This window comes from Populus nigra, chromosome 8 (assembly GCF_951802175.1).
Source record: "Populus nigra chromosome 8, ddPopNigr1.1, whole genome shotgun sequence".
In the NCBI taxonomy this organism is placed as follows: Eukaryota; Viridiplantae; Streptophyta; class Magnoliopsida; order Malpighiales; family Salicaceae; genus Populus; species Populus nigra.
The window spans coordinates 20,539,873-20,606,334 of record NC_084859.1 but is presented as its reverse complement, the minus strand read 5'-3'; the positions used below and the strand labels follow the sequence as shown (position 1 = coordinate 20,606,334).

Sequence of the window (66,462 nt, the reverse complement as noted above, 5' to 3'; positions counted from 1 at the left end):
AGATCAGAGTTGATAAAGCAAACCCAATATTTGAGTAAAAAAGGAGAGACAAGATATCACTTGTGAGGTGTGACTAAACAATAGAGAAATATGCTAAAGCAAAGAGAGAGACTGGCTGAGCGATCACTCAGTGTTTGTTTGGGATATCGTCTTTTAATTTGTTTTTTTATAAAAAAATAATTTTTTTAGTGTTTTGATTCCTAATACTAAAAATAAGTTTTTTTTACAAAAATATTATTTTAATATATTTTTATATGAAAAATATTTTTTAAAAAATTATTATTATATTTTTAAACACTCTAAAATATTACAAGATATATTGGGGGTGAGAAAGTGGAGGAGAAGAGAGTAATAGCACTGGATAATCTTTAGACCTGAAAGAACAAGCTACTTATTGAATAGTGTGTGAAAAGATGGTGAGAACAAATTAATGGCCAAGATGATGAACTAATTAATTGTGTATTTGATGAAACTGTACATAATATTTTTATAAAAAATATTTTTTAACTCAAAATATATTAATATAATATTTTTTTCTTAATTTTTTATTTTTAATATTAATCTATTAAAATTATAAAAAAACACATAAAAAATATACATTAACTTGATATTTTTTCAGGTGAATAACAGAAAACTGAAAGAAACATTAAGACCTTAATTATTAAAATAAAATTTAATCACCAACCGATCAAGATCATTAAAAAAATATTGAAGCAATTGGAGTGTAAAATAGACTAAAGACAAAGTTAGAGATTAGGGTTTGAGGCTTGTCTCTCTTCATCATCCCAATCCTAGCTAGAATTAATTATAAATGAATATTTGCTTGGTAGTACAGCCCCTTTTGTTTTATCTTCTTGCATTCCTAATTTTTTTTCTCTTTCTTGGGAAACAAACAGTTTCAAACCAGCCCAGCACTTGCTTTGGTGGGCGCGCCAATGTCGGCTTGGCTCAGTACCAGCTGAGAACCTGTCCCAACCAACCTTACTGTTCAGTGTTTAAGCTCTTACATGCACTCCACAACAAGTGGCTCTCCCTCTCTACATCTCTTGTTTGCCTTCTCTCTCTCTCTCTCTCTCTCTCTCTCTCTCTCTCTCTCTCTCTCTCTCTCTCTCTATATATATATATATATATATATATATATATATATATATTCTAGCTCTTAGCTAGGTCAATGGAGACTTGCAGCTTGATGCAGTAGTATTTGCAACAGAATGACCTGAACAGCAAGGTGAGGTTTAACCATGTGGGGCTGATGAGCTAGAATATATATATATATATATATATATGATACAGTATAGTACTAGCCAGTGGAAGAAAATATGAAGCGAGATCCCATGTTTTTTATATCTTTTTGAAGTAGAAATTCATGATATTGCTTGATGGGTGTTTTTCATGTTAAAAATATTTTAGAAAAAAGAAAACAATATTATTTATCACGTACTGTTCAAGAAAAATTCAAATGATTTGATCGTCTTTGATTGTGAAAGAACAAGAGATAGGAGCATGGATTTTTGCTATATATACTCCCTCTACCATCTTTTTCCTTGCAGGCATGTGGAAGTATATGGCAAATATATATACAGTCTTGTCTTAATTATTAATCGGATCACTAATGTTTCAGTATATTCTCAGTTGAGTCCCCCATCCATACAATGGATTTTGTTCAAATTGCTCCTTTTTTATATATAAGAAAATGGTTTTTGAACCTTAAAAAAAATCGTTTTGAATTCCTTCCATGAATCCCAATCCTCCACTCCTCTAATATATAACCCCTCTTACCATCTATCGGAATAGCGATCCTCTTTGATTCGACCTGCAACTATTCGGGGGAAGTAAACAAAAAAAATTCTTTGAGGACTCAATTAAGATTTGGATCCTTTTCTGGGATTTAACTGAGATCAGGATTGTTATAACTGAGGTTCAGAGCTCATTTGGGACCTCGTTTTTCAGGGGAAAAGGTGAGATCCCATATTTTGATAATTTGAGCTGCTTGCAGAAATGTTAGGGCATGGCAACCAGGGAGACAAATTGGAGAATTGGCAATCTTTTATGACATACTGTACCAAAAGAGCATTTTACGTACCACCTAATTAGGCTTTAGGACTCCGCTTTATAAAGTCGATCACCTGCAATGGTAGAAAAATGTTGAATGAAGCTTCACAGAAAATAAACCTTCCATGTAGGCCCCAATTTGGACTGTATGTATAACAGTACTATCATATACTCTTACATTTTCTCCTTAAGAGAGCTGCAGCTAGAATGTCTAAGAAGCAGCTATCATTTGATTTTTTTTCTTTTCTTTTTCCTTATTTAAACGATCAAGATAATTTGGTTTTTTTTCCATTGATTCTTCACACTTGTTTTACAAAGGAAAGAGCTCATGTCAAAGAGAGATGTCTTTTCTTTTTAGAAAGTCTTCAATATCATTTCGATAAATCAGCTCATCATAAAAAAATAAAAAAATTCATCAAATCACCATTTATTCATCACATTTGGTCAATTCAATTCAAGTGACTAAAATTGTAAACAAATCATGAGAATTTAAATGAGTTGAGTTACAAAATACGAGTTGATTCGCTAAATTGACTGTGAAATCGTATCTAGTTTTATTTAAATTAATTTAACCTGAAATAGATTCAAGATATCAGGGAGTCCTCCCAGTTAATCCACAAGACAGGATTATGTTTGATAAAAATGACTATATATTATCTTCATAGCGTACGTGCGGGTCTGTGTGGAAACATCCCCTAGTCAAATCCCGGCAGCCACAAAATGCCTCTCTTGATAATCTTGAGACCCTAAGAGAATCGGTGACTAGGGACAAAGCTATAGAGGAAAGTTACATCCACATTGACCTTATCGTCTAAGCATATACTAGCTATATACAATGTATATATATTGGACAAACTCACAAGTTTCTCAAGCTCAAACTTCACTGCAACCATTTTGTTTGAATTCTAGGAAGACAGGAAAAAGTAAAAGAAAAAGTTTGGCTCCACTAGCTTTGCAAAAGTTACACATTTTCTGTGAGAAAGATCGAGAATTGATTAGTGCATGTTTGTTTCGTACATGTCAAATTTTATAATGACCTAATCGATTGACTGATTGGTTAATTGATTAATTATTCAAGTTTAAGTTGAGGTGTTTTTTTCCTGAAATATACATCTGAAGAATACAAAGTGCTTGAAAGAGTAACATCAAGGTCAAACAAAATCAAAATATTGGAATAATGGAGCACTCTAGGGTTGCTAGCTCATGTGGTAGCTAAGTTGGGCTGAGTTGGGGAAGAACTTAATTTTATTGGTTGTTGTAAATCTAAAATTAATGGATTTAATTAGGGGATGAATGAATTGAATGCTGGATGAAATGAGAGAATTAGGGTTTGGAAATTTCAAATCTTTGTGGACCTATCAAGCTATTACACCCACCATATTAAAGAAAGAAAAATAAAAGAGAAGCAACATCTTGGTCCACAAACCCACCCCTGATCTAATTCACCCAATTACCCTCTCCAGCAACCCATTTGCCCCCTGCATCAGCTGAAAACATTTATGCATTGTTATGTTGATCTATTCATCAAAAAGAATTCATTCAATACATTTCTTATGTATTCATAGGTGCTATATTGGATTTAAATCAGATTTCAGATCAATCCATACTGATTGACTGCCTCCATTATGTTGTTGCTAGCAAATATCACTCTTTTTTATTTTGGATCTTTCAAATCATTTCCGCAGGAGATCTGGACCCATTTGTTTCTGATCCTTCGATAAAAAATTTCATTCTCTTCATAAAAAATAGAAGGAGCTTCTTTAAGCATTTCCTTGATCTTCTTGCATCAAAGAATTTTGTCATATCCCACATTAATTACAACATTTCCTTGCTAACATGATTTTATTTTTAGTTACAAGGAAAGGCTCCATTTCAAAACTTATTTTTAAAAATAAGATACCAATACCAGTTAAACTATAATTTATTTATTTATGTATTTAATAAAATTCAAGCTCAAAGATTATAAGTATGTATTTGATATTATGGTAGTTTTTATGATATACTAGACAATATTAATTGGATAGGACAAATAATTATCTTGTCCTGTGTTTGATGTGCTTTGGGTTGGACTGAATAATTTGTTTTATTTTGTGTTTGCTAGACACTAGACGAGATTTGACCAGCCCATGTTCTAGATCTTTCCAAGTTTAAGGAAAAAAAAATAAAGGAATGATTGATATGACTTAACCCAGTAAAAAATTCAAGTTAACTTGCAACCTGGTTGACCCAAAATAAAATATGAGTAAAAAAATCCATTGACTTTTTTAATATTTTTGGTTAAAATAAGGTTGTTTTGATTTTTTTTAATTTGGGTCAACTCGAGTTGATTCTTGCAAGTCGTGACTCGGGCCTTCCTCCAGGTCGACCTCCAAGTCGGGTTTTAAACTATGAATAATCATTTTTATTCTTATACTGCTTTCGGTCAACCCATATTGACTATCCCGACCCATGGCCTTACCCTGCCTTAAGTCAACCCCTTAGTTGAGTTTTAAAATTATGATAATAATAATTTTTATTCTTACGTTGACTCGGGTCAATGATCAACCCAGCCCATGAGTCGAGTTTGAACCTAGACCTAGGTCAACCCCTGGATAGGGTTTTAAAATTATAATAATAACTATTTTTATTATTATATTAACTCGGGTCAATGGCCAACTCGGCCCATGACCCGAGCCTAGCCTTAGATAGACTCAAGAGTCGAGTTTTAAAATTATAATAATATTTTTTTTATCATACGTTGACTCAAGTCGATGGTTAGCCCGACATGTGACTCAAACCTAGCCCCGAGTTGACCCCTTGAGTTGAGTTTTAGAACTATAATAATAATAATCATTTTTATGTTTACATTGACTCAGGTCAATGGTCAACCCAACCTGTGAAATAAGTCTTGCCCCGGGTCGACCCTTGAGTCGGGTTTTAAAACTATAATAATAACTATTTTTATCTTTATGTTGACTCGAGTCAATGGTCAACCCAACCCGTGACCTGATCCTAGACCCAGGTCGACCCTGGAATCGAGTTTTAAAACTATAATGCTAACTATTTTTATCCTAACATTGACTCGGGTCCATGGTCAACTCCACTCGTGACCCGAGCTTGGCCTTGGGTTGACCCCGAGTCAGATTTTTAAACCATAATAGCAACTACTTTTATCCTTATGTTGACTTGGGTCAATGACCAACTTGGCCCTCAAATCGAGTTTTAAAACTGTGATAATAATTATTTTTATCGTTACGTTGACACGAGTCAATGGTCTCAAGCCTACCCTTGGTCAACCCCTAAGTTAAGTTTAAAATTATAATAACAATCATTTTTGTCATTATATTGACATGGGTCAATGGTCAACCCGACTTGTGACCTGGGTCTGACCCCAGTTCAACTCCTAAGTAATGTTTAAAAATTATGATAATATTTTTTTATCTTTACATTGACCCGGGTCAATGGTCAACTCGACACGTGACCCAAGTCTTGTCCGAGGTTGACCATTAGTCGAGTTTTAAAACAATGATAACAACTATTTTTATCTTTATATTCACTCAGATCAACCAGATTAACCCTTGTGCAGTGAATTGGACAAGTTTGTCCAACTCCTTTTATTGAGACAAAAATTTCTCCATTAAAACATTATTGGACAAGACAAAAAATAATTTTTGTATTGTCTAAAGGTGTACCAAACAACTTCATAAAAGAATTATCATGTCCAATCCATCATTGTCAGTACACCAAACACTACCTTATAGTCAAGGTTTGAAAAAGTAGATTTAAGAGAAAGTACATATTTTTTTTTCTTAAATAAGATTTTAAAAGAAAATTTTTAGTGGAATCTATATAAAATTATGGTGTATATTTATTAACCAAACACTTTAAAATCTATAATTATGGCAAAATACAAACCACACCATATCGTACCACAAAAACTACAGCAGCATAAGCAAGAAGAATCAACATCTTAAACACTTCATCAAGCAATTAATTTGTTAGCATGATATATCATATCATGTTTAAAATCTATATTAATTATTGATATTGATAATTAATTAATTAATTAATTTAGGTTATCATCTTAGATAGATCAATGCAACACTATATTTAAAAAAAAATTGAAAGTTAATCATGTTCATATACAATTTAATCATGGGGATGGGAGCAGGGCAGGTATGGAAATTACCAAAATCTTGCATAGTTTGGATGAATGCATGGAGAATATTAGTAGGAGACATTAAGTGCACCAATTGTTGTAACATGTACATGTGACTAAAATTGTGTGCCCTAAAGCTTAAACTAAACTATAATAACTTTTATAGCTGAATATTATAAGAGTAATCTCTTATCTTAATACTAAGAATATTATTAGAATATTGGAGATGTAACAAAGTAATTAATTAACAGAGAGTCCCTCCTCTCTGACCAGATTTTGGGCACCAATCCCTCGATGTTTTCCAAGACAACACGAGGGGATATTGTACGAGTTCCTTGAACATTCCTGTCTATGTCTTGTTATGGCATTTTCAAGCATCTGCCTCTGTCTCCACAACGCTACCAAAACTTTGTCTACGTATAATGTCAATTACAGTTTCTTGGGTTGTCGTAATTTCAAGGCATTGAATATATAATACATGACGGTGCTTTGCATGGATTTCTCCATTCCAAGAAATAAAAGCTCTAGTTCATTTGCATTAGTAGATTGTCGTGTTATTAAATCGAGTCTGAGTTAATAGATTAATTCGGTGATTTATTGATATAAAATCTGGTATAGGTAGAGTTTTAAATTAAATCAAGTCATCTCGATTAATTCTGTTAAATTTTAGTTTGATATATTTTTTAAAAAAATTCTAAATAATATATATTTGAATTTTTTTTTAATAAAAAATATATGTTTAAGGTGTGACCTGAAACTTAGCTTAGATCAAGTTTAATAACTTTGATGGCAAGAGAAAGAAAAAAAGGGTAAATAGAAAGCTATATCAGTCCCTATATATTCCTAAATGTTTCATTTTGGTGCTTTTATAGTTTAAATTTTTCCAATTTCAACCTCAATAGTTTTTAAAAGTTCCATTACAACCCTTTCCATTAAACGACCAACGGCAATGACGAGATCATTTCTGGCATTCTTTCATTGGATTCTTTTTGGACTATGAAAGTTTTGTGGAAAATGGGAAAGATGAGTGTTGCTTTAGTCCCTGACAGCTATTTAACAATTAGGGACTAGCTAGTGAAATTTATTAAATATTATAAGAAATTTTTTGAAGAAAAAATAATCTACAAGTATCAATAGATTGGAAGTGATCTTTCAAGATGCATGTTGGCTTGAAAATATATCGATTTGATGATTTTTTTTTTGTTATTTTTTATGCTTTTAATTAATACATAAGAAAAGACAATAACCATGCATGCATGCATATATACACACACACACACACACACACACACACTATCAAAGTAATGTTATCAAAATCAGATCCAACCGGTGGTCACTTTAGTGGGAAAACTTATCTCTTTAGTCGGAAAATTAAGAACATCAAAATCGAAAGACATTTAGAAAGCAAAGATCATAATAGGTTACTCTTCGGCAAAGATCAGTAATGTGTTTTCACGAGCAATCATTGATTAATAGCTTACTATTCAGCCATAGCCATGACGTGAGCTTTTAATAGTTCCTACTTATCTGTACAACCCAATGGATCCCTGCCATCTCTCACTCTTTATCTTTATTAATGGGGTGGCTTCCTTTGTCTCCATGCATCATCTTCAATGGCAACAAGTTAACTGGAAAAGGACTCTGTTACCTTCACATGGAGGACATACCCTTTAGATGTACATCCATATTCTCTTTATTTAAACACATGCAATCGGCACAACTAATCCGGTGTGGACAATGATTATGGTATGTAATAGTTTATAAAATTATTGAAAATTATATATAAAACACCAATAATTTAGTGCTTCTTAAGGGTTAGCCCGGCGACTCAATCCAATGAGCTACTGATTAATTTGGGATATAGTCTAAGTAGATTATGCATTAAAAAAACAGTAAATTCATCTAGATTAACTCATATAATCATGGTTTTGAACCGGTACAAATTTAGTAATTCTGAGTTAAAAACATTTTTACAAATTCGGACGTTTAAACCAGTAGAACAATTCTTTTTATTTTTATTATTATTTTTCTGTCAAATTGAAATGACAATTTAAATGAGCCATCTGGCTAGGCTTAGATCGCAAGAATGGCTACTTGGAACGTATGGTAAAGGGCCACATCACAAGTACTCAAATCATAAATTAGACAAGTACGATTTTTAACCTAAGCCTTTCTTTCTTGCTGGTGCATGCCATCTTCTTGGGTATGGTTCGTACAGTTTCGTGTGAAAAATCAAAACTACCCTATTCATTGGTTTTCTTCCTATTTTACAGAAAACCTTTTTCATGTTTCATTTTTTTTTACATGTATTAAAGGAAGTGTTGATTTATAAGGTGTGTATTATTATAGCAATTATGTTTTACCATACATAGCGTGTAGGTTGTATCTTGTCTTTACATTAATTATATATATATATATATATATATATATAGAGAGAGAGAGAGAGAGAGAGAAGGATGCCTAACTAATATATCAAGTCTCGTATTATTCTCAACTTGATATGAGAGCTCTATATACATTAAAACTATTTTTTTTCTTCCTATGGGTTCAATCAACACAGACCTCTTTATTGCTACTACAAATCCGGTTGTTAATCCGACTACTATCCCTTCTTAATTCATGACTTTTGTGCTGGTGTTATCTTCCCTCTCATCTTCTGCACTAACCGGTGATTCTTCATTTCCTTCGACTGTCGTTGTTAGTGCCATTGATCATTGTCTTGTAATTGTTGTACCTCTCTCCAACACTTAGTATGTTATCTCTTTGAAATTCACAAACATCTATTATCTTTATTGAAGAATGCAGATGAAAGGCAAACTTTAATGCCTAATTCTAAAGATAAAATGAGAGATCAACAACTAAATCCAACCCACCTGGAGAATCATACATGGAGACTGATGGGTAGCAACAGAACTAGAAGGTGCAGCAGCGTCAAAACCTAAAAATTGTCCCTGAATGGGTAGAACTTGAACTTGGAGAATGGACTAGATAAAGAGGCAAGTGGGGACATATGTGCAGGACTAGTAGGAGAGGTGAGGTGCAGGTGATGTAGGTAGCACGGGTATGGGTTGAGTTGCAGGCATAGGAGATGTAAATGAAGAAGAAGTAAGTTGGACAGGCTGGCAGTGACACTATGATGGGGAGAGGGTGGGGGAAAACGTAGCCATTTGTTCAGACTTATCAAACGAATATGCATGTTCATGAAATCGAACATGATAGAAGATGTAAATACATTGAGATGACATGTTTAGCCAATGGTAATCTTAATGAGAGGAGCTATAGCCTAAAAAGACAAATAAAGAGGAACAAAAAACTAATTTATGAGCATTATATGGAAGAAAAAACGAAAAGCATAGACACTCAAACATACTTAAAAAGCCATAATTAATAGTACAATTAAAAAGACACTTGAAGAGGGATTTATTTTGTAACAGAAAAGTAGATGTATGATTGTGACATACACAAAAGTCTAAAGCACATAATTCAAAAAATGCAAGGGTGTGTTACACTGACCCCAAAGTGAGATCAGTTTCGACAATATGTCAATAACAACGTTTACCAATGTCATTTTATTCATATGTATGGGAACAGATTAAGCAATGGTGAATATCGATAATTTGAAAGAAAGTGTTTAATCTATGGTATTGAAAACCCCAACGGTTTGGACAACTTTTATTTTACATTAACATTGGCATTCTACAAGAACTTGAAAATGATGAATAATAGAAAATACATCAAATTTCACAATAAAAGGATAAAACCATATATAATTAGTATAAGCATCCAAAAAAATGACAAAATAAAAAAAGAATAAGAGGAAAATATAAGAGTAGGCCCCCAAACATCACTAAGAAATAAATCAAGAGGAGCGGAAGTGTTGTAACTCGTAGGCCCTAATGACAGACGCGACAACTTTTCTAATGGACATGTTTGACATTGAAAATTAGAAGGTCTAGAATTATAAGCAAGTTTGTTATTTGACACTAATAAATTTAAAATACAAGAAACAGGATAACTCAATCAACGATGCCAGATGTTAATAGAGGCACAAACGCAAGCAGACCAATAAACCTGAGAAATTGACGTGGCTAAAAACTCGAAAATAACATAAAAGTCATCTTTAATATGAACAGATTGAAGCATTGCCTTAGTGATAAGATCCTTAACATAAAAAACAAAAGAGTAAAATTTAAAAAACATATGATCGTCAAGATAAAATTTTTGAACAAATAATAACGGTTTAGTAATATGAGGTATGTAAAGAACATTAGATAAAATAAAAGTTTTGTTGGGTGTACATAACTTTGTATGATCAATCCTTAATATGATGTAAAAAGATCATTACCATCACCATCATGTAAATAATCATTACTAAAATATAGTTTTGAACTCATTAGATTTATAATATTAGAAGTGATGTGTTGATTCACAAGGGTGTCTGCATAAAACTAATCATAGAGAAAATGCATAAAAAAATTAAAAAAATCCTCCTAATAAAAATCTCTTGACCCCACCCTATCTAAAGGTGAAATTAACTTCCCATTTGAATCACGTTGAGGTTAAATTTAATTAATTCCTCTTAATAATTCTCCCTTTCCCCTTTTTGCACCAAACAACCTTAATAGTTACTCTTATAATATAATATTTATTCCCTTAGCCATTCATGTTTTTTTCTCTTTATATGAATATCCTCTTTCGATACATATATGATGTTATTAAAAAAAATGCCCCTAAAATCAACTACCAAAATTAAATCAATAGTCCTTAATTACTGAATAAATAAAAAAATTAATATTGTACATGCCCCACTTAACTCCTCTTGCTTTCCTCTTCAATTATTATTCCTTGGTGCAATAGCATTTATTTCTTCATGAAGCACTATTTCAGTGCTGCCTCCGTTAAATACACACCGTTTTTTCTGCTTTAACTAGTTGAGGTGCTATGGATAATATATATTTTTTTATATAGGAAATGGTACGACGAGAATTAAATGGACGTGGTAGGGAGCCAAATTTTGTAATTTTAAATGGAATTATAAGTGAAAAAATAAAAAATAAAATACAATTTCTATGCTTTATATGTTTTCTTTGTGGGGAATGTGAGAGACAACGACAAATCAAGTTGATTTCAGTCTATGCCACCGTCCTCCTCATCCTCATTATTATTGGCTATGCATGTGTAAAGCAGGGTTGTGTGGTGGAAAAATTATTATTAGGCAAAATAATATTCCTCCTTAATTAGTAAATATAAATAACGGTAAGATGTATTTTCAGATTAATCTATCCATTTATCGAAACTTTTTTTTATTATTATTATCTGAATGATGATCAACAACGTATTCATATATTGGTTCGGTATATTTGATGTATTCAAAGAAATCTATTTTTTTTTATGAAAAAAACTTGGGCAAAGAAATTGAATTTTCTGTGCGTTAAAACAAGGTTCAAAAATCATGGTGCCTATTTATTTTAATGTTTTAAAAATATTTTTTTAAAAAAATAGATTTTTGTGTTTTTTTATTTTAAATTATTTTTTTGATATTTTTAGATAGTTTCAATGAACGGATATCAAAAATAAATTTTAAAAAATAAAATAAAAATTATTTTAATAAATTTTAAAATAAAAGATATTTTAAAAAATCATAATATAAAACAATCTTTAAATAATGAAGGGTCAAATATCTCTTCCACGGGGGGGCTTTTTACCCAAGGAGGTCTTGATTGCTTGAGGAGAGAAGCCTCCTGGAGAGTCAAAGGCCAATAGAAAGATGACTCTGACAGAGCTAGAAGAGAGTGAAGTTTCCCCCTTCTACTTGAGACCTGACGGGTTTAAGAAGACGACAATGGCAGGGTCTCGAGCCTCAAGACTGCACAGTGAGTGACCCTCAGATGGCTTACCAATTGAGAAAATTGTGAGCACAACACTACAAACTTATTTTTGGACTGTAGGCATTGAAACTCGAACATTACTATTCAATAGTTATCAGATACGCAATCACGAAAAAAATTATACTGCCTTGGTCTCATATTTAATGTTCTATTTTTTTAATTTTAGTAATTTCAATTTACATTCTAAACATCCAACTATAATTTTCACCCATTTTCACTTCTTTTCTTAATAACTCTTTAACAAGCATTTAACGATATAAATATTGTACTTAATTATAAAATTGACAGGGTTGAGTTTTAAAAGAAATCAATGTGGAGCACACCTGTTTTGACATGGTGTATTTGACAGGTCAATTTCATGACATAATCAAAATCTAATTTAATTTTTTTTAAAAAAATTAAATAGTGTTAATTTTATTGACCTCAGTTAACCTGCTTAAGTTTTGGTATTTGTTTGTTTCGTGTAAAATATTCTTCAATGTTTGACTTGAGAAATACTTTTTTGTAAATATTTTTTATAATAGTGGTAACATGACGGTAATGAAGGAAATGGTTATTGTGGCAGTGACATATTAATAATGGTGGAGGAAATGATGGTGACGTGGTTGATGATATGGTGGTGGCAGTAATGGCGGTGGTCGTGGCAATGATAGTAAAGGTGGTGGTAGAAAAATTGGTGATGGTAAAATGATTGTGATGGTAGTAAAGAATAAGATGGCAGTGGTGTTGTTAGAAAAAAAGAATGATAACATGATAATGAAGGTGAAAGAGGTGGTTGTGAGGAAGTCATGATGTAATGAGATAATAATTGTGGTGATAGTAGTGGTGAAATTAAAATTATAATTAAAATAATTAAATAATATTATAAATGAATTATTATTTATAAAATTTTATAAGCTAAAAATACTTTTTAGCAAATAAACTAAGTTTGAAAGTTAATTATAAAATATTTTATATCCAACAATTTTCCAGTAAAATGTAATATTGTATAAGAAACAAAGACAAAAATCATTTTTTATAAAAATATTTTTCGAGAAACAAACATAAAAAAATCTAAAAATTATTTTATTATTAAATATTTTATATGAAACAAACAAAATTTTAGATTAAGTTCTAAATCAGGCAGGGTATAATAATTTTAATGTGCCCCAGGTTAGCCTGATCAAGCCTCATGAGTCAGGTCAGCAGGTATAATAACTTTGATAAATATAGTTAGGAATGAAGGTAAATAATATTTTTAAAACAAAAATCATCAATGAATTTTGTTATTCCTAAAAATTTGTGCAAGCATAATTAGAGGAGATCTATCATGGAAAGTTTACCTGGCACGTATCGTTCATATATTAATTAAGTCTTAATCCTAAATTTATTGTTCAGGAAAATATGATAAGAAATTTTATATTATTTAAAGAATAACTACCAGGAGACAGACACAAGAAGGAAAATATATATATAGTTTTTTTTTTTTTGTCTATCTTTTTTTTTTCATTTCAAGGAATTGCTTGGCTTTCTTCAATTACAGAAAAAGTTTCCCTCGCGCTTTGGTGACTGTTATCCATCCATTGAAAAGGGGAAACAGAACCACATGCTTAGACCATAGACTTCAAGCAAAAGAAGAAGAACAGTGAAAGGAAAACACAAGGAGCTCGTCTATTCAATGTAAACTATGTTCCATTGTTGATGTGAAGGTGACCTACCATAAAGAATGCACAGATCAAAAATCAATCCTGACTGTTTGCTAAAGCAAGATTGATGGGGTGATTAAAAAGGTCAGCGCACCCCACAGGGCCTCGAGGCCATTGATGATAGAATTAGAGATGCATAGAAATAGAAACAGAAATAATGAGCCTCTACAACAACGCAATAGAGTTGATTCAAAAAAAGTGCTAGGAAGCAAGCTGCCCTTAATTTCGGTGACCTACTCCAAAATGGAATCTCTTTGCGTGCCTGTCATTAAATGCATATTCAAGCCGAAGAGGGCCTAATGGTGAGTCCACACGGATGCCGAAGCCATACCCATATCCACTTCCAGGCTTCAGCCTTGCCCCAGCAGGATCACCTGCAAAGAATGACCAAAAACAGAGGTATAGGTGAAATGTGCATCATTTTAGTAAAACTCATCCCCCCAGCAATGATAACAAAGGATACATCCTTGCACACGCAGCATATTTGAAGAACGAAAACTAATCAGTTCAGCAATCAAGCTTGATATAAATTAGCCGGCAAGTTACTCTATTAAAATAGATCAAGTTGAGGTTAGAGTCACGCCCTACATAACAAGCAGTCATTAGCCTGCCCCGTATCTTTGGACGGGGTTGCCAATCCCATCCCAGTCCAGTAGTGATAGTTGCATCAAGGGCCACCAGCTTTTAATGCAAGGAGAGAACAAATGACTCGTGGCTATTTTTCAATCCTTTTTTGCACAAATAACATATCTATACAGACAGAACCAACATCCTAAGTAGTGAATCAAGAAATCACACACACACAAAAACATACCAGGCACTGAGGATCCAGATCCAAGGTCTGTTCCATAGTCAGCAAAAAAAACTCCTTCCACTGGTCCCAACTGCCAAGAAAAGAACAGACAAATAACTAAAGCTTTCCCTTGACGTTTGGATTATGATGACATTAGTGTCAAACATGCACAGCATTCATAAAAGTTAAAAAACAAGGCCAGTACCATAATGCCAGTGGTACAACATTCATAAAGACCAAAACAAAAGTTGCCAGCAGTGACCTACCACAGGGAAAGAAATTTCACCCGAGCCAACTGCATAAGATCGACCAGAGCCCACAGCCCCTTCTTCATATCCTCTCACACTGTTGGTTCCACCAATGGCAAATGCTTCATGAGGAGAGAAATTACCCATCACATGACCACCAGACAAACTGGAAATGAGAAGCAAAGAATACTTAACCAGCAGTACCAGATTATTGCTTGAACTTTGATATAAATAAGAGTACAAGCAGGAGCCAATAAAAAAGACATCCTATTGGCTATGATACAGAAGCATAGTGGACTTTAGCATTCTGAATAGTACACTGCAATTTACTATAGAGCTTTAAATAATTTTGTAACTCTCCCTGACATATAAACACATTTTTTTTCCAGACAATAAATAATTTGGTAATTTTCAATAGTCAAGAACTTCATTCAAAGCTGCTTAACGCTTTGCAACAACTCTTTATTATCATCTGAAACTTTCCTCATATATACTGCAGAAAGGCTATTTAAGCCACTTTACAGATTTGCTCACAGGTAAAAAGTACAAAAAGAAACAAATAAATACCAAACCTCAGAAGACAAAGAGCAGGACCAATTTCCACACCCTTTCGAGCACGAGTATTAACTCTGTTGAAAAACAGCCACTCAGGCCAAAGAGGTAGTCCTTGTTCCATGTTAAACACAAACTGCAAAGACAAAAAAAAAAAAATGTCAATCCATAAAACAGTAAAAACCAAAACTGCAGACATTTTCGTTCTTTTTTTTCTTTTCATTTTTTAACAAGCATATTACAATAAAATGCCAGGATAAGAAATTCCTGCTTAGTTATAAATTACTAACCATTGAAGAGCCATGGTCACCAGAACCTGTATATACACTTTCAAATTTAGCAAGCAACATATCATCATGATTCTTGCCACTGCATGACACAAATGTAAACAGAAAAAGTAAATCACAAGGCAAGTATATTCGCAATTGACAACCAATAAAACATTGGGAGTTAAAAATCAAAAGGCTTAATGGCATTTTCCACCAGAGATGTGTACCTTGCAGTGAGGGGGCTGTTGTAATGGTCTTTGATCTTAGGGTCTCCTTTTTCATTACGAGCACCAGCATGCTGAGATATTAGAAATCAATAAACAAAAATAGGTAATACAGCTTATGCCAAATTGTTATCTAGCCGAGAATAAAACTTTCAAAATTACTACAAGCAACCAAAATAACATAAAGGCATTCTATATGTTTCCCATGCAAGCCTGGTGAACATAGAAATATCTGAATTCCTTAATTATTTTGAAGCACTGATTAAAGCCATTATATAATGGGTTTTCAATATAGTTATTCCCTCTACTAGTAGAAACTGTTTTATGGGGTCACTCTACCAACATAATGTCATATTTTATCCCTGTATAACAAAGTTTTCATTTAATAAAAACCCTCCACCTATTAACACTTCTGGCACTTAATGGTTAACCAGTGAAAATCACAACACGTGGACCAAATACCTTTTTTCCAACTAATTTTCCACATGTCAAGATCTCATTAGTCAACCCCTAAGTCCTAATTGCGTTAACAGACAAGGGGTTGTGATTAAATAAAAATTGTGTTGTACAAGGACACAATGTCACATTATGTTGGTAAACAGACCAAATAAAACACTTTCTACTAGTAGAGGGGATTTGAGATGTTAACCTGGAAAAGCCCATTATAAAATGGAAAACACATTCAAAGATTCATGGACATGGAAAACATAAAATAATGAGAACAAGGTTGGTAATCTATGAATTTATGAAGACAATTATTCATAATGTCATTATTATCATGGGAAAGCTAGAAAGCCAGATACAGCTGTTCATTTACTCATTAATGCTGCCAATTTTCAATAATTAAGTACCTGAAAAATAAGTCCGACTGTTCCACTCCACTTTGGTCTGAGTGGTCTACTAAATTCTATACCAGCTGCAACTCTGCCAATCGTCAGGCTATTATTTACAGGTTGGTTACCATGAACAAGATTCCCAGGGGTTCTTGAATTCTAGTGCAGGCAAAATCAGTTCACAAAGCAATGAGCACTTTTACATTATCACCAAAAAATTATTGCAAGTAGAGGCAACATGACAAAAGATTACCTGAACCATAATTGTTCTAGAAGTCCGTTTGTCGTCCCCTTCAATCCAGGGGTCTGTGTAGTTTATTCGAAAGATTGAGTCAATTTGGCCCCTCTCAAGGGAAATATTAAGTTTCTGGTTTCGTCCAAAAACATTCCTATGAGAATATGCAAAGCTGCAACAGATACAAGGCAAATGTGGGGTAAAACAACATTCCTCACAAGTTTCCACGTAGTAACAAAGCCACTAATTAAAGATTATCAAGCATTTTTTAGAGGAAAACTAAACCGAGCACGTCATGTTTTTGGTAAAATTACCTTCCAATAAGTCCTGGTAGAGAGCCACTTGTAGTCCTAGAAATTGCAATGTAATCAGTATATGATGTTTCCAGTCCACCAAAGATAAGTCGATATAAATGTAAATGAGGAAAGGCATGGGATCAGTGCCCTCCATGTTAATATCACTCACCCACTTGATATCCCACCACCAGCAGAAAATCCTCCATTTGGACGTTCAACAACATTCATTATCAAATCAACTTTGCCAGTATCTAAACAAAGAGAGGGGAAAAAACAGTTTCAAGTTCAATGTTTGGGATAGAACAGCTGTATTATGTATGCCCATAGGCACCTCCATTCAATTATGCTAACATAAATGATTATTCAGAAAATATGTATAACACAGAAGAGACACTCAATGACTAGCAAAGAGTATAGACCATGTCAAAAGGTATCATTGATAGAACATTGAATCTTCGGTGTTATGCTTGATACACCAATTGATATCAAATCACACAAAAACCAAATTTATTTGAGAATACTCTCAAGTGGATTGTACCCATGGTTCTCTAAACATGGGTCCAATGTTACTGCAAAGATGCATGGACACACACAAATAAGCGTGTGATGAGTGCCTGCAAACAGACATTTATGTGCATGTGTGAAAGTGAGTACATATATGTTCAAAGATGTATATTTCAGCTAGCATTTTTCGGAATATAATATTTCAAAATATGCATCTCATCGTGACACTAGTTACAATGTATAACATCCTCTCTTTTTTACCTTCAGCAGGTTGGGGAATAAAGCTAACATCTTCCATGATTCCCATAGTTAACACAGTATCCACATCTCTTTTCCCTTGAAGCATGCTGTAGACCTATATGGGAGCCATTTCAAATAGAAAAACATGTCAGTGAATATATTTAAGCTAAATTTAATTTCCATAAATGACAATTTGAGTAAAAATCCTTTAAAAAAAACTAAGGAATTGATGTTAAATAGAGTTAAGGAGGCATTAACTTTTATTTAATAACCACAGGAAAAACATCAATGAATGCTACAAATTACAAAAACTAAGACTTTGAATGCAGAAAAATGCTGAAGGCCCCCAGTTTGCCAGAAATGATCATTATATACATGATGTAATGAGGAAATATCATTTGGAAGGACAAAAGAAAAAAGCTATGCCAGAATTACCTGTCCCTTTTTGGTTGTAAGTTGCCTAAGTATCGTCTCGGGCTTTGTCTTCCCCTTGGTTGGTTCACCACTGGAGCATTAAAGCACATATTAGTAATGAGTCTTTGTCTCCGCATCTGGGTGCTTGTGAATGTGAATGAGATTGTGTAACAAATTGAAGGAAAGCTCTTACGTTTTTCGGTCAAGAAAGCGTATGGAAATGTCATTCACCTCCGCTTCTGCAATTTGTAACCTTATAATACCCCCAGAGAGTATCTCAGCATTTGAGACCTATAAAAATGAAAAGAAAACTGATGCTAATGTAAAAGTTGTGGTCATAAATCATGGAGAACCTGATATTTTAATCCCAGGTTATCATGATGATGATATAATATCATGAAAGATGAAACACAAACCATGCCAAAAAGACCACGCTCCATGTACCAGCTATTGATGGAACTTATCACTTCATCCAATTGCTTAATATTAACCACTTTTCCTGCACAGCTTGACACCAAAAATAAAATCAATGAAAGTCTCCTATTTAAACATTTTAAGTTAGCATGACAACACCCGTAACCACGTGCCTGGATAGATACCTAAAAATCACCACAAAATAGAATCATACCATAACTAAAAAAGACATGCCTATATTGTAGCATTCCCTTAGTTTGAAACATTATACATTAGAGGAAAAAACACAGAAAGCTGGAAGGGCAAAACAATCAACAAAATAATGAGTATGAGAAGGGCAAGAAGGAAGAGATAAAAAAATGGGCATTGGACTTGGTCTACCGCATCACTCATAGATTAAGCTAATAAACACAAAACATGTTGACAAACTCATGTGAAATGCATATATTATTCAGTGGGGACTACCATATTTTATCCAAGTATCTTGTGTTCACTGATAAGGGATGACGTGGTCTATGTAATAATTTCTCCAGCTCTACATACAACATGTATCATTAACCTCTATAAATGTAATACGAAATACAACCTACCATATCCGCCACGAAAAGCATCCTGTAAAAACTTTGTCGGAAGAACACTAGCCCCTTCGCATACTAGCCCATGAAACTCCTGGTTTGGCTCTACCTTATGCCACAACAAAGCAACATTAGCCATTAATCCAACCCGTACCATTGCATTGCCATCTCCTCTTGTTTACAAACAACCTCACACAATGCACGAATGCAAGACACAATGCTCAAAGACATTAACTTTCTATAAGCCCAACATCCCAATTATAACTGACTGAAAATCCGTAATTTGGTGGGTCCCACCTACCTGAAAAACCAGTCGAATGCCATCACGTGTGTCAACAGCAACAGGCATACAGGAGCAAAAGTACCCACTACTAATAACCCTATGCACATCCTCCTGAACTTCACGAACCGTAAGAGCTGAGTTAGCACGGCAAGCTTTTAACGCAGCTAGAGCCTCAGCTTCCAAATCCTTCCTCTCCAGTTCCTCCCCGTCTTTATTCCTCACCAACACTTCACTTATCAGCACCCTCTCCTCATCATACCGACTCGGCCCATGAACCCCACTCGCCCCACCACTCTTCTGCTGGGCCACCACCGAGTCACTCTGAGTCGAATCACGGAGTTGAGACTGACTCAGAGACAATGACGCGGAGCAGAGGATCGGCAGGGATTTAGGGTCCGACCCCGGGGAGGAGGGCCGAGTTAGGGAGAGCGAGGCGGAGCAGAGGAGGGGTGAGTTGGGGAGCCTGGTGCGGGTTAGGAGCGAGTAGAGGAAGGTGAGTTTGGTTTGGACAAGTTGAGAGAAGAAAGGGAGAGAGGGTTTAGTTTGCTGGTGAAGGAAAGGTGCGATTTTGAGAGCAGAAGAAGTGAAGGAAACTTCGTCGTTTTTTGTCATTGTGGAGAGAGATTTTGCGTAAGGATGTGAATTGGTGAAGAAAAACGAAAAGACAACCCTAATTGGAGAACATTAATTTGGGGATTTTTTTTTTTTTCTGAAGAAGAGATGAAGATGAACCCTAGAGAGGGGTGTCAGTCACTTACAGCAGCAGGAAGCACCTGATGCTTTATTTTCGAAAAATGAATAATAATATATATATTAACAGAAACAATAAAGTGCGTAGGCTAAAAACTGTGCAAAATACTGTACACACAGAGACACAAAAAACGACAGGTAAATTACGAGTTTGTTCTTTGAAAAATTGGGGTGCATATAAGGGTGATTTAGTCTTTCACAAATGCATTAAAGGATTGTCGAACAATTTGTCCTGTATTTTTATTTTTATTTTTTTGTCTTTTCAACTTTTTTTAACAATCAAATTACTGATTTACCCCACATAAAAAAAAATTAAAGTGCTGGCCAAGTGTATTTCTACCCTTTTGTTTTTTACAAAATAGAAAAATAACTTTTGAATTGAAAAAAAAAAATAAAGCAATTATTTGGGGTGATCTCATCTTTCACATGAAAACGTTATCTTGCCCTTCTCCTCGTAGCACAGCGCGCGATAACTGTTATATGTCATCAGAGACCGTTTCCTTTTTCTTTTTTTTTTCCTCTTTTTGTTTTTTATATCCTAAAAAATACATTTTAATCCTTTTTATTTTTTATATTTTAATTTCTATCTTTTTCTTTATTTTTTTCTTAGTTTTTTTTATAAAAATATTGTTTATTTTCGATTCAGTTCTTCAATTACAATTTATTCTCTATTTTTTGTGTTTTAATTCAAATCTTTTCTTTTTTGATTTTTTAATTTTTTTCTCAGTCTGTATATAAAAATTTTGATTCTTTTCAATTTAGTTATTTAATGATAATTTGTTATGTATTTTTTTTTAATTTGGTTCTTAATTTTTTATTTCTAATTGTTTTCCTTGGTTTTTTTATTAAAGTTTTATTAGTTTTCAATTTCATCATTTAATCAAATTTTATAGTGTATTATTTTTTTTAATTTAACCCTTATTTTTGTGTATTGTCTTTCTCTATTTATTAAAGTAATTTTTCTTTTCAATTTAACTCACCAATTTATTTATTTTTGTGCCCTCTATTTACATTTTATTTTGATTTTCACCTTTATTCTTTTGATTATTTTTTTTTGTTTTATATCATTTTATGTAATTGATTATACTTCCGGTTTCATCCTTCAACGTTTGATTTGTTGGGGATTGGACTTCACAATTTACCCATTTACTGTGCTTTTAATCCAATGATTCGAATCACAAATTTGGAAAGTTGATGTGGGTCAAAACTTTTTTTTTCTCATTTTCTTTTCTAATTTCATTGTTTGACATTATTTTCTTAGAAACAAATCTTGTGGTTATCTTTATTTTTTTTATTAATTTATCCTAATCTCATAACTTAATTCACTAGTTTTGCAAACCTTTTTTGAATAAAAGTTTTTTATAATTATTTTGCATCTGTTTAATTTTTGAAGATATTATTCTGATTCATTTATGATTTTTTTTTGTTTTATACAAATTGAATTTATTTTAAAAAATACTAGATATTTATTTTTAGATAATATTTCTAATATATGCAACCTTACATGCTGTTTTTTTCTCTTTATTTTATTCAATCATTTTTATGTGTGTGTTTATTTTTATTGTCATTTGATTTAATAAATGATTAATTTTAATAAACAAATTCAATGAACACATTTGGGTAAGCATCTCATATTGCGGTGTCAAATATCTTGATTTATTTATCGCTCAATTTTTCTTAGTTAATTTTACTTTTAGTTATTTTTAACAATTTTTTTTTGTTTATTTACATATATGATTATTGATTTATTTAATTAAGTGCTTGCATGAACTTTTCAATTTAAACTTAAATTTTTTATGTAAAAAAAACATTGAAAAACCTGCATATCCAAAAAAGTTTTTGAAAAAAAAGATGTGTTGCCTGTGTGAAGCGTGAGTTAAATAACTAGTGTGTGTGTATAAATTAAATTTGTTTAGGCATAGTAAGCTATTTTGGGGTGTATGTCTTGGGGTGTATTAAATGTTTTTCAACATGTTAAGCTATTTTGGGCAATTTTTTTAGGGCCGGACACTTTGAATCAAAGTTATAAAACCCGACATGTTCAAGGTTTAAATTATGAATTATGCGGGTTAATTCAAAGTTAACTCGAATCAATCAAAATAATATTATTTTAATATTTTAAAAAATAATTAAAATAACATTATTTTAATTTTTTTTAAATTAAACTAGATTTTCAGCAAGTTAGTTTTTTTAAAGCTAAGTTTAATAACAGTGCTCGAAACTTGAGAGAGTGGCTCGAAAGGTTTGGTTGTGAGCATCGTTGGCAGGGGTGCTTGGTGTTGTTTTGTTGATCTTCTACATTTTTTTTATGTAAATGGAGAAAGAGGAGTGAGTAGAGATGATAATTTAACTTAAACGTGAATGATTTTAATTGGAATGAAAGATATATATATATATATATATATATATATATATATATATATATATATATAGAGATATTTACATGCCCTTGTCTCCCTCTGATTCTTTTGTTATTAAATAACATATATATATATATATATATATATATAGAGATATTTACATGCCCTTGTCTCCCTCTGATTCTTTTGTTATTAAATAACATATATATATATATATATATATATATAGATAGAGATATTTACATGCCCTTGTCTCCCTCTGATTCTTTTGTTATTAAATAACCAAAAAAGTTGGCTAAAATCTAAACAAAGCCCGGTTTCTCTCCTGTACACAACTCTCTGGGAATTAAATCTGCTTCAGAGGTAGTAATTGAGCTCATGTTTCTTCTCTTATTGCTGTGATTATAAACATATACATAATCCATGCCCTTCGTAGATATATATACACAATAATTTAGTGTTTTCATTATAATTTATTGCTTTCCTGATTCTTCTGCAAGTTAACATTCACATGAACAAGGGGAAGATGGAGTCTCCTGTTGGAAAATAAACCTGCAATTTGACATGTCTAGCTTGTATTTAGTTAATGTTCTTAGATATGAATATTTTTTCGTCCCGAGATAATAACCAAACGTTATTCTAGTTCCGATATCCAAAGACGGTGTATGAACGATGACAATGTAAAGATTGGAAGAGCTAGAGTGGTCCTTCCTCCATGTCCATTTCCAGTCTTCCCAGTTGCAAGTTGCAATAAACAGAACGGATGATGGAGATATCGATTCTACTGTCTAATTTAGTGTATTCATTGGAAAAATTATCAAATAGAAAGTGGGAAATTCATTGGAAATTCATCTTTTCTTTCTTTTTCTGCCCCCACACAACTGTATCCTCCCCTCTTATGTGAGAAACTGTTTGGTACCCTTTTTTAAAAAAAATTAATTTTTTTTGTTAAAATTTAATATAATTTGTATGTTTTGAACCATTTTGATATATTAATTTTAAAAATATAAAAAAAATATTATTTCCATGCAATTCAATATAAAAAATTATTTAAAAAACAAATTTTTTTGATGAGAAAAAAAAAGAGAATTAACACCGAAATTACAGTAGAAGGGAGCCAAGACAAATTGTTAAGATGCATTGCTGCAATTGTTTTTTTGTTCATTGCAGTAGGTGGGCACATAACTTTTTTTTATCCGGAAGGACCTCAACGCACCTATGTCAAGGCCAAAACTTTGGATAAGTTTTGGATTGTGGTTGTGGTTGTATTTTAAAGTGTTTTTTTATTTTAAAATATATTAAAATAATGTTTTTTTATTTATTAAAAATTATTTTTGAGATTAACACATTAAAAAAATTCAAAATATACAAAATTTTTTTGACTTTTTTAGAAACATGAGTTGGCCTGCGATTCCAAATATTTTTTTATAATCATTTTGAGGATAGCCATGATTATGCACATCTCGGATGTACCATACTACTAAATAATATATATATTTTTATTTTTTTTAAAGATAAACTAATATTTTTAATTTAACCTATATATAATCTCTTAATATTTAAATTAATTCAACCACTTTAAAATAAATAAATTAATTAAAATTCTAACCTCTTCTCTTTTATATTTGTATTTCTTTTATGTTAATCTAAATTAATTTAAGATGATATCAAAGCTGATTTTATAAAAATAAGACTTAATTTCAAATTTATTTTGAAGTGATATTGGTTTTGTTTTTATAAATATGGTATTTCATCTTCTTATTAGTTTTTGCAATTTAATATTTGTGTTCAGTTTCTGCAATTTATGTTGTGTTTTGAAATAATTATATAATTTTGAGAAATATTTATTTAGTTTTTGCGATATTTATTTAGTTTTTGTAATTTAATATTTTGTTTTTAACTTTTTTTTTAATATTTTGATTGTCATTATTTGTTCATTACATCTATCGAAAGAGATGATAAATCATGTTGAAATGCACTTGAGAGAAAACTGAATTACGGTAACATATGAACCTGATCTCACTGGCCCAAGATCTCTCATACACAGCATCCAGAATGCTGGAAAAGGGACTTAAGTGTACAACGCCAGCTTGCATGTCACTCCAAGTGGAAGAGAAGTGGGGTGGCAGCAAGAAATTCGAACTTTCAGAAATCAGTTCTGCCCTAGCTGCCTGTTTTCACTTCCACTATGTATATTCTCGATGGTGCTTCCCATGCTTCCTTCTTATGGGAACTGGTTAGGCTACAAGATGCTCACCATTGGTAGGCTTCTGAGATGGATCATTTGCACACCAGTGCAGCTTATTTTTGGCCAAAGGTAAATACATTAGTTCTGTTTTTCCTTTCCAAAATTTACTATTATTGGAACTGATAGGGTTATGTTTTCTTCTTTTGATTACTTTGACAGGTTTTATGTGGGAGCATTTCAAGCACTGAGAAGGAGATATGCTAATATGGATGTTCTAGTTGCACTAGGCACTAATGCTGCTTATTTCTACTCTATATATACAGTGATAAAAGCATTGACTTCTGACAGATTTGAAGGGCAAGATTTCTTTGAAACTAGTGCCATGTTGATATATATCCTTTATTCTGCTAGGGAAATATCTGGAGGTTGTGGCTAAAGGAAAAACATCAGATGCTATCGCAAAGCTGATAAACCTTCCTCCTGACACAGCTTACCTGCTAATACTAGACACTGCTGGAAATGTTACTTCAGAGATGGAAATCAGTACTAAACTGATACAAAGGCATGATATAATCAAGATTTTTCCAGGGGCAAAAGCTCCTGTTGATGGGATTGTTGTTAGTGGTCAAAGTTATCTGAATGAAAGTATGATCACGGGAAAGGCAAGGCCTGTTGCTAAAGAAGCTGGTGACAAGGTATTACTCATTTGCACTGCCAGTTTCAGAAATAAAATTATCACAAACTAAGAACATTAAAATTTTGCCTCTCTTTCTAATGTCTTCAACAGGTTATCGGTGGGACTGTGAATGAGAATGGATGTTTACTAGCCAAGGCAACTCATGTTAGATCAGACACTACACTTTCCCAAATTGTTCGAATTGTAGAAACAGCTCAGTTTGCCAGAGCACCTGCTCAGAAACTTGCTGACCAGATCTCAAAATTTTTCGTTCTTATAGTGAGTGTACTTGTGTCCTTTGAATATTTACTCTACACTTTTCTTTCATTTCCAGCAATTAATGATTACTTACAGGATACCATTGTTTTCTTTCCATCCACAATCAGGTTGTTGTTGCTGCATTTATAAAATGGTTGGGATGGTTTGTCCTTGAAATTTCTGGATTTTTTCCGAAACATAGGATACCGGAAGCCATGGATGATTTGAATTTGCATTGCAGTTTGGTATTTCAGTGCTGGTGGTTGCTTGCCCATGTGCTTTAGGCCTAGCAACTCCTACAGCAATAATGGTGGCGACAGGAAAAGGTGCTTCCCAAGGTGTGCTCATCAAGGGTGGAAATGCACTTGAAAAGGCACACAAGGTATGACCATCATTTCTGGGAAAAGAAGTAGCCAGTTTCTATCCAACAAAACAAGAAAAACAAAAAATGAAACCTAATAAAAAAAATAGGACTCAATTAATGTCTGAAGTTTCCCGGTTGAAAAGAATCCATTATTAAATCTTAATGTCTCTTTTGACAACCAGAAATTTAATTTTGTCTGCAGATGACAGCAGTTGTGTTTGATAGGACACTGACAGTTGGGAAACCTGCTGTAGTCAGTGACGTGCTGTTTTCAAGTATTTCATTAGAGGAATTCTGTGATGCAGTCATTTCTGTAGAGGTGAGTGCCTATGTTCTCCATGCCATTTTTTATAGGAGAAGTTACGGACTTTGACGCAACTTGAAAGAGGTTTTGATGCCAGTACACAGGGATTTGGCAAAAGTTATGAAAATTTTACAAGTAAATTGACTCTCAAATCTCGAATTATTTTGTAACATGATGAAAGAGGAAGTTGACTTCTATACCTTGATTACACAGGCAAATAGTGAACATCCATTAGCAAAGGCTGTGGTGGAGCATGCCAAGTGGCTGTGGCAGAAGCATGGTTCATCAAGAGAACAGGTCACAGAGGTCAGGGACTTTGAGGTGCATCCTGGAACTGGGGTGAGTGGAAAAGTGGTGACAGAAGGGTTTTGGTTGGGAACAAGAGGCTCATGAATGCTTTCAATGTATCTGTTGGTTATGAAGTTGAGAGCTATATCTTTGAAAATTAGCAATTTGCTAGAACATCTATACTAGTCGCCATTGATGGAAAGGTTGCTGGAGCTTTCTCTGTGACTGATGTGATGAGACCAGAAGCTCAGCTTGCTGCGTCTTTTCTCCGCTCACTGGGCATCTCAAGCATCATGACCAAAGGTGACAACTGGGCTGCAGCCACAGCCATTGCAAAGGAGGTTGGAATTGAGGATGTGTATGCCGAAATAGATCCCCTCGGAAAAGCTGCAAAGATCAAAGAGTTACAGGTAACTTTATTTTGAAACAAACACTCACTGTAGACAATCTGATGCCAATGAATTTTGAAGCTCCGAGTCATTCTATCTTCAGTATCCATTTAGTAGTAAGATGATAGTTTGGCCTGGAAAAGGGAATGAGGCACAAACTAATCTGAGGAGAACTCGAAAGAGCTTTTGTTGATTACAAGTTTACCTAAGTAGAGTTCTCATAACATCACAAATTTCACATCAACTATCCTGTCACCCCAATGCAAATTTTGCATGGAGAAATTAAATTCTGACTTGAATTTTCTGATTGAAACTGTAAGCAGATGAAAGGGATGAACGTTGCAATGGTCGGAGACGGAATAAATGACTCGCCAGCCCTGCTTGCAGCTGATGTTGGGATGGAAATTGGTGCTGGGACAGATGTGGCTATAGAAGCAGCTGATATAGCTCTCATCAGAAGCAACTTGGAAGATGTAGTTTCAGCCATTGACCTATCCCGAAAGACCATCTCCCGAATTAGGATTAACTATTTCCGGGCACTTGGCTACAACAGGATTAGCTTGCCTATATATAGCTGCTGGCATTCTGTACCCTTTCACTGGAATTCGGTTACCTCCTTGGCTTGCTGGTGCTTGCATGGCTGCTTCATCTCTTAGTGCGGTTTGTTCCTCTCTTTTGTAGCAGTCTCATGTGAAGCCTCTTCATATAGAGCACTGTAAAAGCACTAGCTAGAAGGCCACCTAGGAGCTTCAAATGTATAAAAAATGTTGACAGGCTAGCTTAGAGCTGGACTCCTGACATCTGTCGTTATTTACTTCTTTCTTCAGCTGATACACTGTAATTTACTTCATATAAAACAAAGTGAATACCTTTTTGCATCTTATTTTTGCGTTTCAAGATTGACACAAATCTTTTCTCTTTGTAGTTCTAAACTAATTGCACCGTTTGGCAACGCAATGCACCACAACAAGAGAATCATTTTTGATGTTTTTGCTAGCGTAATGCAGTGCACCGCGTTGCCAAACTGGCACGAAAGGGGTGATTGAGACAAAAACAAGTTTTAGAGCTAATTTAAGAAGAATTTAAATTCAGGGGGCAAATTAAAATTTACCCTTATACAAAACGTTTGATTATCAGGAAATTAATATCATCCCTTGCCTGTGGCAAACACCCTTTTCACCGAAACATCTCAACACGTGGCATATCTAATCATATTTTTTCTCAAAACCCTCTTTCTCTACCTAAAACCTTGATATTCAAAGCTCTCTCTCTCTCTCCCCCACAGAGACAAGCTCCATGTGGATCACTAAAAAGGTTAGCTTGTGAAAAGAACAACCTCTTTTTTAACATGTTATATGGTACAGTTTCATTTGTACTGTGTTTTTTGTTTTAGTTCATCAAAAAACGATCCACTTTTTATCAATTTATTAATGAAAGTTTCAACCTTTATTTATTGGAATAAAAAAGATTGGATCTTGTTGGGTTGTTTAGTTGATTTTGATTAAACCGTTTCTCTCTCTTTTTTTTGTATATTTGCAGATTTAGAAATTATGGGTTTTTGATAAATATTGGAGATTAAGCCTGTAGGGTGATTTTGGATGATTGGTGATTAATCTAATGTGGATTAGGTTGGTGGTGAACCTTCTTTTTTTGGCTGGTGAGAAAATGGAAGAAAATGGGATTTTTCGGGGTTTTGTTTTCTTTGGCTGTTAAGTTTTTGATAATGGAAACTTGGTTTAGATGATCCAAGTGGTTATTAGTGGAATGAATGATTTCTTAAGCATTGAAATATATGGAATTTGAGATTGTGGTTCATTTTCTGTTACTGAATTTGCTGAGCCATTGAAGAGAACATCAGGATTTTGGAATTCAGGAATAAGTGTGTTGACATGGATAATTCGGGTTTGAGGGGTCGTTTTTTGTCTGATTCAAGTGGTGGTTTGTTTGACCTCGAGTCACCGATTCATAGACACCAACAATCTCAGTTAGGTCATCCCTCACTAGCGCACCAACATCAGATGAATGTAATGGGTTGTTTTGATAATGATCACCAACCAAGTGGGCTAATGGAAATGAAAGGTTCAACATCAAAAGGATATTTGGTGAATTTTGGTAAAGGAAGAGCTGCTAGTCCGTTTAACGGTGCACATAGTGGCGATGGGAGTGAAGATGACGACCAGAGTTTTATGGAAGATGGGAATGGTGAGAACTCTACTGGCGCTAAGGGCAAACAAGGGCCTCCATGGCAGCGAATGAAATGGACAGATAATATTGTTAGGCTTCTTATTTCAGTGGTTGCTTGTGTGGGCGATGACGATACATTTGATGGTACGGGGGGGCTTAAGAGAAAATCCGGGCTTGTGCAGAAGAAAGGTAAGTGGAAAACAGTGTCAAAGCTAATGATTGGCAAGGGGTGTCATGTTTCGCCACAACAGTGCGAGGATAAGTTCAATGATCTGAATAAGAGGTACAAGAGGTTGAATGAGATTCTTGGGAGGGGGACTAGTTGTAGAGTTGTGGAGAACACCGCTCTTATGGACTCAATGCCTCATCTTTCAGCTAAGGCGAAGGATGATGTCAGAAAGATATTGAGCTCGAAACATTTGTTTTATAAGGAAATTTGTGCTTACCATAACGGGCAAAGAATACCCAATTGCCAGGATTTTGATCTACAAGGTTGTTCATTACCTCTTGAGAGGTGCTCAAAAGATATGAATGGGTCAGGGTGGGATGAAGTTGAGGGAAATGATGACAGTGATGATGATGAATCGAATAATGAAGCTGATAATAATGCTGATGAGATGGGCCAGTTGTGTGAAAGGATAGTGAATGAAGAGCATTCCCACCTTTGTTCTCAATCAGGTAGGCAAAATAGCTTTGGTGTTGAAATGACAGCAATTTTTCAAGACACTAATGTATCGCCATGGGAGAGAAAGGAGTGGATTAAGAAGCAGAGGTTGCAACTCCTAGAGCAAAGGGTCAACATCAAGGCTCAAGCTTTTGAGCTTGAGAAACAACAGTTCAAGTGGTTGAGATACTGCAGCAAGAAAGATAAGGAGTTCGAGAGGTTGAGACTGGAGAATGAGAGGTTGAGGCTGGAGAATAGGCAGAGTGCATTTCAACTGAGGCAGAAGCAACTGGAAATGGATTTGAGGAGTTCAGAACCAGCATATGACCCTACTTCCCTTGGTATGGACAGAGTGCAAGGAAGCGATCAAATTGATCTGGGCAGACATCATTAGCTTCTTTACAGAGGGATTGACAGTTCACTCCTGGTATCTTGTACGGCTATCCCACAATATTTATAGCATCATGTAAATGAAATTAACTAACATCATGTACCACATATATTGTTTTAAATTAACCTTAGGAGTGTTAGAGAATTTCTTGTCTTTTGCTGTAAAGTGCAAAGCCTTTGTGCAACAGCTCTTTATTGCTCGTCTTCTCTTCAGTGCATTTCCTTTACACGACAGAAGCTATAAGTCTTCTCCACGAATGTGAACGGCGCCAGCCCCCTCCACCATTTCATACTCGTAGGTGATATTTTCTTGCCTTAAAACTTTGTTGAATATTTCTTTTGTGTCTACCAAATAAATATGCTTCAAGCATTTCCATTTACAGGCTATGGAACATCCATTTTCTTCTTTTCTTGTCCCATGTTTCACAGGTTTCGCACTGGCCATTTCAAATCATTGTTTGTGTGAGTTAGTATCCAGGCTTCCCCTCTAAATGTTTTTGAGTTGAATGTTCTAACACTCTATAGACATACTAATGGCCGCATTCACAATGTTGCTCCTATTGTGCTTTGTTATTGTTGCTGCCCCCTGGCGCTAGAATAAGTCATGATTCCTCGACTTGATTTTTTTCTTGATATTATGTTGTTGTCTTATGTGTTTTGTCATGCTTTAGATTTCCATTTGGAAGTCCACGTCCATTTGAATTCAACGGTTTAGATTTAATGAACATAATGATCATCATGAGAGAATCTCAATCCAGAGTAATGGCCAGGGATCAGGAGAGGGTTTACCCCCATGTTTTATATAGTTCAAGGGCTCATTGTCCCTTTGACATGCTTTTTTTTAAGTACACGAAAAGGAAGTTGCCAAGGGATGCGGACTGCAAGGAGTTTGAACAGGTCCAAATTTTCTGGGCAAAAATGTTCCTCTTGTGTTTCGTGTGGCTCAAAGCAAGCCACGCTTTCATAAGAATTCTTCTGTCTACTAAATTCAGCGGATTGTATGCGAAGATGTTACCTCTTCCTATATTTAATAGCAACTTGTCATATTATTTTCATGGCCCCCAAAGCCTTCTCAGAAAGCTCTCCCTAATATTCATCCTTGTTGAATAGTTGATTGCAGGCAGAACCAAGGTTGTCAATTCCGTTTTGGTAGGTGTTTTGTTTTTTCAATTGGAACGGAATGTTTCAGTTTCGGAGTGTTTCGGCGTGCCGTTTCGGGGTTGTACTGTTCATATATATATATATATATATATATATATATATATATATATATTCAACAAACATAATTCAAATTCAAGATAAATTAATTATAAATTATGCAATACAAACACAATGCCAAACAAATATAATTTCAAAATTTAAAATATTTCTAAATAGTCAAGATTAAATAGATCTTTAACTTAAAGTAATTCAACTTAAACAAAATATCAAAATATTATGAAAGTAAAATGTTTTAACACAAATATTTTAAATATAAAGTTAGGTCAATGTTATTAAGGCTAATGAAATCTAAAGCATCCCTTGTTTTGCTCAAATTCCTACAAAGTATAAACATGAATATAAACCATATATATTTGTGATAAATCTAATTTTAAAAAATTAATATCATTGTTAATGAAAATAGTAATAATAATTTTCAATGTTATTATTAATATCATTGTTATAGAAAATAGTAATAAAAAAGAGCTTTTTATAATTGGGTGGTTTAATTAATTAAATTGAATAAGGTTCAATTTGATTCAATGGCTTTTCAAGAGCGGAACGGAACATGTGGAATGGAACCGGAACGTTTCGGGCGGAATTTAGCCGAAAAATCCGGAACGGACCGAGATTTAAAATGAGATGAAATTTGTTCCGTTTTGTTCCGTTTTTTGAATTGGTATGAAATGTTTCGGCCATTCCGGACGGAACGAAACGAAATTGACAACCTTGATCAGAACACGCAGTCTATGCAAAACTCATTGGGACATTTTTTCTTCCGAAAATGAGGGGAGATAAAAGAAATATCTGTTACCCTTATTCTGAACCGATACAAGGTTGGTGATGCTTCTCATGTTAGGGTACGATGGAATCAAGACATGTTATCAATCTTCTTTGATTAGAAATTTAAACTATATTTAAACTCTACCTTGGTCAACTCAATAAATTTCCTAAAGCCTAAATAAATAAATCATAGTCAATACCATCTTTTCTTCATGTATCAACATGAGACCTTCCCAGATGCTTCTCCCTTCACCTACTAAGGCATCGTTTGGGAACGCGGTTGCGTTCCCAAAAAATTTGAAATTTTTTTTTTTATTAAAATTTAATATGGTTTGTACGTTTTGGATCATTTTGATGTGCTGATGTCAAAAATGATTTTTAAAAAATAAAAAAACATCGTTGGCATGTATTTTGGCACGAAAAGTTATTTAAAAAACACCCGCAACCACACTGCTAAACACGCTCTAAATATTCAATACCCTTTGCCTATGAACAAGTCAGGACTCTTTTTTTTTTTCAACCACTAATTAAAGCATATTAAACATCCATAAAAGCATAGTAAACATCCATGATCCAGAAGGGTGGGGAAATTTATTTAGGGAGGCTAAAATTTAAATTTAACTAGTTTTAGAGCTAAAACTATAAATTATTTAAGGGGAAGGCTGGGATTTTTTTTTTCTTACATGAGTTGAGGCTTCTGCTAGCTCCCTTTATCTCTGCCCCTGATAATTCACACATAAAAAAAAACCGATTATCATTCATAATTTATATAAATTATTGTCATATTTTTATTCATATACATTTTAAAAAAAATCATGTTTTTCATTTGTTTATTCGTTTTTTCCTTATCTATCACAAAGAACATTTTCTTAATATTGAAGTAATTCTTTTTATATTTATTTGTTTTCAAAGAAATGTTTTGAGACAAAGATTACATTTTTATTGGACGTAATAAAATTATTTTGGGCTGACCCTGCAAGATCCTGAGTGAGACCCGAGCGGGTGTGATTACTATGATTGCATGCACCCCCTCGTTCACCATTTCTTCTCTCCCTCCATCCATATATAATTTTTCATACTGCCTCTCGTCTCCCACTTTGCCGTTCCATAAGACCCTGAAGAAGACTCCTTTCTCTCTTCACACCAACAAGAAGGTATTCACTTTCTCTCTTTCTTCCTCTAAAGTTACTCCCTTTCCTTTCATTTCACACGCCACATGAATCGGTTCATATGTAACTGTCATGTTTTTTACAGTTTAGTTCCTTGTCTTTGGTTCCTTGTATTTCGGACTTGTCTGTGTCTTGCCTGTCTTGCATTGACACCATCATGTTTATATAAAACCCACTTCACTTCTTTCTTAGATCTCTCTCCCTCCCTCTTTCGGTGGGTTCTTGGCTTCTTTGTTAGATCTGTTACTTAGTTTTTTTTTTCAAGGATTGTAAACTAACAGGTTACTTTTGATATCAATATCTTTCTTTTCTTCATTGGATCTTAAAGTTTTGTTTTTTCCTTTGAAATATATGGTTAGATGAGTTGTTGTTATGATATATGAAATGGGTTGTTTTTTTGGCCTGTGATTATTGTTTTGTTTCATTTTGATCAGAATATTGCTATTTGTTCTGAAATATTTGTCCCGAACCCAGTGATTTGTTTAATTTATGCTGTTTGGTATTTCAGTCGAAAAATATTTTTGAAAAAATTTAAATTTTTTATTTTTTAAATTAATATGTTTTTGATATTTTCATATCATTTTAATATACTAATGTTAAAAATAATTTTTAAAAAATAAAAAAAATATTATTTTAATATATTTTAAAATAAAAAATATTTTAAAAAACAACCGCTACAATATTTTCAATCATTTAATTAGCATTACTCTTTTGAATATGTTTGTTATTAGTGTGGATTAGAAAGATTTGGTATTTTCGGGATTTTGGAATAAGTGATGAAAGTTTGTGTTACTTGATTTGGAATGAACAATTTGATTGATTAGGATATGATACTATTGTTGATGTTGTTTTTTATTTGATTTTGATCTTAAAACATGATTTGACTGCTGTGCAAGTGGCATGTCTTCAATCCTGCGTTAGAGTGATACATGCATTCGAAGCTATTGTGGAGAGTCACTTTACTTACTTTGAAACTGTTTCGAAGAACAACTGTGGTTAATTAGTCGCGTTACTAATTCAATTTGGAACAGGGGTTAATTATTTGTGTGAGGAAATGGCTGATAGGCGCCAGCAACCGTCGGTCATGCAAAAGATGGCCAGCCAGGTCCATCTCAGTTCTAGCTTTCCCCAAGGTTTTCAGAGACCTGCTTTACACCGAAGGCAGTTTGCATATGGAAACTATTCCAATGCGGGATTCCAGTATGCCATGACAAGGCCATGCCAGTCTAGCCCTGACATGTCATTGGTTGCATCATCTACTGCACCGGTATTTGTCCAAGCCCCGTCTGAGAAAGGCTTGGCTGGCTTTGCTGTTGATTTTCTTATGGGCGGTGTTTCTGCTGCCGTGTCAAAAACTGCTGCAGCTCCCATTGAGCGTGTGAAGCTCTTGATCCAAAACCAGGATGAGATGATCAAGGCTGGTCGACTCTCTGAACCATACAAGGGAATTGGAGAATGTTTCAGCCGAACAATAAAAGATGAGGGGACGATGTCTTTGTGGAGAGGGAACACTGCTAATGTCATCCGTTACTTCCCCACTCAGGTTTCTTTCATCCTGGATACTTTACTGACCTATTTGGGTTTTATTTTTGTGCTTATCTAGTTATTCTATGAACTCTCCTCCAGGCCCTGAATTTTGCATTCAAAGATTACTTTAAGAGGCTTTTCAACTTCAAGAAGGACCGTGATGGCTATTGGAAGTGGTTCGCTGGAAACTTGGCATCTGGTGGTGCTGCTGGTGCCTCGTCACTACTCTTTGTTTATTCTTTGGATTATGCCCGAACACGTCTTGCAAATGATGCCAAGGCTGGAAAAAAGGGAGGGGAGAGGCAATTCAATGGTTTGGTTGATGTCTACAGGAAGACACTAAAATCAGATGGCATTGCTGGGATTTATCGTGGATTTAACATTTCATGTGTTGGTATTATTGTTTACCGAGGTCTGTATTTTGGATTGTATGATTCTTTGAAGCCAGTCGTCCTGACTGGAAAGCTGCAGGTTGGTAGATTCTAACATAAATTATTTAACAGTTGCAATTTCATTTGTTGAGGTGAAAATTCTCATGTTGTTTCGCTCATCCTATGATTACAGGATAGTTTCTTTGCTAGCTTTGCTCTTGGCTGGGTCATCACCAATGGTGCTAGTCTTGCATCCTATCCAATTGACACTGTCCGCAGAAGAATGATGATGACATCTGGTGAAGCTGTCAAGTACAAGAGCTCCCTCGATGCATTCTCCCAGATCCTTAAGAACGAGGGTGCTAAATCCCTCTTCAAGGGTGCTGGTGCAAACATCCTCCGTGCTGTTGCTGGTGCTGGTGTGCTTGCCGGATATGACAAGCTTCAGGTGATTGTCTTGGGAAAGAAGTACGGTTCCGGTGGGGCCTAATTAAGTCTCATTCTTCTTCACCCCATACAATCATCATAGATGGTGACGAAATTCTTGGAGTTCCATTCCAGAATTTATTCTGGATAATTCTTTAGACTCATTTGGATTAACTTTTTTCAGTTTCAGGATTTCCATTTCTGTAGTCCTGTCTTTTAGGAATTGTTGCGATTGCACTACATTGATTTTGAAGACATCAAAACTATAAATTATCCTTCTCGTTTTATCATTCTGGGTTCTTTACAGTCCATTGCATAAGTTATACCTTTTCGCGATCGAATAATGCGATGGACCTCATTCAGGCTTCTATTGTTTGTATGATGTTTTTCAACTCTGAAACACACCTGAGGAAGCAATGGGGTCTGAAAATGAAGACAAACAGACGAATTTTTCCATTGAGAGAAAAGAGGTATGCTTTTTTTCACCATGCTCTCAACAATGGTCTTCTTGCATCTTCATTGCCCAGCTATAGAAGAATGTTAGATGGCGCAACTCCTCACTCCTTACGACTTCAGTTTAGTTCAAGCATCAGCTCTAACGTACTTGACAGTCACATGGTTCAATCAACTGGTAATGAATTACAAGCAAATCCAAAATCATGAACATAAGATGAATTCATCCCTCTTGAACTCGGTTTTCATTACAAGTTTGATTGAAGTTACGACGTTCTAAAAAACCATGGACATTCTCTTGTAAACTTCAACGACAAAGAAAAGAGTGCGTGCACATATATAGTTGCAACTTGCAAGAGTGGCCCCAAGCCCAAACACCAAAAGCCTATCTATGGTTCCTATATTCTCAAGGGACTACAAAATAAAAGTAGTTGGTCAAGGGAAATACAGTGTCTCAACACAATCCTTTCCTAAAATATGCTAGGCCCATCTTCGCAAAAAATTTCCTCAAAAAGAAAGAATGTTATTTGGAGTTAGACCGCTTAAAACATGGGTATAAAACTTTTCTTGCATGGCGAACCTTCATGGTAGGGCCAGTTTGTTGGAGGAGGCTAAAGAGATTATTAAAACAATGCCAATGGAGGCAGATGCTATGGTGTGGGGCATGTGTTCTTTGCTTGTGGAATTCACGGAAATCTTCAGATAGGGGAAAGAGCAGCTTCAAAGCTTCTTGAGTTGGATCCCCGTGACAGTGCTATATGTTTTGCTTGCAAATATGTACAGGGAAGCTGGTATGTGGGAGGAGGCACAGAGTGGTCTGTCTGAGGGAGCCTAGAAGGACTAGAAACAAGAGCCCAGAAAGAAGATGAACATAGTCCAGAGTAGGGTCAAAGCCCAAAAGACCTAAATTATTCTCAAAAGAAACCTTAAGAGATGAGTATTGCCAAGGGTCATCCTCTCTAACATTGTTAGAGACAAATCACATATTCAATCTGAACATGTTTATGAACGTTTAATACAATTATCCAGACAACTAGAGTTTTCTATGTTTGAATACCAATGAGAATGAGTATCCACAAATCAGATTTTTATTATATCATAAGTAAATAATTTAGATATTTAAACCATATTCATGCGATTTTATATATTCATCTAGTATACAGTTTGAATCAGTTTCAAATTAGACTTGATAATACATCTATTACTCATTCGTAGATAAAATAAATATATAAAAAAACAACAACCTCATTTAGTCTTTAGTCAGGTCGGTTTATATTAGTATTCATTGAGTTTGGATTAAATTACCGAGTTTCAAATGTTTTAGATGACTCTCCTGGGATTTCAAGTTCAAACCCAGTGGACATTTCTCTATATCAGATGCATTCTTGCATGCGGGACTGAGACAACAACAGTCATGGATTGCTTAATGATGATTTTTCTCTGGGACCAATGCTGAACCCACCAGGGAGTGCTAAAAAGAATTTCCTTGAAAGAGCTATGGGTAGGGTGCAAAACATGATAAATGAGAAAAAAACAGGGGGGGGGGGGGGGCGCGATGAAGCCCCACATCTTTGCAAGTAGGGATCCAATGCTGGGTCTTGAGATCAACAGCAGGGATAGCCTATAACAGAATTTAACTTTTGACAAGTGTGGAGACAAAAAGGAATGAGGGAATATATATACAATGATTCGTCCTTGCTTGCACGCTAGGTTTTGTTCATTCACATTCATGTTCTGTTTCTTTGTCACCTCTCTGCTTCTCCCACATGCCTGACAGCCTTTTAGGCTCTTTGGCCAGGCCACACTCGTTGCTTGACCATATGGGCCATGGCAATGGCCATTGGTGTAGCCTCCAATCATCGTAAACTTGAACTATTCGCATGCACAACCATCTGTTTCTGTACTGCCTTGTAGCCATAGCTATAATAGCTAACCCAACCAGACATCTTACTCGGTGATTCGTTGATCTAGAGTTTAGCTCGAGCCAAGTCAACTCTTCTTTTTTCACGAAAACCAATTCGTTTTAGGTTTTTTCTAGGTCGATTCCAGAGTCGCAAAGAGTACCAATTTTTACTATCAAGATGATGAACACAAAATGCAATTTTCACCTTTTCCTTTTTACTTCTCTGCACCATCTTGATTGCCTTTTTGCTCCAGTGATTTTGTCTCTTACCTATTTTCCTTTAAACCACACATACTTAATGTCATCAACGCACTTTTCCTGGTTTAACTGCTGATCTAGTTGACATTTATCCTTCATGCCCACTCTGGTGAGCCATTAGAAGGATCAAATTACAGGCTAGGCCAAGCTGGGAATGTAGCCTTGGCACCTATCCTTTCAACCCAAATAAAAACTCTTTTAACAAATTTGTTGAGACATTTTACCTAAAAAGGATCCGTTTATTGGCCTTTGTTCGAACCATTCACCTATCAAGCTGGTTTAGGGCAACCATTCTCATTTAGTCCTCAAAAATTCTCCACCTACCTGCATTTCTTATTAGAAAAATCATACTTTAAGGTGGATGAACAAATTAGAGAAATTAAGGGTGGAAGGTGTAAGTAAAAATCCCATTCAAGTTTGCCCCATATTGTTGCGGACCTAACCACTCTATCCATACTTGTTACAAGAACTTCTCTACAGTTTTTTGGATAATTTCTCACCAACCCTAATCAATAAGCATGGATTCTCTCAAGCACATGAGAGTTCTTCTTCCATGGGGTCCATGGCAGAACACATTGTAGACCCCCCGTCGAGGAAATTCCAAACTTTACTTCATGATTTTGATCCTTTCCATGTCATCAAAACCTCAACTGTGCCCTACCTTGAGGAAGCTTTAAGCACAACGGGCCCCATTGCATAATTTTGCTTAGCAGACGACGGATATCATTCCAGCTAAGGCAAATATTTTATATCTTTAATGAATGTGTGTTTTGGAGATTGATTCCTAAACCAGCCAACCAACCTTAACTGACACCAACTTCCTCCTGAGAGAATCAGATGGTCTGGTGATCTTCCTTTAACCATATATCACATGAGGTCCATTTTCTATAACACAAGCTAACCACTCAGAGCCACCCCAAATCATGTTCCAACAAATACTGGGTCCATTGGCTCAATGTTTACTAGCCTCCTTAACAACTGCAGGCAATCCCTGGCAAGTGGTAACTTTTTTAGTTCTAACAATTCCATTTTGGAATTGAAGTATTTACTATTTATGGTGGTGGATGCATGAACCTAAGGAGGAGAACCTTTCAAGTGATTTGCAAAGAGGGTAAAAAAGGGACATGGCCATGTAAGAACAATAATTTAAGTCGGCGCACCATGCTTTAAATGATTGTACGTCATGTTAATATATGCTATAGTAATTTGATGTTTGAACTATATAAAATAAGATGAAATTTCACTGAGCTCAGTCAATATATGATGGTGAATTGGTTTTAATTTGTTGATCTTGATAACATTGCAAGTTAATATATATATACTAGCTTAGTATGTTTTAGGTGTTGGCTCATACACATATGAATTTTGTATAGTCATTAAACTTGACTTATAAATCTAGTGAATTGATTTAAATTAAGTTAAACAATAGTGTATAATCTAATGATTAGATAAATGACTCATATATCTAATTAATGAAATTGATAAAAAAAAAAAGCGATGGTAATGAGGAAGGTTAGCAAATGATAATGGTGATGCAGGAGGATTTAAAAAATAATAATAATTAAAGTTTTAATTATTATTATTTTTAATTTAGTTTAGAAAAATATTTTTTTCATAGCGATTTTATTTCATTGATAATTTTAATTCTCTTAATTTGTTTAGGAATTTTATTTTTTTATTTTATTTTTAGGTTTCCTAACTTGTTTGAGTTAGTTTTTAAACTTATTTAAAGAGTTATAAACCTTAAAAAAAACAACACATTATAGACTTTTATTTCAAGCAATAAAATTATAAATTATAATTTTTATGTTCTACTCTATTTTGGCTCTTTTTTAACTCTTGTTATTGTTTTAATGTTTATGTTTATGCATGCATCAGGTGATGTTGATATCAAAGTTTAATAATTTTAAGTTATTGCTTGTTGTGTATTCTAATCTCAAATTATTTTTGCATTATTATATGATACAAAACAACCATGGAAAAAGGTTGCAAAACAGAATATGTTTAAATAGAAGAAAATAAAGAGGCTTCTTTTTAGAAGAAAAAAAACACTCATGAGTTAACAACAATGACAATGTGATGACCAAAACTCGAGGGTGAGTTCTTTCCTATCCAAATAGACTAATACAAGATGATTTTTTATAAAAAGAAATATGTTTTTTAGTTATTACTATTTCTATTTAGTTTAGAAAAATATTTGTTTTATGGTGATTTTATTTCTTTTCCTATTCTATTTTGAAAATCAAATATTGATTTTGTTTTTCTTAATTTATTTATTTATTTATTTTTTTAATTTATTTAGGTTAATTTTTAAACTTAAAAAAACATAACACAATAGAGTTTTCTCTTCAACGGTAAAACTACAACTTAGGGTTATACGTATTTCTTTTCTGTCATTAATCTGTTTTCTAGTTGCTAATGTACTATATATAATACTACTATGGCTTCGCGTCAAATGGCTAAACAGTAATTCAGTAAGAAAAGCGCAACGCTCCAATAAGGGAGCCACGACGCTCGCACAGCCCACATTCACTCACACTTCCTCTAAGAACAGAGAAAAACAGAGAGGACAAAGGAAAGTGAGTATCTTTATCTCTAGCCTGCCTCCCCCTCTTCTTCTAAAAGCCATCACCTATCAATGTCTGTCGGTTCTTTCTTCTTTCCTTTCTTTTTTACTGCTAGTAAGAATCAGATTCTCCATCTCTTTCTTTATTGCTGATAATATATATATAGAGAGAGGTATATATTCTTGTCTTCATCACCTGATCCATTTGTTTCACATTCCTCTCCCGCATTTTCTTGGATTCTTCAATTCTTGAGTAATCAGGTATCACATAAATTCTTGATTTTCTTGTTTTATTTTTACAATGTAGGTTCTTTCTTTTTTAGAGATCAAGAAATCACTTTAAAAAAGCAGTTGTTTTAGAGATCAAAACCCTGTAGTAGTGAAGATAGGTGAGAAGGTTCTTGATTTGGCAAGAAATGTGAAAAAGTTTGTTCCTTTTGAGTTGATAGAGGTAATTAGAGATCACTAGCATCTGATTTAGATGCTTAATGGAAATGGGTTCTTGGCTTTTTTTTGTAGCAAGGACAAGTTATGGCTGAAGTGAGCTATTTTGTTCTGTTTCTCTCATCTTTTGATGTTTCTCTCGGTTAATCTTGGCTTTATTTGAAGCCATTTTCAACAAGTTGGGATCTTTTTCTTTAAGATGTTTTGAATATGCAAGCATTTCTTATTTCATTGCTTGATTTATCTTGTGCTATCAAATTTTATGCTAATTTGCTGACTTATTCTGTAGGAGTTGTGAGATGGTTAGAAAGTGATTAGAGGACAGTTTATTGATGCAAAAGTTTTGGTTTTGAGAGTGAAAGTTCCAAGTTTGAAACTTTAGGAGAGCAGGTTGTTTTCTATTTCATCTGTTATTTTTGCTAAACTTAATTCTGGTTTCATATTAGTGCTTATTTGTGTGACAGATTAGTGGTTTGAAATGAATTGGAATACACTCATGGATGGTCATTACATGAATGCTAGCTACCCATATAATTCAGCTGGAAGTTTTATTGAATATTTCGAAGGTCTCACGTATGACCATGTGAATTTCATTTTCAATGGAGCTTCCCATGTTCAGGTATCTTTTATTCGTGTACTTTGTAATTATCCAGTTAGAATAATATATGCTTTCAACAATATTTAGATCCATATGATGCAAATTATTGGCGAATCAGATAGAGGTTTGTTTTCTGGTTCTGTTATCTTTATTTTATTTTTCAATGTATAGATAATGAAGCAACAAGTGGGTTGTGGTTTTGTTCTTGTACAAATGAATATTTCTTTCTTGGATTTGCAGGATAGTGTATACCCCTCGATGAATGCAAATTTCTACAAGTTTGGCTTATCCCCACCAGGGAGCGCTTCATATTATGACCCTGCTTATGTCTATGAGGTCCACAATCATGGACTACGAAATGAAGAATATAGAAGGCCGCCCTTGGAGAATTCTTCTACAGCGACTAATGAACGGACTTCTAGAGTAAATACTGAATGGGAAGTAAATGAAAACAGGTCTTCTCATGATGACCCTGTAGAATGTAAGTTCTGAGTTCTATATTGTAGTATGTTCCCAACAAATAGTCCAATTAATATTTGTTCGCCCCTATTATTAGATGCAAGATAATTGCCTTTTCATATATGAATTACATAGAAAATTTGTTCATGAATACTTTGTTCTGAGGTTTAACATTTAAGCTCAGTTAGTCATGGGATTAATGTTCTGTTGACTTGAGTTGTGTCATGCCTTTTGCACAGTGTGATATCTTCTTTTCACCTATACACTATTTGTGATATGGGCAGCTTTTTCTTAGCTTTTTTATGTTCTTTTGTCTAGGTTTGCGCAGACATCATAATGTTCAGGATTATCAGGTGTGGTAACTTCTGATATTTAATCCTTTAAATTTTACTAATTTGTATCATTTGCTTATAGTTTCATACAGACCAATGAAGTCCTTAAATTCAACATTTAATGCTTTCACCTGCAATGTGTCTGCATGTTGTAGCATTAGATAGTATCGATAAGCAATCGTGCTCAAAGAGACTCTTGCATAATACCTTCGTTGATATAAGATATTAGTGCTGTTAATATACACTGTATGGTATCCTTTCGCCCCCTAAATATATTGTCTAGTTGTACCCGTGTGAAATAACTGTACTGTTATTTTCTGTGTCCAATGCAGGCTATTTGGCAAGACCATGTTGATCCTGACAATATGACTTACGAGGTTAGAGCATAAATTTCTATCCCTGAAAATGAAATCTACTTACACAGGCATGATGGAATAGCATCCATGTGCAGCATAAGAAAATCTATGAACACAAATTACTGGATCAGTTTCTCAGATAATTTTAGCTTGATATAATTTCTTCGCTGGTGAACATTGTATTGTAATTCAAATTCTGTGGTATAATATAGCTCCTGTGTGCAAACTTGTGGTTGAGCTGAAGCCCATATTATGGGATTCCAACATCAAATGTATTAATATCATCATAAGTTGATCATGTTGTTAACCCTTGAACCTTCATCCAAGCTAACACCATGACTTCATTAGCTGCTAGAAAATCTGATTTGTATCACTGAGATGAAATAGAGATCCATCTCCTGCTACACTCCCATTAATTCTTGTGTGTTAAATTTCCTTTGTTCAGAATTATTAAACTGTACAAACCTCCAAAGTCATAGAAAATCTTGACAATTGGAACTCTCTCTGCTCCTCTGGACATGTTGTGTTTGGTTGACAACACTCTACTTGCATGTATTTCTATACAAATATTATTAATCAAATCCTTCCCATCCAGGAATTACTTGAATTAGGCGAGACAGTTGGAACTCAAAATCGAGGTCTTTCTCAAGAACAAATTTCTCTGCTTCCAACCTCAAAATACAAGCGCAGCTTCTTCTCAAGGAGGAAATCAAGAAGTGAGAGGTACCATTGGATCTGTTGTTTATGATTGAACATTTTTATTTATGGCATGTGGTTGGTTGTCTGGTCATCTATTTTTCTTACAACTGTCATGTCTGCCGGACCTGGATTCTGTGCAAATTGTTTTCAATCAATAAAGTGTTCATGTTCTAGCCTTGTTTGCTCTGTTTTGTTTCATTAGCTTAGTTTTGCTGTACTAAATCCATAAGATTATTCAGATTGATTAATTAATTGATGAATGAGATGCAGGGATGTTATAAGCAGTGATTCCCTGTTATGGTTAGTTGCGTTTTTCAATTTCATGAATGAAGTGAGAATTTTGACATAATTTTCACTTATTACCTTCTATCGTCCTCTAGTTTGCAATCCAGAGTGCTATTAATTTCGTCCTTAATTAAATGTCTCATGGAGGACAGGCATTGAGCTTTTCCTAGTTTAACTGGTGAAAGTTTTTCTTTATTTACCTATGTTAGTGGAAATTTGATTTTATGGACTCTAGCTTCACCGTGTTTTCTGTAGGCATTGAGATAGCACTATACAAAGTTGCAAGCATAAATGTGCTTATCCAAGTGTGTCCAGATGAATTCGAATTTTTTTTTTGTCAAAAAAATGTTCATCTTCTCTCTGTTTCTTTACAGTCTAAGCATTTTTGTTGGATACAGGTGTGTCATTTGCCAAATGGAATATAAGCGAGGTGATCGTCAGATCACTCTACCATGCAAACATATTTACCATGCTGGTTGCGGGACCAGATGGCTTAGCATCAATAAGGTAAGCTGTTGAGATTTTACAAGAAACTCGAGAACAAGTTTTGTGGTTTTTCTTCATGTTCTTCAAAAAGCTGATGACCATCTATCTAACAGGCCTGCCCCATCTGCTACTCAGAGGTTTTTGGTGATGCATCAAAACATTAAGGTATAATGACTGGTGGACATAAAGAAGGAAACTTTCTCATTTTTCAATGTTTCTCGAGTTTGACTATTTTTCTTGATCACACAGTTGTCTGTATCAATTTTTCATTTTCTATAGAAAGGAATAATATTAGTTTTGTAATAAATCAGATTATAAACTTTACACAAAAATGTCGAGTAGAGGTGCAGGGGATTTTATTGTGTTTTTATGATCAATCCAATCACATGGTGTTCTTAGCATACTGTGTAATGCTACTCAAGTCGAGGGTTGACCTGTGAAAAACCTAGGTGAGCTCTAGTCAATGATGTCGCTTCAGATTTTTTATATAAAACATGTTTTTATTAAAAAAATCCTACTGGACCTAGATCAACTTGTTTATCCGTAGATCTGCCTCTCAACTTTGTGACTCGAGTTTTGGATCAAATCATGGACCAAGTAAGTCTTATAACTATGGTCCCGGTGCATTGATAAGAGATTTCTTTTTTGCACCGTTATTGAGCTCATAGCTGCTTGATGCTAGCAATCCAAGCCAGTTTTTGGACAATTATCGGTTGACTATACAAGACGGATTCACATTAGCTATTGACTCTCCAGAAGCTGCTGTATGGATTCGATCAATACTTTACTATGTGGATAAGTCAAGTATTTTGACAAAGATCATCTTGTCTTTCAGAGAAGAGAGCCAAATAATTTGGTGAAGAATCAGGCACCGAATTCTCCAAGTCTTTGTTCTTATTATGTACTTATTTCTTCGTGCAATTAAAGATGCTCTATAATTGTTTCTTTGTCAAACAATTTGCACTAAATTATGTTAGTTTTATTAAGATAAGATTGAATAGCATAAGAATTGGTGTGAGAAATATCTAAATACTTTAATACATGAAAACTTGCATGAGAATACTACGAACCATTTCAATGAAAAGAAAATCAGCCTGTTTAGCAAATGATCATGTATAATTGGTTATACAAGGTCACAAAAGATTACGACAAAAAGGGATGGAGACAAAGAGGAACATGTCTCTCAATTACAAAAATTTATTTTAAAACTGTTTTAAAGAGATTTATTTTATATAAATAATACGACGAACACGTAGGCTTATCAATCTAACATCAAGTCACCAACTTAACCCTTCCTAGATGATAGAAAACAAAAGAAGTACTCTGTGTCTCTACCAAGACACGATATCTATCAACTGCATTATGTTGGACAAATCATGCAATCGATATTGCAAATTTGATTTCAGAAAATCAAAAATGATTTGGATTTTACGAACACATGCATCTTGTTAGCACTAAAGGGAGTAGAATTATAATTGATAAGGTGCATGCATATAAATTGCCCCCAACTCTGTCATTAAATTTCTATTAAATCAAAATGTGATGCTTCCTAAGTCGTCCAAGCATGTCTTTTTCACCAAAGACTTTTGTAGCTGCCAAGGATTTTGCAGAAACGTCAAACGAATAACTTCACATTTCAAGTGGAATTAAAATAAACTAGATTTACAATAGTTGTCATCTTCTCATCTTTTTTCCACAAATACAAGAATGAACACTTTATAATACGTTCCTTTCAATTTCTGATCCTACATTGGAGAATATATATTAACTGGGGATGTATATATATATATATATATAGACTATTCAAAGTTAGGTGAGAATTAATGATTATATTAGTTCATTCCATGTTGAATTAGAAAGATTTCTACTCGATTAAACCTCGACATTGTCATCTCTGTAACCTCAAATAGAGTATGGATGAATACTATATTATATAGTCTTGAATTGTATGGGGCAGTAACTTATTTATTGTTCTTGTTTGTTTATTTCACCGACACCAAGATTTATGTATCCAAATATGTTACTTGGAGCTTCACCTACCTTCCACATAACTCCTTACTGCATGTTGATCATAAGCCATTTGCAAGAATTTGCCAAACCTATGTTAGAAGACACCCACTTTCTAACGTGATCAGATTTGGAAATTTTGACTTGGAAGTACATGCTACAAAGGACGTGCAGTTCCAGAACAGCAATAGAGCACCTCACCAACTCCCTCAAGCTGGAATTTTCAAAGTTTGTTATGCACTTGATTGAGATTGTGGGGACACAGCAAAAAGAAGTTTGACAAAAGACATTAAACAATAGGAAATTTATATTTGGAGCGGATTTAAAATAATATTTTAAAGCTTAATCAAGGATATAATGATAATTATTTAACAATATCTTTGATATTAATGATTGGAGAGTTCACTATAAATAGGGCTAGCATCCGTGGTTACCATGCAAACACAAAAGAAGTGATTCTAAGGATGGGAAAACGAGGGCAACCGGGACTCTTGTCTCAAATGATTTTCGCTCTGGCATTTTGCTTGGTAGCCACTAGAGTGGCTGCTTATGAGCCTTACTACTACAAATCACCACCTTCACCATTAAAATCTTCACCTCCTCCATATCACTACTTGTCTCCTCCCCCTCCAAAAATGTCTCCTCCCCCTCCTTATATCTATAAATCTCCACCTCCACCATCTCCCTCCCCGCCACCTCCGTACCACTACTCTTCACCTCCCCCGCCAAAAAAGTCTCCCCCACCTCTATACGTATATAAGTCTCCACCTCCACCATCTCCCTCCCCGCCACCTCCATACCACTACTCTTCACCTCCCCCGCCAAAGAAGTCTCCCCTACCCCCGTATATATATAAGTCTCCGCCTCCACCATCTCCCTCCCCGCCACCTCCGTACCACTACTCTTCACCTCCACCTCCAAAGAAGTCTCCCCCAACCCCGTATGTATACAAGTCTCCGCCTCCCCCGCCACCTCCGTACCACTACTCTTCACCTCCACCTCCACCTCCAAAGAAGTCTCCCCCACCCCCGTATGTATACAAGTCTCCGCCTCCACCATCTCCCTCCCCGCCACCTCCATACCACTACTCTTCACCTCCACCTCCACCTCCAAAGAAGTCTCCTGCACCTCCGTATGTATACAAGTCTCCGCCTCCACCATCTCCCTCCCCGCCACCTCCATACCACTACTCTTCACCTCCTCCACCAAAGAAGTCTCCTGCACCTCCGTATGTATACAAGTCTCCGCCTCCACCATCTCCCTCCTCGCCACCTCCATACCACTACTCTTCACCTCCCTCGCCAAAGAAATCACCTCCTCCTCTATACGTATATAAGTCTCCACCTCCACCATCTCCCTCCCCGCCACCTCCATACCACTACTCTTCACCTTCCCCGCCAAAGAAATCTCCTCCTCCTCCATACATTTATAAGTCTCCCTCCCCGCCACCTCCATATCACTACTCTTCACCTCCACCTCCAAAGAAGTCTCCCCCTCCTCCATACATCTACAAGTCTCCACCTCCACCATCTTCCTCACCTCCCCCTCCCTACTATTATAAGTCTCCACCACCTCCAACTCATTCCCCACCTCCTTCATACTATTAAGCTTCATTTGAATCAACTTGAGATAAATATACACGCAACAATAACGTACTTTTCTCTATATCATTTACAAACAAATTTCCAAAATGAAGACAAGGATCTTGAATGAATGTATTTTTTTTTTGTACAATAAGGATCTTGATAGAGTGAAGGTCCATGGTAAAATCATTGTTTTTGTTTCATCTTGTTACAATGTAATGTAATTGTAATGGTAGTAATTATAATTCCAAAGAGAATTATATATTTGTTATGTCTTTATGAGTTCATCTTGCTTTCTGCTTGAATTAGATTCTCTTATTTGTTTGATTATAAGGAAATGCACGCCAACTTTCTCCTTGCATGAGCTAGGCAAGTCAAAGCCCTAGTCACAAACCCAATTAGACCTCTAAATATATAAAACTCGCAAGTCATAATTGTTGGAATGTTTAAAAGAGTAGCCAGAATAAAATATTTGAAGATAATATATTCATGTCCCACCTTTTAATTTCTCTAAATTATGATCTCATTAAGCATGCATGCATGCATCTTAGTAAGCCATGTCCAATGTTGTTGAATTGTATTTATGCTTTTATTAATAAAAAATAAAAAGTAGATAATTCATCTCATATTTTTCAATTTTAACATTATTTTCATATCACATCATTTTTTTTATCTAAAAGAACACTCATTATCCTTATTTTAGGAAATTACAAGATATAGGATGTATATATTTAGGAAATATTAATAAGCTTAATCTTATGTTGTAATATCTACATTAATTATTGTACACTGCCCTATATATATAAATAGAAAAATTTGGTTAACTAATAAATTAAGCATCTTATTCTTCTTAACTTGGTATCAAAGCCTTAATACATTAAACTTGATCTTGCGACTCTGACCAGGTCTGAACCCTATCCTGGTAATAATCATTTGCATGTTGGTGATGATAAAGGCCTTTCCATATATAATATTAGGCATACTACGTTACATACCCCACAACGCATTTTTACCTTATCTAATGCTCTTCATATACCTCATATTACAAAGCCATTACTTTCTGTTCTAAAATTTTATCGTGATAATAATATCTATTGTGAATTTCACGTGGTTGTGCTTTATGTTAAGGATCTCACCACCAAAGCAATGCTCCTTTTTAGTTAGAGTGATGATGGTCTCTATGTTTTGTCCGAGTCTTCTGCCATGTCCATTCCTTAAGCTTATTGGTCTCCTTGCGTCTCTATTTTTATTGATATTTGGCATCGTCGATTAGAATATCTTACTTCATGTGTTTTTAATTTTTTTAGTTTCCAATAATAATCTTGCTTTTACCTCTAAATGTTCACTTTTTCAATGTTAAGCTTTTCCGCTAGGTACACCGTTACATCTATCATTAAGACCTACGAGTCACAAAACTACTGCTCCACTTGATTTAATATTTAGTGATGTCTAAGGCCCTGCTCCTATTTTTTTCTCTGATGGTTTTCATTACTTTTTTTTTATTTCTGTTGTCACACTCAAACATCGCAACGGCCGATTAAAAATATTCTTGATTGGAAAAGGAACATATATACGACATCTTGTTCTTTAAGGGGAAAGGTATTAGTTCAAGGAGTCGCCACCTAATATTACGGTCACTAGAAACCCTAACTAGTCAATAGAGATTCCATAGTACGGGATTAGTTACGTGAAAGGAAAGATACTATCACCCCTTAAGCATCCTACCTGAGGTAGATTGCATTCTTTTTTTGGCTAAAATTGCTAAGAATTTGTTCTCCCTTTTTTTTTGTTCTTCCTATCATGTTCCCAACTTTGGCGTCAGTAAATAATTCCTATGAATATTTTCAACTCTAGTATTGATAAATATTGCACAAACCTATAAAAATTACGATATGCCTGACACTGACGTAAGTGAATAATTTCACAAAAAAATAAATTTGAAGAAGAATTTTTCTACGCCATTTTCTTTTTGCTTACCCTTTATTATATTTTTTATTTTACCCTTTGTAGACTAAAATAAAAGAAACGTTGCACAATGAATTTTACATTTAATAGTAATGGTCCACAAATTAAGCACATAGGAGAAAAAAATACAAAACACAAAGAAAAACATAAGACAAAGTGTGAGGGGCCCACAAATAAATCAACGAAGATCGCCAAATATTTTTGAAATTTTTTGATATAAAAAGGGGGCTTGTTTGGCCAAATATCAAACTAGAATGGACATAAAAATTAGGGCCAAGGCGTAAGGGTGTGTTTGGCCAAACACACCCTTAGAAAATATGGACTGGGCTGGCTGGGCCTAAGGCCCAGACCAGACCCACTCTTCTTTCTCTTTTCTTTTTTTTATTGGGCCCGGATCCAGCCAACCCGCCCCGGTTACTGGTTCAACTAGTAACTCGGCTAAGTCATCTCCAAGCATACGTGAATTGTCCACACACGTCTGACATAGTATCTATGTAATTAAACTGCAAGAGAGGGGAAACAATGAAAGCTTACCTGTTACCGGAGTTAGTTGCTGGAGTTTGCGCGAAGAATGGTGTGGATGCTTGTTGCTGGAGTTCTCCTTCTGTCTTCGGTTTCTTCCCCTCTATTTGTTTTCTCTTGTCTTTCTGCCCCTTTTGGTTCTCTCTCTCTCTCTCTCTCTCTCTCTCTCTCGTTTTCTCTCCTGTGTTTTGTCCCCTACAGTATTTTTTTTCTTCTGGATTTTTCTCCTCCTATATACTCTCTTTTTTCCCTCTATTTTCTGTTTTTTTCTTCTCTCTAGGAGAAAGCCCCAGTTCCCTTTATTTTCTTTCCCCCCTCTTCTTTCATGGTCCTTTCTGTCTTTTATAGGCTTTTCTCGCGCAAGGCTAATCCTTATCTTCCTCGGGCGCTGATCTTCATGTGGAGATAGAATTTAAGACTCCTTGTTTTGGTTGGATTGGGACGCCAACTTTCCTACCATTGTTGGACTACTGGTGGTGGTTTCCTCCATACCTCAATGACTTGTTATGGCAGTGAAGGACATGGAAACGAACTGAGAAGCTGGTGATGGAAGTCGTGGGCATTGCAATGTGTCTGGTGGTGTGAGCTTCCTGTCTGGGTGGCGTTCTATATTTCCTCTGTAGGTGGTCTCCTCTGTTTTAAGAGGAAGAAGAAGAGTGGAAATGACAAAATAGCATTGTTTTTTTACTAAGGTGACCATTTCTCAATTTAGTCCTTGAAGTTTCAAAATTTTGCATTCAAGCCCCTGATCTTTTAATTTCAAATTTTAACCCCTTTAAAATTAGATTAAAAAGCAAATGGGTCAAAATTGGGTTATAACATCTATTAATGCATATATGAAATATATATGGTATTATCCTCTTATTGCGAAATCTGATGTATTTTCTACTTTCTATCCTTTTCAAGTTTTTGTTGAGCGTCAATTTCCATGAAAAATTAAAATTGTTCAAACTGATTAGGGTGGTGAATACCACAAGTTAAACACTTTCTTTCAAACTATCAATATTCATCATCATATAGTGTAAAATGACATTGTTGAACGCCGGCATTGACATATTTTCGTAACTGGTCTTACTCTTCTCGGATAGTGTAAAGCTCTATTATGGTTTTGGAATTATGCGTTTGAATCCGCAGTGTATCTTATCAATTGTATGCCTACTTTTATCCTCCAAAATAAATCCTTGTTTGAGTGTCTTTTTAATCGTATTTCTGATTATAATTTTCTACATATTTTTAGATGTCTTTGCTTTTCATTTATGCGTCCATATCATGCTCATAAATTATATTTTCATTCCTCTCCATTTGTGTTCTTAACTTATAGCTCCTCTCACCTTGGTTATCGTTGTCTTAATCTGCATTTCAACGTATTTATATCTCATGTCATATCCGTTTTCATGAAGATCTGTTTTTTTTAACAAATCTGAATAAATGGCATAACCCTACAACACATCTTCGCATCCTATCCTTATTACCCACTTGCCAAATTTGCTTAGTTCACCTTCAACCTCTCCACTACTCATACTACTTGTCGCACGTGTGCGGCGTCGCGACAAAAACATCCACCCTCAAAATCTTATCTTATATGGCAAACGTGGGGAGACAAGGAATTCTTGTCTTTTATTAGTGGAAAAATAGAGTGGGAGTCGCCACCTAGTATTTTGATCAATAGGAACCCTAACTGGTCTTAGAGATCGGGTACGGGGACTGGTTGCGTAAAGGGAAGGTATTAGCACCCCAAATACGCCCTACCTAAGATAAGCTGTATTGTTTTATTGTCTGATAAAATTTAAGGTCTTGTCGTGTTTTCTAGTTGTTGGTCCATCTACGGTTTAAGAAAAGTCCTCTTTGGTAAAGAGATCCTTATCTTATTGGGTAAAACCTAACCATTCTAATGTCAACAAAATAATTTAATATCCGGGATACGTCTTACGTATAAGATCATAACCCTAGATATTAAAAGAAAACAAAATAATTTTGTTTTAAATTTTTAAAATATTGGCCTAGTTCTCGTGACTTTAATAAACTGGTTATTAAAGCCAAGATGCATGCTAATATATATTTTTGAAATTTTCTTTGTTGTATGAAAATATAATATGATTTTTTTTAATTTTTGAGAAACTTGGCCGTATGCATAAAAACAAAATATTTTATTATTATTTTTTTTGTTTCAACGAAAACCAGGTATTTTAATATAGGATTTGTATCTTTAAAGTATAAAAATACAAACCAATATCAATCAAAATGCAGTAAAAAATATACGAGAAAATCATAAATTTTTTAAAAAATTTTTATTTTATTTTTATTTTTTTACGAATTGGGCCCAACCCGGCCCATATGGCTGGGCTAGACCCAGCAGGCCTAACCGCCCGTCTGGGAAAACAAAAGGCACGCTTACGCGTGCATGCTTATGCAAATGGAAGTAGTTACTGTTCAAGTGAATTCACTTGAACATTGAAAATGCAAAAATAAATTGCATGCACATAGACGAAGAGAACAAACCTGGTGGCGGAGACGATGTCGAAGACGATGGTAATGGCGTACACTCATAGTGATGCTGGTGGCGGTGGAGAGGAAGCCAACGATGGCTCATGGTAGTTATGACGGTGGCGGGCAGTGTTTGCTGCAGCTTTTCTTCTACTTCCCCGTGCAGAGAAACAACCTCTGTTGTTGTTTTTTTTTTCTTTCGTCTGCTTCTGTTTGGTTCTTCTCCTTTTGGTCTCTGGTGGGGGTGGAGCTGCTGATGGCTTTCAGACGGTGCGGTGGAGGTTGCTAGCCGGTGGAGTTGCTATGGGGGGCGACAGTGACTCTTCTCCTCTCTATGCAGAGGCGTGAGCCTCTGTTTTCTTTTTTTCTGTTGATCGATACTCCCTTCTCAGTGGCGGCGTTGTGGTAACGGTGGAGAGGAAGACCAATGGTGGTTCTTGTTTTTCTTTCCTTCTTTCTCTGTAACTTTCTTTCCCCACGGCTCCTTTCTGTTTTTTTTTTGTGTTTTCCTTTCCCTTTTGCCTCCTGTCTTTATCGTCTCCCCCTCTCTGTTTCTGTTTTCCCCCCTCACTGTCTCGTTCCCTCTTCTGTTTTTTCTTTTTCATTGTGCAGTGCTGGTGCGGTTGTGATGGGGAATGGCAGTGGCTGCTAGACGAGAAGATGATGAGCTGACGATGGCGTTGGCAGTGCTGGTGCGGCTCTCTCCCCTCCTTTATTCTTTCCTATGTCGTTCCCCTCTGGTTTTCCCTTTCCTTTCCTTTTCTTCCTCCTCCTTTTTTCATCATCTTTCTTTGGCTTTTATAAGCCAAAGAATGGCCTGCGGTGCAACGTCCTACTTGGTAACGACATGTAGAGGAATAGCAGCCGTGAAACATTCCCCATAACTGAAGCAATCTGCTGTTTTTGTTGCTAAAATGGCTCCATTGATAATGCTCATTCACTGTCGAAACCGTTGCGGATGAAGAAGGTGATCAACAGTTGTCAAGGAAACGACGTCGTTTGCTAATTTAAAATGCATATTTCTGATTTGGTCCTTGGATTTTTTTTGTAATTTTGTAATCAAGCCCTCGGATAAATTGTAATTGGATCCCTTGATTTTAGCGCCTTTTCCGGTTTGGTCCTTGGTTTCGGATTGTTTCAATCAAGTCCTTAATTGGCCATCAAACTTCAATAATTATGCAATTAAGCCCCTGATTTGACCAAATCAACTCTTCAAAATTATAATTGGATCCCAAAACTTTAATTTCTTCCAATAAAAGCCTAAATTGAATTAAGAAATTAATTTTCTTGCAATCAAACCCTCCATAAATTCAATTAAACCTTGGATAAAATTTAATTGAGTCCATAAACATCTGATTTTGAACTTTTCTTTTTCAAATTGAATTTTCCTTATCAGCAGGGTTCTCACTGTCAAATTTCAGCCTTTTGCATTTTTGAATCTCCTCAACCAATTTTGGCATTTTTTCGGCATTCCAACATCCTTTTCTCGCTCCTATTATTTTTTGGATTTTTTTGAATATTTTTTGATATTTTTTGTATTTTCTCATTTTGTTTTGTGAGAACCCAAAAATGGGTAACAACACTACCTACTATTTCTACCACCATATAACAACCTATCAGCCCTGCTCTTATGTCACCATATGTTTATTTATCTAATGATCATTCTCCAGATATAAGTTCTCCTCCTTGAGGTCCGCAAATTTCCAGGTTTGCCGCTACTGATTCTCCTGGTTTTTACTGCTATTTCACTAGGGTTTGCTGCTACCAAACCAGTAACTCGGTTTGGTTCTTTAGCTGGTTTGAATCTGGTTATTGACCTCTCCTCTTATCCTCTCCAGTGGCATATAGATTCAGGCTTACCTGCCTTTAATTCTGTGGTTCATCAGCATCATATGGTTCTTCGCTTATGGCTTCCAAAGATAGCACATCTAATGACTTTTTCAGCCACGTCTTTCAACCCTTTCTCAGGTACTCTCTCCTTCTACTCATCAACCAATTGCATTTTCTAATGTTGACAAGTATAAGGCTTGGCATGGTGCCATGCAGGATGATATTCAGGCACTACGTTCCAACGACACTTGGCCTTTTTCATCCTTCGATGAATGTTGTTGGTAGTCATTGGGTGTATAACATAAAACATCATGTAAATGGAAGCATTGAATGTTATAAGGCTTGATTGGTTGCTAAAGGATTTACATAACAATAAGGTATTGATTAATCTAAGACTTTTAGTCCTGTCATTAAGCAAATGATTGTTCGGTTGTTTTTCTCCATTGCAGTTTTGAGTGGTTGGACAATTCATCAACTCAATATACATAATGTCATTCTTAATGGGACAATTGCTGAATAGGTCTACATGCAAGTTTTATTGATTCTTCTCTTTCTTATCATGTGTGTTGATTACATAAGTCTTTATATGGCTTAAAACAAGCTCCTCGAGCATGGTACACTCGCTTGAGTGATTATTTTTTCTCTATTGGCTTTCAAGCTTTTAAGGTTGAAACTTTATTATTTATCTTGTCCACGGGTTTTAATATCTTTTATCTTCTGGTTTACATTGAAGATATCTTGCTTACAGGCAGCAACTCCATCTTACTTCACTGATTGATACAGATGCTGAGTTCAGAGTTTAAGCTTCAGAATTTAGAAGTTGTTCATTATTTTTTAGGGATTGAGGTTCAATCTACTAGTGTAGGTCTTATGCTACTACAAGATAAGTATATTATTGACATACTTACTCAACATGTTGATACTCTTATTTCTACCTCAAAGGTTATTGTGATGCCCAATTGCTTGTTTTTTGATCCTACACGATTTTGTCAAATTGTCGATGCTCTTCAATATCTCACTTTTGCAAGACTAGATATTTGTTTTGTTGTTAACAAAGTCGGTCAGTTTATTCATTTTCTTATATCTGCACATTGAACTACCGTTAAACGCATTATACGTTATCTTCAGGATATGGTTTCTTTTGGCTTCATATCACTTATAGCTCCTCATTTGCCTTGCATGGTTTTACAAATGTTGACTAGGCTGGTAGTGTTGATGATCATAACTCTACGGGTGGATATTTTGTCTCTTTTGGTCATACACCAATTTCATGAAAATCAGGCAAGCAACACATGGTTACTCGTTCTTCTACTAAGGCCGAGTATAAAGCCTTGATCGACGACACTATTGAGGTTATCTGGCTTCAATACTTATTGTCAAATCTGCATATTACTCCTACTTCTATGCCTATATTTTGGTGTGATAAACTAGGTACTACTTATTTGTCTGTGAATCCTATCTTCTATGCTCATACTAAACATGTTGAGGTTGATTATTATTTTGTACGTGATAGGGTTGCCAAGAAGAACATTTAGATTCATTTTATCTCTTTTAAGGATTAACTTGTTGATGTTCTTACTAAGCTAATTCCTATTATTTCTTTTACTGATTTTCGGTTCAAGCTTCGGGTTGATTCTCCACCCTCAGCTTGAGGGGACGTATTATAAGAAATTACACAATATAGGATGTATATATTTAGGAAATATTGATAGGCTTAATTTTGTGTTGTAATCTCTACATTAATTAATGTATACTACCCTACATATATATAGAAATAGAAAAAGTTGACTAACTAATAGGTTAAATCTCATATTCTTCTCAATTGTCCTTATATTAGAATCAAAGCTTAAAGACAAAATTATGCCAATAATTATAGTCAATATAGGTAAGATTCGGACTCTCAACAACATATACAAATGAATATTTTATAAAAAGCTCAGTAATTACCACTCCACAACCCACTGTTGAGAAGCCATAATTTGGTATTAAAACCTAATTCAATTAATTAATCTAACATGTTTAAAACTACTTCTGTTATCTTAATAATGGTTGAAGAATTTTGTTTTGAAAAAATTATGCTACAAATCTTCATTTTTATGTCTCTCTTTAACTATAAGCTAGTAACTTGATTTTTTGATTTTGGAGAAATTGGGTTTCCTTGTTTTTTTTAAAAGACAATCTTTGATCAGCCAATAAAAAAAAATGGCTATAGAGAGAGAAAGAAACAAAGAAATAGGTATTTTACAAACCAAACAGAACTAATAAAAAAAATTGGGTTTCCTTGTTCTAATTAGGTTTCAAATGAATTTGGATATTGTTGAAGAAGTTGTAGTGAAAGCAAACTTTTCTTTCCCTCTCCATTTATTATGATTTTTAAGATTCAAGAACATGTGAGAAGAATATAAATTAGATGAGGTGCAGTAGAGAAATTTTTTATTATTTGTTCCAGTCACTTGAATTTAATTATAACTCAATTGAATCCTATTTACTTATCGAATTGAAATCATATTCAAATATATTATAAAGTTTAACAGATTTAACAGCTATATTTAAATAACTATATAGCTAGTTGATTGAGCTAAATTAATACTCATTGACATATCTAAAACATCATTGTATGGAAGAAAGTGGTTATCATACTTATTAGTCATCCAAACGATCATGTCATGATTTGTAGGATATTAATGTACACATTTTAGCCTTAATTAATTCAATTAAGTACAGCACTGTAGCTGAAAAACTGGCAATTTATATATTTTCCTATACAACCGAAAGATCATTTAGGGTGATTGGATACATTACAATTACAATTACTGTATAAACTAAAACAGGAAATGGAAAACTCTATAGCATTTACTACAGCTTTCCTCATCTTTCACGGATTTCTAGGATAAATGCTCGATTTTGATACTTCAGTCCTAAAATTTTATTTGTTTTACATTTCACTGCTTGAATTTTGATGTAAGAAAGAAAAAATTTTGATGTAAGAAAGAAAAAAATCTCTGGGAAAAGAAAGGAAAGAAAAACATTTCATTCAGCAATCAAAAAAGATATTATCCATATACCAATAAGTATAGTTTTAAAACTCGACCCGGTCTGGCAGGTCAACCCAAAATCCGGCTGACCCTGTTGACCAAAATTAGGCCGAGTTTATGAAAAAATAAGAAAAGTCAAAAACCCGACTGACCCGATTGACTTGACGGGTTGACCCAGTGAGCCACTTAAAAACTCGGTTGTAACCCATTAACTATTTATTTATTTTAATAAAAACGACGTTGTTTTGATTTATAAAAAAAATTAAGGTTGACCCGGTCAAAACCCGTGACCCGGGCCTTGAACTGGGTCAACCGAGCTGAATTTAAAAATACTATCAATAAATTATCTTAAAAAATGAAGTTCAATATTAGTGGTTTGAGCATTTAATTATATTAAAGAAAATATATCAAAAACGAAGAATGAAGTTTAATATTGGTGATTTTAGCATTTAATTATGTTAAAGAAAATTTATTAAAACTTGTAAATTAAGTATTTTTAGATTCAGTTTGATTTTGAATTTCAAGGATAATTAAATAAGGTTTTAAAGCTTGAAATTATATTATTAATGTTTGTAGGACATTATTATATATAGGCGCGCAATTTTGGATTTTGAGATCCATCTACCTGAACTCTAATTTTGTGGTTGGAATTTATCATTAAAGACACATCATCATGTAGCCCGACTAATCAAACAACATGCCATCCATATATTTTTTTTAAAAAAAAAACTCAAGTGAACAACATGTTCTCCACTTGAATTTATTTTTTTAAAAAAAATAGGAGCTGAGCTTTCTGCTTTTTAGGCCAAATGTATGGACATGGAATAGCCCTTTCCCATGCCCATACATTTGGCCTTTAAGTTTTTAATATTTTAAAATATTTTTAAATAAAAAAATTACAATGATGTTTGAAAAATAATACAATGACACTATATTTTTCAAATAAAATTAAAGATTTTAATGATATTAATTGATATTTTTAATTTTTAATGATAATATTAGTAGTTACTTTATAAATAATTATATATATAACTAATATGTATTATTTTTTTAAAAATTCCTCATAGATATTCAATGAAAATAAATACTTATTTGGTGAAGATGTTATGTAACTCTTTCAAATTAATTATTTTTTTATTTTTGCTTGTATTAGCATAAAAAATATTAAAACATATGTTTTTTTATTTCAGCTCCTTTCAAGTCATGATAAGTTTTTTAAAAAACAAATCATGCTAATATATAAAAAAACATAAACAAAGAAGTAATCTTAGGTTGAGAAACTTTTTGAAGCGGTTTAATTACCTCGAGCAATTGTGTTTCTATGACGTCAATGATGCATCATTCTCTATTTTATTATGAAAATAATTTGTCTTAATTTCATGTATCTTAAAATTAAATAACACATTAATTGACTAATTAAAATAGAAACTCGGAGAGTAACGCCTGCAATTAAGCTAGTTATTATCTAAAGGAGAATTGACAACTCCCTCTTCGACTTTTAACTTAATATAAAACCATAAAAACTTGGTGTACTGTAACGGAAGGTATAAAATACAAAAGATATACGTACAGCCACAACAGTTATAAAATAAAAATAAAGAAAATCACAAAGATTTCTATAGAAAAAATAGCTAGCTAGTTGCTCCATGTCAAGCCACCTCTTCAAGACCTTTCCTTGCGTGTTTCCAGCATCAAATTCAGCAGCAATCCTTCGTGAGTACTTTATGCAGCAATCTTGTGTATACTCTTGCATTATACTCATTGATTGTTCAACTTTATAATGTTGACCTAGCTTCTTCTTCTTCTTCTTCTTTTCCCATATACGAACCACTGGATTAGTTGACAAGAATGAATGCATGCATGTTGTGTTGTTTTCCATTTAACAATTAAGTAATACTCTAAAAGCTACGGGAAAATATTTATTTTCCTGTTCATCAAAAAATAAATTATTATTTTAAAAAATTTTAAGTTATTTCTTTTAAAATTCAAAATAATTTTGGCTCATTTAACCTTAAGTTTATTGCTACGTCATTCATAAGAAATAAATACGAGATAACTATCCAAATTAATGTATTGTTTATATCTTTTGGTTATTGTTGATAGAATATATCTCAATAAAATGGACCATTTCATGGCAATGGCATGCACTATTGCTTGAGAGTTTCTAGCTAGAAACATTCAGCCTGGCATAAATTAAATTAAATTAACAAAGTGTATAATCCAAGTTTTAACTGGTAAAAGTCGTGCATGCATGTTACACTTCTAATTAAGCTGACAGAGGCACTTTACATAAATGATCAGGTCATTGTGAAGTCGCAAGAATCGCTCAATTCAATTCAATTTTGCAAATAAGAGTTGATTTTTCTTTCCATTATTATCTACAAACTAATATAATATATGTAGATACACACACATGCATTGCATAGTTTAAACTCGGTCAGATAGATTAATCTAAGAAACCTCCGCATGATCTAAAACTTAACTCAGCTCAAGTTTTAAATTTAAACAAAAAAAAAATATTAATATTATAAGACTTAGTCAATTCATTCGAGTTGACATGTAATTTAGTTGACTAGCTAAGTTAATCAAACCAACACTAAAAATTAAAAATATATATTATTTTAATAAAAATAATTAATTTGAATTGAATTAAAAATTTACGAGCTGAACAAAGCCGGATATGATAGATGTATTTGTATATCCTTTTAATTGTGCAATAGAAAGTGGCCCATATGGGGATTATATATGAAGATAGTACTTTTTTTCCACATATTTAATTACACATTATTTTGATGGTAATGATTTTTTTTATTTTTTAATAGGTAAAGCACATATAAATCATTACTACCATCACTATCACCATTATTACTCCTGCACAATAAAGGATTCTCAATTGATCATTGTTTGATCGTTAGCATTAAATTATATTAGCCTTGATTTGTATTTTATAATAAACCATTAAAAACTTGGATTGCCCTACCACCTTGTTCATCTAATAAAAAACCAGAACAAAAAATCATTAGTTTTTTTCTAAAAATATTTATTCAAAACAATATTATTTTGATTCTTTAAAAAATTGGGTCAACCATGGTTGATCTCCCGACTCGTAACCTTGGTCTTACTCCAAATTAATTTTTGGATCGGGTTTTAAAACTATACTACTAATAAATTAAACTAAAAATGAAAAAAAGTTTCTAATTTTCATCAAATGTTAAACAAGGCCTCTTCTAAAAAAAAAATGGAAGTAATTAAGCCCTATCAATCTAAATGCTAACGTGACCTGGTACAATAATTAGTTTCAAAACAATTGTAAATATCCATGTTGTGTTTATTAAAAAATAAAATAAAGAAGAAGAAAAGAAAATTGATTATGCCAATGACAATAGTATATAGTAATACATGTACGAACAACATTATATATGGAGTATGAGCAAATCTCTTTTGACCCCCTAATCGACAAACACAACATGGGCTGCTAAGTGTAGTGGTTTATTACGTGTGAAATGACCAACTCCCTTAACTTTTTTAGAAGAATGGATCAATATAATTTCAAGAATTTTATTTAAAATCATTTGGACAAGAAGCAAGATTAATATAATTTCGCGTCCTGTTGCTTGATGAAGTCATTTATGAATGGATTAACTAAAATCAACATGTGATTCACTCTACTAGAATTTGCTGACAAATCTTTATAAATTAGTTGGGATTATATTTTAATTTATTGTTCCATTTTGTTTATTAAATTCACCGACTGTGAGATATACTACTTGATCATACATGGATTTGTTATTTAGAACTTCCTTGGATCATGGTACTGAAGTAACTTGCTACTTTCCTCATAAAACCTCGAGAATTTAACAAATCTAAATTAGAAGGCAGCAATTTTTTATTGTAAAATGGAAATCTTTGCCTTGAAATTATGATATTTGTCTCACGGATCGCTTCTCCTCGCCACCTCTATTATCGTATTTTTGTAACAAGGCTAAAACATTCAGACCAATCTGCTGTACGTAAACGCGTTTACAGTTCTCAAGCTGACAATTTCTAGGTTTATTATATGCATTATTGATAAAATTAGTGTGAAACCACTAATAACAAGTAGACAAAAACAATAAGAACGAGGAGGTTGCAGCTCAGTCAGATTTGGAACATATTTTTATGCTTTAATCCAGGCTGTAATAATCATGGGAAAACATGTCTTTGTCAACAATGATTGAAGGGATCACTATATAAAGGGCTGGTATCCATGCTAACCATGCAAACACAAAGCAAGAGTTCTAAGGATGGGAAAACGGGGGAAGTCGGGGCATTTGTCCCTAATGATACATGCTATAGCAATTTGCCTTGTAGCCACCAGTGTGGTGGCTTATGAGCCTTATTCCTATAAATCATCTCCTCCTTTGTTGAAATCTTCTCCCCCATATTATTATAAATCTCCACCACCTCCATCTTCATCACCACCTTCACCAATTCTCTATACATCTCCACCTCCTCCAAAAAAATCCCCTCCACCATCATATCATTACACATCTCCTACACCACCAAAGAAATCCCCTCATCCACTATACCACTACAAATCTCCTCCACCACCAAAGAAATCCCCTCATCTACCATACTATTACAAGTCTCCTCCTCCACCATCTCCATCACCACCACCTCCATACCACTATACATCTCCACCTCCTCCAAAGAAATCTCCTCATCCTCCATACCACTACACTTCACCTCCCCCACCAAAGAAATCCCCTCATCCATCATACTATTACAAGTCTCCTCCTCCACCATCTTCATACCACTACACATCTCCACCTCCTCCAAAGAAATCTCCTCCACCACTATACTATTACACATCTCCTCCACCATCAAAGAAATCCCCTCATCCACTATACCACTATAAATCTCCTCCATCACCAAAGAAATCCCCTCATCCACCATACTATTACAAGTCTCCTCCACCATCTTCATACCACTACACATCTCCACCTCCTCCAAAGAAATCCCCTCATCCACTATACCACTATAAATCTCCTCCACCACCAAAGAAATCCCCTCATCCACCATACTATTACAAGTCTCCTCCTCCACCATCTTCATCACCACCACCTCCATATCACTACACATCTCCACCTCCTCCAAAGAAATATCCCTCTCCTCTATACCACCACACTTCACCTCCCCCACCAAAGAAATCCCCTCATCCATCATACTATAATTACAGGTCTCCTCCTCCACCATCTTCATCACCACCACCTTCATACCATTACACATCTCCACATCTTCCAAAGAAATCTCCCCCTCCTACATACCACTACACTTCACCTCCCCCGCTAAAGAAATCTCATCATCCATCACACTATTACAAGTCACCTCCTCCACCATCCCCATCACCACCACCTCCATACCACTACACATCTCCACCTCCTCCAAAGAAATCTCCTCCTCCTCCAAACCACTACGCCTCACCTCCACCACCTAAAAAGTCTCCCTCTCTACCATACTATTACAAGTCTCCTCCTCCACCATCCCCATCACCACCACCTCCATATCAATACACATCTCCACCTCCTCCAAAAAAATCCCCTCTTCCTTCATACCACTACGCCTCACCTCCACCACCTAAAAAGTCTCCCCCTTCACCGTACTATTACAAGTCTCCTCCTCCACCATCCTCATCACCACCACCTCTATACCAATACACATCTCCACCTCCCCCAAAGAAATCCCCTCCTCCTCTATACCACTACCCTCCACCTCCACCACCTAAAAAGTCTCCCCCTCCACCGTACTATTACAAGTCTCCTCCTCCACCATCTCCATCACCACCACCTCCATACCAATACACATCTCCACCTCCTCCAAAGAAATCTCCTCCTCCTCCATACCACTACGCCTCACCTCCACCACCTAAAAAGTCTCCCCCTCCACCGTACTATTACAAGTCTCCTCCTCCACCATCCCCGTCACCACCACCTCCATACCAATACACATCTCCACCTCCTCCAAAGAAATCCCCTCCTCCTCCATACCACTACGCCTCACCTCCACCACCTAAAAAGTCTCCCCCTCCACCGTACTCTTACAAGTATCCTCCTCCACCATCCCCATCACCACCACCTCCATACCAATACACATCTCCACCTCCTCCAAAGAAATCTCCTCCTCCTCCATACCACTACGCCTCACCTCCACCACCTAAAAAGTCTCCCCCTCCACCATACTATTACAAGTCTCCTCCTCCACCATCCCCGTCACCACCACCTCCATACCAATACACATCTCCACCTCCTCCAAAAAAATCTCCTCCTCCTCCATACCACTACGCCTCACCTCCACCACCTAAAAAGTCTCCCCCTTCACCGTACTATTACAAGTCTCCTCCTCCACCATCCCCGTCACCACCACCTCCATACCATTACACATCTCCACCTCCTCCAAAGAAATCTTCACCTCCACCTTACTATTATAAGTCTCCACCTCCACCATCTCCTTCACCACCACCTCAATACCACTACACATCTCCTCCACCTCCAAAGAAATCTCCTCCTCCATCATACCACTACACATCTCCTTCCCCTTCAAAGAAATCTCCCCCTCTATACTATTACAAGTCTCCTCCTCCACCATATTCATCACCACCACCTTCATACCAATACACATCTCCACCTTCTCCAAAGAAATCCCCTCCTCCTCCATACCACTACACCTCACCTCCACCACCTAAAAAGTCTCCCCCTCCGCCGTACTATTACAAGTCTCCTCCTCCACCATCTTCATCACCACCACCTTCATACCAATACACATCTCCACCTTCTCCAAAGAAATCCCCTCCTCCTCCATACCACTACACCTCACCTCCACCACCTAAAAAGTCTCCCCCTCCGCCGTACTATTACAAGTCTCCTCCTCTACCATCCCCGTCACCACCACCTCCATACCATTACACATCTCCACCTCCTCCAAAGAAATCTTCACCTCCACCTTACTATTACAAGTCTCCTCCTCCACCATCCCAGTCACCACCACCTCCATACCAATACACATCTCCACCTCCTCCAAAGAAATCTCCTCCTCCTCCATACCACTACGCCTCACCTCCACCACCTAAAAAGTCTCCCCCTCCACCGTACTCTTACAAGTCTCCTCCTCCACCATCCCCCTCACCACCACCTTCATACCAATACACATCTCCACCTTCTCCAAAGAAATCCCCTCCTCTTCCATACCACTACACCTCACCTCCACCACCTAAAAAGTCTCCCCCTCCGCCGTACTATTACAAGTCTCCTCCTCCACCATCCCCGTCACCACCACCTCCATACCATTACACATCTCCACCTCCTCCAAAGAAATCTTCACCTCCACCTTACTATTATAAGTCTCCACCTCCACCATCTCCTTCACCACCACCTCAATACCACTACACATCTCCTCCACCTCCAAAGAAATCTCCTCCTCCATCATACCACTACACATCTCCTTCCCCTTCAAAGAAATCTCCCCCTCTATACTATTACAAGTCTCCTCCTCCACCATCTTCATCACCACCACCACCAAACTATTACACATCACCTCCTCCTTTAGTGAAATCTTCACCCCCTCCATACTACTATACATCTCCTCCACCACCCTACTACTATAAATCTCCACCACCCCCAACTCACTCCCCACCTCCTCCACACATTTATGTATAACCTCTACCGCTGAAACACTACTAACCTCTTCTAGGGTCAGTTTGAAAGTGTAAGACCATGAAATAACTTACCTTTTTTATCTTTCTTTATTATTTACAATCAAATTTCTAGTTTCGATTCAATTTGGTGAAAGGGATTTTCTCTATATAATAAGGATTGAGAATGTGGATCCATAGTGAATTCTTTTGTACAAAGATGTGCTTGTTGTATCGTTTCTTTATATCGTATGCAATGTAATGGTAGTAATTGTGTTTGAAAAGATTATATTACATTACATTTTTTTTCTTGGCAGCTTCCAATTAAGTTTTGAAATGTCTTAATATTAATACTCATTGGCTCGAAGTTGATACCATTTCTTAGTATGGCTTTTTCAATACAAACCGCGAAGACCTGTGACCTTTTCCCGTTATCTTAGCTAGGCAAGTCAAAACCCTAGGCTAAGAAATGGGTTCTTTTAAAGGTATATGTCTTTCCTAATTTATGGAAAGCATATAAAATCATATATGTGCGTCATTACTAATTCTTCTTTTGGTGTTTTAACCTAATTAGACATGCCTATAATTAATACATCT

General features: G+C 34.9%; 6 protein-coding genes and 1 pseudogene across 14 annotated transcripts; 6 read left to right on the top strand and 1 right to left on the bottom strand.

The window, feature by feature from the left end:
* Positions 1-13,703: 13,703 nt before the first annotated feature.
* On the bottom strand, positions 13,704-20,436 carry LOC133702216 (outer envelope protein 80, chloroplastic-like). Of its 4 annotated transcripts, none has more exons than XM_062126494.1 (16): positions 19,662-20,436; positions 19,376-19,469; positions 18,788-18,870; positions 18,565-18,662; positions 18,393-18,462; positions 17,979-18,072; positions 17,383-17,464; positions 17,232-17,267; positions 16,936-17,089; positions 16,701-16,841; positions 15,853-15,923; positions 15,647-15,725; positions 15,377-15,492; positions 14,823-14,970; positions 14,578-14,647; positions 13,704-14,137 (listed from the first exon to the last, which is right to left on the bottom strand). In XM_062126494.1, exons 1-16 carry the CDS (start codon positions 20,253-20,255, stop codon positions 13,983-13,985), a joined length of 2,085 nt encoding a protein of 694 aa, XP_061982478.1. In that variant the 5' UTR covers positions 20,256-20,436; the 3' UTR covers positions 13,704-13,982. The 4 variants fall into 4 exon arrangements, with proteins under 4 accessions (XP_061982478.1, XP_061982480.1, XP_061982479.1 ...); XM_062126496.1 differs by having other exon boundaries at positions 18,788-18,878; positions 19,376-19,465; positions 19,662-19,802; XM_062126495.1 differs by having other exon boundaries at positions 19,376-19,465; positions 19,662-19,802.
* A 4,272-nt stretch (positions 20,437-24,708) lies between these two features.
* Positions 24,709-27,952, top strand: LOC133702018 (copper-transporting ATPase HMA4-like; annotated as a pseudogene).
* A 434-nt stretch (positions 27,953-28,386) lies between these two features.
* LOC133700766 (uncharacterized) lies at positions 28,387-30,658 on the top strand. The gene is made up of 2 exons (XM_062124422.1): positions 28,387-28,534; positions 28,760-30,658. The coding sequence occupies exon 2, from the start codon at positions 29,110-29,112 to the stop codon at positions 30,460-30,462; it is 1,353 nt and encodes a 450-aa protein (XP_061980406.1). The 5' UTR covers positions 28,387-28,534; positions 28,760-29,109; the 3' UTR covers positions 30,463-30,658.
* Positions 30,659-33,422: 2,764 nt separating this feature from the next.
* LOC133701010 (ADP,ATP carrier protein 1, mitochondrial-like) lies at positions 33,423-36,224 on the top strand. The gene is made up of 4 exons (XM_062124760.1): positions 33,423-33,595; positions 34,642-35,153; positions 35,237-35,608; positions 35,702-36,224. The coding sequence occupies exons 2-4, from the start codon at positions 34,665-34,667 to the stop codon at positions 35,996-35,998; spliced, it is 1,158 nt and encodes a 385-aa protein (XP_061980744.1). The 5' UTR covers positions 33,423-33,595; positions 34,642-34,664; the 3' UTR covers positions 35,999-36,224.
* Positions 36,225-41,002: 4,778 nt separating this feature from the next.
* On the top strand, positions 41,003-45,174 carry LOC133700386 (E3 ubiquitin-protein ligase BIG BROTHER-like). Of its 6 annotated transcripts, none has more exons than XM_062123900.1 (9): positions 41,003-41,127; positions 41,848-41,948; positions 42,023-42,177; positions 42,397-42,637; positions 42,934-42,968; positions 43,280-43,324; positions 43,899-44,026; positions 44,686-44,794; positions 44,887-45,174. In XM_062123900.1, the coding sequence occupies exons 3-9, from the start codon at positions 42,037-42,039 to the stop codon at positions 44,935-44,937; spliced, it is 750 nt and encodes a 249-aa protein (XP_061979884.1). In that variant the 5' UTR covers positions 41,003-41,127; positions 41,848-41,948; positions 42,023-42,036; the 3' UTR covers positions 44,938-45,174. The 6 variants fall into 6 exon arrangements, with proteins under 6 accessions (XP_061979884.1, XP_061979882.1, XP_061979880.1 ...); XM_062123898.1 differs by lacking the exon at positions 41,003-41,127 and adding an exon at positions 41,134-41,375 and having other exon boundaries at positions 42,028-42,177; XM_062123896.1 differs by lacking the exon at positions 41,003-41,127 and adding an exon at positions 41,134-41,375.
* A 2,057-nt stretch (positions 45,175-47,231) lies between these two features.
* On the top strand, positions 47,232-48,634 carry LOC133701161 (extensin-2-like). The gene has a single exon (XM_062124989.1). The coding sequence runs from the start codon at positions 47,245-47,247 to the stop codon at positions 48,385-48,387; it is 1,143 nt and encodes a 380-aa protein (XP_061980973.1). The 5' UTR covers positions 47,232-47,244; the 3' UTR covers positions 48,388-48,634.
* Positions 48,635-62,469: 13,835 nt separating this feature from the next.
* Positions 62,470-66,173, top strand: LOC133700487 (extensin-2-like). The gene has a single exon (XM_062124026.1). The coding sequence runs from the start codon at positions 62,483-62,485 to the stop codon at positions 65,888-65,890; it is 3,408 nt and encodes a 1,135-aa protein (XP_061980010.1). The 5' UTR covers positions 62,470-62,482; the 3' UTR covers positions 65,891-66,173.
* The last annotated feature ends 289 nt before the right edge of the window (positions 66,174-66,462 follow it).

Excerpts from the sequence above, each read along its gene's own strand:
- LOC133702216 (XM_062126494.1), bottom strand. The coding sequence starts at position 20,255 with ATGACAAAAAACGACGAAGTTTCCTTCACTTCTTCTGCTCTCAAAATC. Across the intron at positions 15,493-15,646 it reads GTGACCATGGCTCTTCAATG|TTTGTGTTTAACATGGAACA; the intron begins GTTAGTAATTTA and ends TTGTCTTTGCAG. Across the intron at positions 14,138-14,577 it reads ATCTGGATCCTCAGTGCCTG|GTGATCCTGCTGGGGCAAGG; the intron begins GTATGTTTTTGT and ends CATTCTTTGCAG.
- LOC133700766 (XM_062124422.1), top strand. The coding sequence starts at position 29,110 with ATGGATAATTCGGGTTTGAGGGGTCGTTTTTTGTCTGATTCAAGTGGT.
- LOC133701161 (XM_062124989.1), top strand. The coding sequence starts at position 47,245 with ATGGGAAAACGAGGGCAACCGGGACTCTTGTCTCAAATGATTTTCGCT.
- LOC133701010 (XM_062124760.1), top strand. The coding sequence starts at position 34,665 with ATGGCTGATAGGCGCCAGCAACCGTCGGTCATGCAAAAGATGGCCAGC. Across the intron at positions 35,154-35,236 it reads TCCGTTACTTCCCCACTCAG|GCCCTGAATTTTGCATTCAA; the intron begins GTTTCTTTCATC and ends ACTCTCCTCCAG. Across the intron at positions 35,609-35,701 it reads TCCTGACTGGAAAGCTGCAG|GATAGTTTCTTTGCTAGCTT; the intron begins GTTGGTAGATTC and ends CTATGATTACAG.
- LOC133700487 (XM_062124026.1), top strand. The coding sequence starts at position 62,483 with ATGGGAAAACGGGGGAAGTCGGGGCATTTGTCCCTAATGATACATGCT.
- LOC133700386 (XM_062123900.1), top strand. The coding sequence starts at position 42,037 with ATGAATTGGAATACACTCATGGATGGTCATTACATGAATGCTAGCTAC. Across the intron at positions 42,178-42,396 it reads ATGGAGCTTCCCATGTTCAG|GATAGTGTATACCCCTCGAT; the intron begins GTATCTTTTATT and ends TTGGATTTGCAG. Across the intron at positions 43,325-43,898 it reads CTGACAATATGACTTACGAG|GAATTACTTGAATTAGGCGA; the intron begins GTTAGAGCATAA and ends CTTCCCATCCAG.